Raw genomic sequence first — 67,415 nt, 5'->3', positions numbered from 1 at the left:
CACACTCAGGAATCCATGACGTCTCCGGCTGCTGCGCCAAGGCATTTCTGCGGCTTCTCTCAGACAGTAGCGCACAAGAACTTCATTGTGGGGATGAAGAAATTACTGTAGGACGCTGTGGCAGAGGCAGAGAGGGAGAGAGAGCGAGAGAGAGGAGGGGGGGAGAGAGAGAAATAGCTCTGGAGTTTGATTACAGGATACACTACATGAAATTTACTTAACACAGTTTGCTGGACTGTTCTGTCTGACTGCTCGGTTTGCTGTATGTTCCAGTTTATGAATGATTACAGCTCTAAAATATTGTAAAGTGGCCTCTGGTTTGGCACTTTTTTGGGAACATAGAGAATCCCATTGTTCCCATTGAAGGAAGACGCTACTATCCATTTCCATTTCCTAATGGAAATCTGCTGCATCTCCTTTTTTAAAGAAAAAAAAAAGAAGAAGAAGAAGACAGCTGAACAAGACAACTACATAGACTGACCCCGGCAGTCACGAGGACAATTTCTCCATTGCAATGAAAGTTACATAAGGCAGCATCCAAGGAGGGGAAAAAAAGACTTCCAATATTTTGGATCCATCTGTTCGAGCCTTTCGTGTGCCAGTGTGTTTCCTGTCGGACACCAGAAGAACTCAGACTCACTTTTTCGTTTCCACACCGAGCTTCACTGAGCTGCCGGTGCTGGTGTGAGGTCACCGCAGCTCTTCGGCTCCAGACTCCTTGAAATAAATCACACAGTTATCTCTTGTGTAACAGTGGGGATGATACTCTTTTTGCAGTAACCTGTCTCGTGTTACCTTTCTGTCCCACACCAGCCTCACTCCACTGTTGGCAAACAACCCCTCCATACGTGTCTGACTCATGTCTCGCTTGACGTGCTGTCAGGCGTATTAATAGCTCTCATCTGTTGAGGGTTTTCCTTGTAATTTCCAAACAGATAATGAGTTTAGCTCGAACGCCGTAAATCATCTAACCCAACATAAACACGCCTGGTGTGGTTTGAAGGCTTAAAGGAGCTGGATCAACTGATCTTTATGTGCTTCATCCGTGCAGGCCGGAGTTTACACATCGCTGCCTTCGGTAAACTGCCACCGTTTCACAATCCCGAGTCATAAAAACCGAGGCAGCGGAGAGCAACACGGCTCGAGTTCACCCTGGATGAGTGTGCTTAAGTCAAGAGACAGGTAGCTGGAGGGAGAAACCGACTGCACGTGTCGCCCAGGAGAGAAAGATGTTTAATAAACCATCCAGAACAGCCAAGTTCAACTGCCTGCTCCGGTGCTTTCAGAGCACAGCTGTGTTTAAAGAGTAGAGTATAGAGTCCAATATATATATTTATGTGTATAAATATATAGGGCATTGAAACAGAACAGGCCCATTTCCCGATCACGCTTTACAAGAAATGGCCCCGGATTCAAAAGGTGGCTCCAAAACAACAGGGGGCACCATAAACACTTCGAAATGAGTCCTGAACACCAGAGATCAGTTCCTATGTGAGGCCTTCAGGTCCCCTCGTCTCAAAGTCTGAGTTTTCTACAGTAGCTTTTCAGTTAAATACCTGAAATAAGCCACTGTGGTTACAGCAGGCTTAAGATATTTACAGGGTTTTGTTCTGCGGCGTAGAAAAATGCATCATTAAATGTCCCACAATCGAGTTATAAAGCGATTAAGCGTCTCTGAGAAACGGCGGTTGCTAACAAGTGGCTGCACGAGACGACAGAAGTTGTCACGGACGTTAAACACAATCTGCTCGCTGGTGCGTCTTTACAGGCCGGGCGTAGCTACAAACTGCTCCGACTTTGGCTTCACAACTTTTAGCCGTGCTGAGTGGATGACACGTGACACACTGCATCACAACCCACTGCGGCCCGGTGCGAGTCTGAGCGCCGTTTTTTATGTGATCGGCGACTGCGACGTGACGCCGGGCTGAGATGAATTCAAATGCTGCAGCACTCGACGCTGAACCCGCTTGCTTTTGCTTTAGCTGTCTTTTTCTGAGTAGTAACTTTTGGACGCCTTTCTTTTGGACAATCCTCATTTGCTTGCAGCTCTTGATTCTAAAATAAATATGGTTTCCAAAACTTGCTGTGCGATTGAAAGATTAAGTGAAACATCCTTCCACACAGCACACTCTGTGCTCCTGGTGCGCTCCCTCCGGCTGCCGTTGCACACAGTGTGTTCTTGTTCGGAACGGCTGTTAATAACTTTTACGCCGCAAATCATCCGGTTATTAAGATTAATACTAAAAGCATGAATGCCGCCCAACATCCAGTATGACGTCATTATTTAGACTGAGTCCCCCTCGACAGCCCCCGACTCTGACTGACTTCCTGCGCTCTTGACACGGTGTGTTTGGCAGAACACACACCATTCAAATAACCAGTGTTTATTTTGTCTCGGCGGTGGTTCTCGGTACGCCCTCCCTTCAGAGGCCCGGAGAAGATTACGCCTCCTTAACCCACAATTTTTTCACTCATTAATGATAGAGAAAGGCTTTTGTCCGGCGCTCTTTGTTTTGCGAGATAGGTGAAGGTTTTGTTCAGTGGAGGGGGGGGGGGGGGAGGTGGTGGATGCTGCCAAAGCTTGTGACCGCAGTTCCTGCCTGTTTCTCAACATCTGGAGGCGTGGAGCCGCTGGAGACCTCGAGACATCTCCAGCCATGTTTGTCGTATTTTAAGACAAAAACATGATCTTTTCCCAAATGTGTCCTGCGCCTACACCAAACCAGACCGTGAACCAAGAAAAATGAAAGCTGCAACTTAAAGAAATGTGAAGTTTCAACATCTCTGGTTTGCAGGGATAAACACGTCCGGCATTGTTTTCCAGTGATGGGGGGTTTGCTGTGAAAGGGGGGGGCCGTAGTTTCACTCCATTTTTCCCCCCTGCAGGGGGTCGATCCTGAACCACGGGCCACGAGTGAAACATCTCCGAACGTACGTACCCTCGGTGACTGATCCCGTGCTTCACATCCGTCGTGTCAGACCCGAGGCCATTCATAGGAAAATGTGTGTACTTGAAGAGTGAGGAGGAGGAGGCGGGGGGTTAATCAGAGGATCTGTTTTGGATTCAGACGTGGATTAGTCTGAGGGACGGAGCTTGTGCGAGACTGCTGGGTGAACAAGGTGACTGCGATGAGTCTGTAAACCGCAGCCTTTCATTTTTTTTGGGGGGGGGGTTAACCATCCAGCAGCCTCGTCTACCAGATGTAAATTCCTCCACTGTTACGGAACTCTTATGCAACTCAAATTATGAATGAGTAAATGAATACGGCACACGCTTAAGAGAGGAAAACCGCCCGTGTCCAGACGGCCGAGTTTGCACTTCCGTCTCGCTCTCCCTCCCTTCTTTTTTTTTTTCTTCTCTTTCTTTCTCAGAGAGCCCACATTTTCCAGGTTCATGCAGTATTTTCCATCACTGTAAAAACAGCTCATTCGGGGTAGAGTTGTCTGGGTAAGAGCTGTGCCCTGTTCGAGTTTTTTCCAAGTGTAACATGTGTGATTGAGCTTTTAAACCCAAGCAGTGGAACTTCGATATGGAAATAGTGCACTGTAACGTGTCTCATGGAAATCTTTCCAAGGAAATTCAGGGGGCAAAGGGAGGCATGGACTTTTGCCTCCATTTGGGTCTTTTAAATCTGCTCTCTTAAACGCCAGGTTCACTGCCCTTCTCTCCTTTAGATTAAAGCTTTTTAAAGTGCTGAATGTGCCGAGCAGGGAGGGTCGTGGCCTCTGCTGCTGCTGCTCAGAGAGTCGGTACAGAGCCAGAACTTCTGGAGGGATAAACACCCGGAGCTGTTCACCGATCTCACTCTCTTGCTTCTAAACTTTTTCCAGTCGCCCCCCTTTGTGGCCCAATTGTTGAAAAACGCGCGCCAAAGTGCCCTCCTGGGAGCCAAAACATGCGCTAAAGTGCCCTCTTGGGAGCCAAAAAAGCATGCCAAAGTGCCCTCTTGGTTGGCAAAACACACTAAACTGCCCCCTTGGCTGGTTAAAACATGATAAACTGCCCTCTTGGGAGCCAAAACACGCACTAAGGTGCCCTCTTAGCAGCCAAAACACGTGCTAAAGTGCCCTTCTTTTCGCCCCTGCCCTTCAAAAAGTCTGTGCACGCCACTGGTGTCTGGTGAGTGCTGGATTCAGTGAGAGCTGACCTGGGTTTAAACGCACCACACGTCCTCGCTAGCTAACAGCGTGAGCACCGTGAATGAACACAAATAATTCCGGGGTCAAAGTCACCATTAAACAACATGTTTTAAAGTTTTACTCATGTGAAGTTTTGTGTCGTTCGCCAGCGTTCCAATAACGGAAAATAGCAACATGCGACCAAATGAGACTCATGGTGACCTTGAGTGAACTTCTCCGGTGGATTTCTCCGGTTTGAACATCGCCTGAAAGATTTGTGATAATGTAAGAACACGACTCAACAACGTACATCATGAAGGACTTTTTAATGCTGAACTTCGCAATAGTTGGATCAAAGCATTCATCCATCTCCAATACCACTGACTCGAATCAGAGCTGTAGGGGGCTGGGGCATATCCCAGCATGCACTGGGTGATCAGCAGGGTGCACACTGTACAGTTTGCCAGCCTTTCGCAACCAAACCACTGATCGGTTTGAGTGGTTAAATAAGCCTTCGAGGGCGTGTCAACTCTGGGGGAAAGGGACACATATTAAGCGAGGGTCCTTTGCCAGAAGATCTTTTTGAGTTTTAAATCCTTTTTTTTCCCTCCCTGAATTCTGCATCAGTTCTTAGCGGAAATGTTTTGATTTATGTTAAAGGAAAACCATAAAAAATCAAGCACCTGGTGACGACTCATAACATGATGGAGTGTGATCCGCTGAGGCTCTCGGGGGTCTTGTTCGTCAAAGTAAAAGCCCTCTGCCGCTACTCATGATTTCGTTGTACAATCCAGGAATGTGTGCGGATAATCCTCCAACGATAAAGCGCCCTTAATGAAATTAGCTTGTATTTCACAATTATTGGTAGCTGTTAGTTCGAGCAGCGCTGCAGCTGCTGAGACCACGACTGACAGGGTTTTTTTTTTCTCAGTCTGGGCAGCGCTGGCATGTCATTGTGCAATAAGGAATCTCATTTCCTTCCTGCCACAACTTGAGATCCCTGGAAAACATTCTCCTTCTTTTTCCGCATTGTCCAAATGAACTAAAACGTTCCATCAACATGGAAACTACATACATACATCCAAGCTGGCTGAGGCCGCCTCCTTATGTAACAGGCTTCTGATCGATATGCGAATGTTTGTAGAGAGAATTCGAGTGTCTTAAGTGCAGTGGAAAAGTGGCGGAGCAGCTCATGGATTTTTCCCCTTTCGAAAAAAAAAAAAATGAAATCCTGTTAAATAATATCACCCCCCTTTTCAAACCCCCCGTCGCTATTCTCTGTCTTGTCCAGGTTTCCAGTTCCATCCTACAGTATTTCATAACTCCAACATCTCTCTGGGTGTTTTATCAGCACAATATGGATGCACAAAGGGTCAATATTTGGTTGTCAAAACAAGGTGGGAGAAACGTGTTTCAGGGTTTCAGCCGAAAGAGAAAACTCCCTCCTCCCAGCGAGACATCGATTCAACATCAACACGAAGGCACGTTTCAGCCCCGACAATCACAGTGGACGGCTCGCTACACCGGTTTAAAAGACTTAATCCAGGTTTAAGGTGATTTGTGTGGGTTTTTTTGTTCGTCTGTTTAGCGAGGCCTCATTAGGGATCACAGGGGAGAGGCAGGGAACACACATCTGCGGACCTTCTTTAACAGTCGTGGGTGCTAAGACAAATCAAAGCATTCCAGGCTCCGCACAGCTATAAATAGTGCCAGAGGAGGGTGTGTGTGTGTGTGTGTGTGTGTGTGTGTTCATGCCTTGGGATGTTTCTGTCAATGCCAAGATCCAGTGTTTACACGGAGCAATAACAGCGTGTAGTAAACAATTCATCTGCACTCGGGCCGTTCATTAGCTGCCATCACTCCACATCGTCCATCAGGTGGTTTTCTGTTGTTTCAGAACAGGCGGACGACTTCAGCGTGGCCCATAATGCAAAGGGGAGATGGTTTCGCCGAGACCTTTGAGCCAGTCAGAGGAGAGAGCAGACGCGCGGCTGACCTCGAGCCCAAAACTGTGCAGCGTTCTCTCCAGGAAACTGGCGAAAGGCCCGGCGACCTCACTGATGTGGTCGCCTTGGCCTGGAGGTTGTGTATGGATTCCACATGGTTCCATGCTATCATTTGTATTAACCGCTCCAGTCGGGACCCTGTGACAGTTTGTGGGATATTCTGCAGCACATTCATGGTAGTCTCTCTCTCTCTCTTTCTCTCTTTCTCTCTCCCTCCCTCGCTCTCTCCTGCACTGTTCCATCGGGAGCAGCGTGTCAGATGTTTCCAAGCTGGAAACAAATTCCTGTCTTGAAGTGCCAAAGATAAAATGCACCGACCATGTGATAATTAGCCTGGATACGTTGCGTAACAGCTGTAAGCTACCTCTCTTTAAAGCCCCCCAAAAAACGCAAAGCAAATTTTTCAGAATTTACTTTTGCCTCTTGATTGGATTGTGGATTTGGCAGCGGCCCAGCTTGGCCTCCATCGCTGGCTCCAGGAGGGGAGGAAAGACCTCGAATGTTGAGGTTAGCAGGCAGCTCTGTTGACTCTGGAGTGGAATTTCACTTTTCATGGGACTGATTAGGTTAAATGGGTTCTTTTAATGGTATAACTTACGCATTTGGCCAGTGGAACAAGAAGAAAAAGTTGGACATACGCAGCAGTTTTAATTCGAACATGCAGTACTGAGGTGCTTGACTGCATGATTAAAAAAAAAGGAAAAAGCTTTTTTTTTTTTTTTTTTTTTACGAGTGATTCTCTTCCAACTCAAACCGTCTCATGGCTGAGACGTCATGTAAGCTTCAACAGTTTTATAACTTGTAACCTCCATGGGCGATTAAGAAAGTTCCTTCCACAATCTTTAAACAAAGCGTGAACATTTTCAAAAGAAAAATGATGACATGTTTTCCTCGGAGTGATCTTCACGCATTTCTTTCTGTTATACAAGTTTTCTTTTTTTTGACTCCCGATCATGTTTAGTGTCAGCGTCTGAGGCTGTGGGTTCTCTGAGAGATGTGAGATGTGAGTGAGGGAGAGTGAAAGCACAGAAGAGTCTCAAGACATCAGGGACTCCCTCCTCTGGTGAGACGGAGCCAAACACCCGGCCTCCTCCAGACTGCGTCCGCTGTAACTCGCACCTCATCAGGAGAAACCTTTCGGACTGAAGGGGAACACAAACACCACGACACCCATGATTGTTTTTGCACACACGCCGAGGATGTTTCTGTCCAAAGTCAGCTGCCATATACGAGGGATGCCCTGGGAACAGTATTCAGTTGGATTCAATCACAAAAATCTGTTTTCTTCTTCTGTTCTGTTGTTCTTGTTGCTGTACTTATTTTATGTGACTTATCTATTTATATTTTACCCATTATGTATGTTTTTACAACCTAAATCATTTTTATTGATTCATTTTGTATATTTTCTTCTTACTATTAGTAGTTTAGTTCAATTTTACTATCTTAGAATGATCTGGACCTGTAAGAACTTCTTAATTTGCCATTTTTTAATTTCCACTGTCCTAAGTTGGATGATGTGTGAATGTGTATCTATGTTTTTTTGTTTTTTTCCACGTGTGTGTATGAGGACTCTACTACTGCAAACTAAATCTACCTCTGGAAACTAATAAAGTAACTTGAACTTGTTCAGTCAGAAGAATAAATGTTGGTGATGTACGTTTTTCTGCAAAACAAAAACATGTTGAACCTGTTACTTTTCTTTAGATTCAATTTTCTATCTAATGTCCCGACAAAATTGATTATTCTGGGACATAAAAACACATCTGTTGACAATAACCAGTCGTATCCTTTTAGCTGTTCGGACCTGAAGACTCTGTAAATCATCACATGGAAGAAACGGAAAACTGCACAATAAAAGAAAACATGAGATTTATTATTAATCATCAGCACAACATTGACATCAACACAATCCTCCCTTTTTTTTTTGTTCTGCTCATCTGAGTGCAATCAACACCATTAAAATGAAATGTTAATAAATAATAATAATAATAATAATAAAAAAGGATCAAACAGGTTATTTACAAGCAACCAAACCACTTTTAGCATCATGTTTTGTAATTATAACATAAAAATATAACAATCAGTCGTACAAAACAAAAACTCTGTGCAAACAGCTCGTAAATTCAGTGGGGATTAACATTGTTAGTCGGACATTTTAGTGAAATGATTAGTTTTATGGCACCCTGGACGCTCTTTTGACACATCAAGACTCATCAAGTCACCAGTGAAAAAAATATTTCCCCAAATAAACTGAAGAATTTGGAAATAACCGACAGTGAGCTCACGTTACTCTGTTAGCTGCTTATTATTTACAGTAACTCCACCATCACACCACTAATGAAGTGAAACACGAGCAGTGTAGTGTCCTATCAGCTGTTTCTCTCAATGTGCAGTAGTAATACTTATTGACAATATTCACATTGTATGTGACTGAGGAGAGGTGATTTGATCCCTTTTTTTTTTGTTCACAGCTGAACTGTGGAGGTTAGTGGGAGTGAGCAGTGAGGGGGCCCTGGGTTAGACGGCATGAAAAGGGGGCAGCTGGACGCCGGTCGCCGGGGTATTTTCAGTTATGGCTTTAGGTCACTGTTACAGTGAGTCATCATGCAATGCTGAAGCGTGGCCGGCGCTGGCCTGCCGAGCAGCCACATTAGAAGGCTGCAACATTCCCTCGCAGACACAGTCGGGATGCCCGGCGGGAGGTTTTTCGGCTGCAAATAACCAACACTCCTTTGTGGCCGTTTGGACCGCGCTCCACCAACACTAACAACTCAGGGTCCACACAAAGAGACAAAGACAGATTTAACATCAGACACCACGGGTCATGCTAAAATAAACCACCACACCACCTCCGCCGTGTCGGGCTGTAGCATCCCGGTGACGCATAAACAAATACACAAACTTGCAGACGTGTGTTTTATGCAAAGTCTAGCCAGTAAACTTTTTTTTTTTTTTTTTTTTTTTTACCACGTTATTCTCTGACTCCATTTAGAGATCGCTGTTTAAGGAGAGTGTGAATCAAGTCCTGAGTGAGAGTGCTACGTCAATTTAAGCGTCTAACAATAGAAATGGTTTTACTTTAAGATGGAACTGGAAAATTAAGAGAAAATTAGCTTCCAGCATGAACGAGACATCAAACTTTTCCAGCTACTTTCCTTTCAAACAAACTGGACATGCACAATTTACTGAACTGATTTTCAAATTAATTTATGACATTTCTGTTCAGGACATTTCTAAGTTCATAATTCTGAGAGGAGAGCTGAAAATAAATAAGTTTTTTTAAACTAACTCAGGCTCGGCAGAGAGAAATCATCAGATAGTCTTTGCATCAAACACGTGTAGCAAGTGACGCTGCTTCATCACACCAGCTCTCCCTCTCAGTAAACACTCTGTCCCTGACATAACCGTCCGTCCTTTCACATTTCCAAGCGGAACTTTTCAGAACAAATTAAAGGGGATGAATCCGGGTTTGATTCTCTGGTCGAAGCGCAGGCTCAGCTGGATGAAGACAGGGACACCCTTCTGTTTTTAAATGCGGCCACAGGCTCGTCTCAGTCTTTAAGAGGTCAGCTTGGAGTAGTTGGGCGGGCTGAAGCGTCTTCGCAGGTACTTGAGGATGTAAAGGGGCAGACAGCTCACCAGCGTGATGGCCGTCACCTTCCACAGGAACGACACCGTGGTGATGAAGTAAACGTCTGGCAGGGACGAAGAGTCAAATATCAGGAAGAGGTTTGAGGAAACAGATACATTACAAAGCATAATTTTATCATTCTGTGCAGCAAACGAAAAATGTTGGACAGTTTTATCTGCTGTAACTGTAAATCAACTCATTTTTTGTTAAATAAACATGAATACATTTTGGTCCTGGCTTTCTTGTTTTTTTTGTCTCATTTGGGTCCTAAAAGTCTGACACTGTGAGGAACCCCTCAAACAAACTGAGACAGTTCAGAACCTGACCAGTACGTTAGTAAACTGATTTCATTGGCTGATATTGGCCACACAGATATATAAAATAGTGGCGTATATGTTTTCTGGTAGGGTTAGGGTGGTATGAATAAAAAAATTCTGAGATTTAAAGATGCCAAAAAGATGGTTGGAGTCATTTATAATTATTTAGATCCCAATAAAGCTTATTGTAAAACTGTAAAATATCCTGCCTTCATGACACATCTTTGTCACAAAGCTTATAAACATATGATAAACACATTTGAGGGATCACTGCACACAAAATGTGTGCATATCGACTGATGTCAAAAGTAGAATTTTTTACAATTCGATATTGGTATCGGCATCTGCCCCAAAAATGAAGTAATGGTTGGACTCTACTACAGTTCCCATAATTTGGGGCTTTGGAAGATTTAAATTTAGGTATAATGTTTATATGGAGTTAGCTGTGGGTAATGCTATGCAAGCTAGCAATTACTCCACACTGTAAGAAGTTTAACTACAGTAAAGTAGGTAGAAGTCTAATTTGGTTGGCTACATGGAAAAAGCAGTTCAAATGTCTTGGTAAAAAAAAAAAAAATCAAATTGACAGAAATTATAACAGACCGTCAAACAAAAAAGTTAGAGGGTTAGACACTTTTCCCAAATCACACACAAACAAAAACAAAACAAAATACACTAATATTCATGAGAAAGTGAAGCAATGTAAGCTAATCATGCATACCACCCCTTAAACTACTAGTTCAGTGTTTTTTAATCCTGTCCCTGGAGGGGTGTTATCAGGCCTCAGCAGAGTTTGATGATGAGCTTATCATTTGATTCAGGTGTGATGAGGCAGGTAGACTTCTAAGACACGCACACAGCACACTGCTCTCCAACACTGCTGTGGGATTTGTTTTCAAATTTGAAAAATAACCCCCAAATTTGAACTGTGTTATGCTGAATTAGCTTTTAGCAGCTCCTGTTTGCTTTTGTTTTGTACCACTGGAGTGGACAAACAGCCGTCACTGGTTATTTTGATGCTGAAAAAAATGTAAAACGTAAATTGTGATGATTCACAGGGAAGTTCTGAGGTTGGAATCATATCGGTCCTTGTAGAAACACGAAAAAACATGAACTTATGACGTTTCAAACAAATTCCCTTGGAGAGTGTCCAAGTAAGTGTGTAAACTGCACATGCAACAGAAGAATAGGCTTTAAAATCTATTCCAGTCCGACTTCAAGAGGGAGCCAAAGTGTCCAAAAAAGGTTCCCCTGACCACACGCCAGTCATGATGCTCAGTGGTCGAGATTGTAGGCTGAAAATGGAGCTCCACGCCCCACATAAAGCTGAAAATAAAGGCTTGGAAAGCTCTCGGTCAGTGTATTGTATATGTCACGGGTCTTAATATGGCACAACTAAAATTGGCTTATTTTTTAGCAAGCTCAAGTAAATAAATGCTGGACATCTATTTACTTGGAAACATGCAGACTGTCAGAGAGTCATATAAAGACCAACAATAACACACCCTTCCTCTGCTGTAAAAGCTGTTTGGTTTCAGACTTGTTTTTGCTATGAATCTTTTTTTTTTTTTTGTTGTTAGTGTTTTTTTTCTACTAACACACCTCTACTGTAATAAACACATGAACCTTGGTAGTGCACAGGAAACTGACAGGACAGTTGGCATTTCCTCTTTGATACTACGGCGTGCCCCGAGCCTCTTCCACACCAGGACAACTTGTCAATGCACTCACCTTTAGCCTTCCTAATATCCCGCATAACACGGCTTATTGTACACCAGAGGCATAATAAGAACAAGCAGGTCTCCCCTACTGCTGAATGCTGACGTACTATTTCAAGGTCAACAAAAGCACAATAACATCAATCAGGCTGCGGTGAAATTAATGCAGACAGCGTTTTTGTTTTCTTGTCTCGATGAAATACGTCGCTGCAGGCTCAGCGTCGCCTCCTGCCCTGGCGAGATTAGGAGTTTATGTACATATGTTTTTGTGCTCACTCACCTATGAACTCATGCAGGAAGACGAGTGAGGCGACGTAGCAGGCCAGGCTCAGGAGTTCGCCGACTATCATGAGCCAGTGCCACGTCTGGATGGTCAGGGCCACCATGAGCAGCTCCGTCAGGATGAGCGAGGTGAAGGAAATGGCGACAATATGGACGAACTCCGACTCGAAGAGCAGCAGCGCGCCGTACATGATGATGCTTCCTGTAGAGTGAGAAGAGGGATTAACTTCAGAGTGAGACCCGCACAACATTTATCCAGTGTACAGTCAGTCTTGGGTTTGATGAAGAGCGGTTAGAGCGAGTGAAAGGATCAGAAATATGGAGGCCCTGCATTTAGCAGCATCTAGGTAGCTGACCCTGGACATACGTGGACGTAGCCCTTATATTATCATATGAATATGAGGATAATGGAAAATGTGACATGGAAGAAAAATTAGGGAATAGATAAATCATTAATTGTGTGACAAGACCAGGTAAGAATCTGAAAAAATAAAAGCAGTGTGGAGTAAGACTAATACATGTTGAATGTGTTTTATCTAATGACTGGAGGCAGTGAAAAAATATGAAAAGGTTTGGTTTTATCTATTTTTAAACAACTGATTGGAGGACATGAAATGTCTTTTCACCCTCCATTTTAACAACTAACAATGTAATCCTCTGCTTCATTTAATTAATTGTGACATCTCTGAGAACCTTTCACTGCCTTGTGTTGGTTTTATGGGCCTCATACTGAATGTGAATCACTTTTAAAAAAATGATATTTTCTTCAAATGAACAAGATCCCCTCCCAGGGTCCTTATCCCCTCAGATGATTTCTGTCATTGACTTGATATCTTTTAACACCACTTGATAGTGGAAATTATAATTATTTGATCACCGTAAACCACTTAAATACAAAAATAAGGTACTGCAGAATAAACTATGAGTAAAGTGATACCAACATACAGAGCTGTGCTTTGGAAACCAGACCCACAGTACTTATAATTATACAGCAGCTGAAGATCAGTCATACAAAAGTATGTTCGCGTTTAAACAAAAATAGATAAAAGTTTCGGGGCGTAGCTTGTGACGCCCCTGTAAACACCTTTTCACTGCAAATGATCCATGTTGGAGAGTAACCTCAGGCTTTTTGACAAACAAAGTCAATACAAATACACTCCTCCACAAGTTTAGAAGAAAGTGTGTGGGCTGTTACGGCCTTATGTGTCACAAAGGAGAGAAGATGCCTTTATTTATCTTTGCTCATCAGTGTTTTTTTTTACCCCCACCCCTTGTTATGACTGCTGCTCAGAACAAACTTACAAGGGCTAGCGGTTGACATATCCTGCTATGAAATGGGACAACCCTTCAAAACCCCTCCAACGTCATCAGCAGACGATGATTGTGTTCATGTTAACAGACGTGACCAGACATCTCCGACATGCTGTTTTCATCTGCACTGATATTAGACGCGTGGTACCAAGTTTAGAAACCTTGCAGCTGGACTTAAAGGTTGGGCTTCTAATGTTATTAACAGGGAGTGCATGCAACACTGAAATAGGTCAGAATGTGAGACTGTCATGCATAAATCAGCAATATAAATTTAAAGTTAGCTAGCTTGCTAGTTAGCTCCCGACAAGAGCAAACTCCTAGCGATTGTTATATGCTTGTTATATAAAAAAAAGGTACATAACCCATTATAATGACAGAAAGTTCTCATAACCCCTGATCTGAAGTGTGAAGAGCCTCAGTTAGGAGGGCAATGCAGCCCTAAAGTTGCCCTACCACTCTATCCCAACAAGAACTGGGACACTCTTAAGGCGTGGATGAGCAAAATGTCGGGTTAGGGTTAAGTGATCGAGGCAAAGGGTGTATTGGGATTGGGCCTTGGTGTCTGATCTCATCTCTCGAACATCTGCAAACAACTAGACAAATATGTTTAACTAATATACTGTTTGAATGCTTCAACATGACTGCTGACTTTATGAGTGGTGATTCTTTCATACTGTATGTTTGCTTTGGATGTTGAGCATATAACATGCGTTTGTGTGGACGGCTGATTTTTACTGAGGTCACTCAGAGTATACATCTCTCCTGGAGCAGTTTGTGACTCTGATTATCATCAACAAAGTGTACAAAGTCTTCCTTACCTTGATAGATACTTATCAAGACCCATATTAGAAATGTCTTGAAAGACAGCGGTCGACCCTGTGGAAAGAAAACTTCATATTTACCACTTTTCATACATGTTTCTGTGTATTATATCTGGCTGCACTGTAACAGTAAGTTTGTTAACGTGAATTTAATACCTTTAAGAGATCTTTGTACAATTCTGGATACAACATGGCGACCTCTGACTTAACATCTTTGTCCAGCACCAGGGAGAAGACGGGGAACATGGTGTACACAGTGGAGTAGCTGCAAGAGACAAACCCATGTGACCTCAGTGTGGAGAATACAGTATGTTCTCGATAAAATGGCAAATGCACAAGAAGTTTCACACATTTCTTTGTTAGATTCAGCAGTGAAATTCATCAGTCGAGTAAGTCAATACTTTCACATTTTCCCCCTTCTCGCATTTCAACAGAGCTTTAACACAGAGGAAATGCCAGGGAGACAAGGCAGCCAAATGCTCTCTTGATAAGTCATCGCCAGTCTGAGTTTGTATCTCACCCAATCGTCAGGAATCCTTGGTAGAGTGGGACCGAGGCAAAGAAGAAAACGGAGGAGAAGACCGCCTAAGGAAACAGAGAGAAAAAGAGTTCTTCCTAAAGTCATTCTTGATGATGACGGTTGAAATCAAGTGGCAACAATTTTCAAATGCCACGTAAGTACAACCCTGATTCCCCAAAAGTTGTGACGCTTTGTAAAACGTAAATGAGAACAGAATACAATCAGTGCAAACAAACAGAGTTTCCTGACAACAGTTTTACAAGTGTTCCCAGCCGATGTAGTAATATCCTTTATACAATCATGTGTTCCTTGGATGTGAATGACTGAGGATGCCCCTTTCATACCCAATTATGATACCATCCCCTGTTACCAATGAACATGTTTACCTGTTTCAAATGTTTCAAACGTGTTTTTGGATTTCACAACTTTCCCAGTCTTTGCTGCCCCTATCCAAACCTGTTTGTGACATGCTGCTGGCATCATATTCAGAATAAGCATAGATTTATAAAAAATCTATGAAGCTGATCAGGTAAAACATTAACTATATTGTCCAAATCAGAGTTGCAATCAATTTTTTTTGTCACAGAAATAAAAGAAAATGAAAGTTTTAACATGAACCTGGAACAGTGGAACACAAATCAAAAGGGCAGTCACACTCTGAGTAATCACTGAGCTAAATCCAACACATAAAATGCAACACCACAACAATCTTTGCTCTACCGCAGCGCTACTGCTTTGCTAATTCCAGCACGTGTCTTCAACATATGGATGATGCCAATATTGAGCTGTCAACTAGTCCACCTACCAGCCAGGCGGCCCCAAACCAGACGGGTCACAGCTGCGGTTGTGGTTGGTGTTAATGTGAGACATGTGGAGGAGGGCCTCCCTAAAACCCCAAAATCCATGATGCAGTGAGTCATGGGCTGTCCCTCCACAGCGGGGGCTAAGCTTGGACTGGGGCATGGGAACAGGACTCAGGGGGGCTCAGAAGGGCACCACGGTCTGACTCCTCTGAGTCACTGAGCACCCCACCCTTCCATGACCACCCCTGAACCTTCTCCCTGCCCCGCCCCAATCGTTTCCTCCTCACATTTAGATTTTTAGGTGTCATGAATAAACATGACCCAGAACTCCCTGCCTCAACTTTAATATCGACAGATCAATTCTTTTCCTGATAATTTACCGTCTTTCATGATAGCTTTGGCAAAGTCTCGCGGCAAAGAGTCAAACGGGCTGACCGCTGAATTCCTGCCTTTAAACAAAAAATGCTTTCCTCACATGCCAAGAGCAAAACACTAAATCACATGCTCAGTCTTCAGTACGCAGCAGCCTCTTGCTAGTACAAATTTGAATGTTTATTACTCAATGTACTGTGCGGATCACTGAATCTATGCATGTTTGCAATCAGGTGAGCAGCACTGCAGGCAGCATTTCTAATTACTTTCATGTCAAATGTATGGCAGTAGTGGAAAGGAAAGAAAAAAAAAGGAAAAATGCTATTTCCTTCCTTTGATTACTTTCAAAATGTCCCAGTTACAACAACATTGAGTGACTGTAAGTCAATTGTAAAAGATAAGTTCAATGTATTTCAGATGAACTGAAACTTATCAGGGAGTGAAATATTGAATGTTTGACACTTTGTTTAAAAGCACTTGCTCTGTTTGGTACGAAAGACAAAATGTGAACTGAGGCGGTGAAGAAAAATCTCAGTCATCATTTAGATTTTTATGAATGTAGGATTTACTCAGGTCAAACTCTCCATCTGTAAATATTATCTATACTTACAGTAAAATAGCCTCATACATTAAATAAAGTAATTTAAAAAGTCACTCTCACTCTGTCATTTAACATTTTTCTCATAGCTTTTTCCATAAACTTGTGGAAATGACTGTTACAGGTTCTGTGTTGCTTGACAGCATCATTTGATTATATCATTTATTATTTCATGTTATTATAAAGGGAAATCATTTTAAAGTGTAATAATCGTTCTGATGCTCAAATTTATTTTGTATGAGATTTCATATTGCACACTATGGAAAGTAACCCTAACCATCAAAATTTTGTGCACAGAGTTTTGCTGAATAAAAATAATTGTTAACCACTTGTAATTCAAAGGTATAATTTCAACATGACCGATGAACACAAACCTAAATGGCAGCATGTTTGAGTTGTACTGTACCTGCATGGCGCTGATGCACAGGCTCCTGTGGATGACAAACTGGCTGAGGGCTGCAGACCGCTTGTAGCTGTTCCGACCGTGGACCATGAGGAGACGGCCTAAATGTTTAAACTGAGTCACTGAGAAGTCGGCGGCCAGCGAGGCCTGCTTTCCTTCCTGTCAAACACACACAGAACAGAGGGCAGTGAGGACAAGCTACAAGACGTCTTTGCTGACCTAAAAAAACAGTCCTTTGGGTGCTTATTATGAACTGATCGTACGGTGACAGACATACAACTTTGTTATTTGGAAACAGAAAGATCAGACTGAAGGTGGACGCCCTGCTAACATGACATTAATAAAAGTCATGACTCTTTGAGATTCCTGCCTAAACTTATTTTTTCATAAATCACTGAAATGCTTTTGACAATACTTTCAAAAACAAATGTTTTAAATATTGAATATATTTTCATAGTTCCTATTTTATTGTATTAATTATTTTGATAGTTTTTATTATCTTTGACTTTAACTCTTTCATCATTTTAACTACCCATTTTGTTTTACTACATTACTTGTAAAGCACTTTGAATTGTCAACATGAGGTTGTAAGACAACCAGCAGAGATTTCAGTAAGATACTGCTCCCATCCATGAGACATTTCCATATACAACCTCTGGTAAAAAAAAAAAAAACAACTTGTTGTTTTTACACTTCAGTTGTTGAAACGGATTACATAAACAGGATATAAATAGTTAATTAGAGTAGGCAGATTTTGTTCCACTTGCTTCCAGTCTTTATGCTAAGCTAAGAGTGGTAGTGATCCTCTCAACTAACTTTCATCAAGAAAGGGAAAAAGATAATTTCCCCAAAAGTCTAAAACTTTCTGCAAGTAGTATCGTTGCTGACACATGCTTGAGGTCCTTGTCTGTGCAAACTGTCCATCGTGACAGGGATTTTACAGAGCGGTGACTGATTAGAGACTTTTGCTTTATTAAAAAAAAAGAAAAAAAAAAAGCATCCTGTCATCTTTGTTTCCTCTACTCAGACAATAGATCCTCATGAAGAGGAATCATCTGTGTGTGCACGTCTCTGAACGTAAGAGAGATCTTGACAGGAAACACAAAGCAAAAATCTGTGAGAGCGGCACGTCAATGTGGGGCGATGAGATGGAGAGAGTCTTACTTTTCCCTCCACTCCCACGCCACAGTCGGCTTCCTGGATCATGCTGACATCGTTTCCTCCATCCCCTAAGAGAAAACAAAAGCCATGGAGGTGTCAGGATTCACATCAGTGATTCACGAACACAAACTGTTAGTGTGTGTCTGTGTGTGTATTTCAGAGGCACTCCCTAAATTTGGCCTGATAAAGAGATCAGGACTACAGCCAAAGAAAGGAAATTGACATATCTGTTTGGAATTTGCAAAAAATAAAGGGTGAGATAAAGGGGTGGGTGGTACGGCTCAACTTCATGAGAAAAACAATGTCAATTAGAAAAAAATATCCAATAACACACAAAAAAGGCACATATGAAAATATTCTGACTGATTGATGTTCAATTCAGTGATCAATATTATCAATTATATTATCAGTTATCATGTGCCATCATCATCATCAATTGATACATAGTACAATACAACACCAGCTCCAAAGAAGAAAACAGAATGTGATAATTTGCTCATCCTGTGGCCCATACGCAGTTGAAAACCATGATGCCAGCAACATGTTTCAGGCAATTATTCATTCTAGTTCCTGCAAAATCTAATAATGGAGTTTAATATAACTTAATAACCGTTTCCTAAATTATAACAGTGGAACCAGATGAGTGTAATGAAGCCTGACATGGCTAAGTGGCCTCAAACTAAGGCAGAAACAAACAACTGAAGGTACCCCATTGTGTGGCCGTAGATATGCAGTGATAAGAATTATGAAAGACAAATAATTTATGGAAATCAATCAAGCTTAACATCTGCAGATGATTGCATTCTGTTTTTTTTTATTTATGCTTTACACACCAAATCTTTTGGAATCAGGAGTTGTAATTATTAGTATTTGTGTACATAAAAATCAGCTCTGTTTATTTGTGGACTTTTATTAGTGGTTATTCTGGGAGGGCTGGTGAGGTTTGTGGCGGAAACAGATGAATATATTTGGAGAAGAAGCTGTTGAGAAGGTAAAGAAGCTGTTGAATGGTAAAAAAAAAAACCCACAGTAAAAAATACAACTGTACAGACTGAATTCCCCGGTGAAAAAAGCTGTTGGACGGTTTCTATTTTCTACTCACCTACAGCGCAGGTGAGCTTGCCTGTGCGCTCTTGCAGCAGCCGAACTATCTGGGCCTTCTGAGTGGGGGTGCATCGGCAGCAAACCACAGCGGGACACTGACATGCAAGCTCCATGAACTCATACTCATAGTATTTCAGACAGACCTGCAAGAAACCCACAAGAATGGACGAGTGAGCGCCGCATATAACTGATCTCAACTGTGGATCTTTAATACCTCAACTTAGCTTACAGTTAAGCTCCTATTGCGGTTTAGAAAGTGACTCTGACCACAGATACCACTTCCAGAGATGCTTCAATGGCAACGAGTTTTATCATGCATCACACAGAGAAGATGTCAGAGTTTCATAAGGAGATAGAAGTCAGTGGGAGGAGGGTAAGAAACACAGATGCACTCAGACTTTACCTCAAGCGAGTCCCCTGATATCACCAGAGCGCAGTCGTGTTTTCTCCTGAAAGCGTTGAGCTCCAGGTGGGCTTCCCCTCGTGTTGTCACCTATGGCAATAGAAACCACATTTAAGAATACGCACACAAAGAAAAAAAATTATCTAGGATGACAATCTGTCTGTCTTAGCATCCTGATTGTTATCAGACTGGTAGCACCTAAGAATCAGGGCGGCTATTTTCCCTCCAGCTGCAATGACGGCAAATGTTAGAGCAACAAAATACTTGCCAAAAATCCAAGCAGCAAAATACCAAAATGATAAGGCCGGGTGATATGAGTTAAATATCTACAAGCCATCTATGAGTAATACACTGAGTATTTGGTAACACTTTATAATAACCACTAAGCAACTGTTTATTGTTAAGTTGCAACTGATGTTTATTTACTCACTGCATAAAAAATCATTAGGACAGTTCTGTTACAGGCTGTTACTTTAACGATTAAACATTCATACACCTCCATCCTGTAAAGCATCTACATATTTCAATCATACAATCATCAGATACATTTTTAGGTCAACAAAGCAGAGCCGAAAATTAAGTTAATTTATAATGTTGTGAAGCTAATGTCTTTATATTACCAGATCATCTTAAAAAAATCAGATTACTGAAGCCTTAAAAACAATACATGGGACATGTAAGCAAAAATCTGTTAATAAAATGAACTTTGGTCCCTGCTTTTCATTTTTTACCCTACTAACTATACATTCTGTCAGCTTTTAATTACAATCTGCCTGGAGAGATGACTTCAATAAGCAGAATTTTATGAAACTAAATCATGATATAATCGTATCATCAAGACGTAACTCTCACTCTACTACCTGAGCAATGCACCCACATGATATGTGTCTTCATCAGGGTAAATCATAATTGTTGAAATACATTAATAAACATTTTAAAATGTCCTTTCTTATGCATAGCTAGATTACAGTATGCTATACACCATTTATTAAATGTTTATGGAGCACACAAATGCTTGATAGGGAGGGTCAAAATAGTACAAAAATCAAAGTTGGAATGTGGGGGAGTATACTGTATTATAAAATCAACTGAGGTCCCTAACAATTGTGCCAGGTTCAAATATAGACTTCTCCAAAAATGCAGCACTGACAGGGCATGGTGTTAATCTGTCGACAAGAGTTATGCTCTGGAATGAATATCCTTCAACCGCTGACTATTCATACGTCAATCCAGATCTGGCCATTGGTGGCCACCAGGAAACTAATCCAGATGTATGTGTTGCAGGCCCAGTCAGCACTCCCCCGTCCACTGGGACGGAGGTTTTCAAGCCGTGCCAACCATTGTTATTCTCTTCCAGTAACCGCAGTTGTACGCAAGTTGTAACCTTCCTATATGGCAGGCTCTCCTTCTGCTCTGGCACTGCTCCAGAGGGGAAGGCAGAGCGGACTATCAAAGCCGCGGGAGAGCCCGAAACCTGCAAAACATATTAGGAAGTGAGCCCTCTGCATGTTCCCTCTGGGAGTGGTTCAGCTGGTTTCTCCTCTGTTTGAGCGAAGGCCTGTTTGTTCTCTTTGACAGTGGTTTGGATGCTTTTGCTGGTGGGAGGTGATTTATTCAGCTGTGGATGCTGGCTTGGCCTGCATGCGTAGTTGTGTGGGGTTGTCTGACCACTAGCTAATGGGTCTTGGTCTCACAGAGGATAGATGCCCGTGGGTCGATGGAGTCAGGAAACTGTCAGTGTTGCATTGAACTGGGATGACCCATGTGGTACTAAAATCAACTATTACCCACTTTATGTGCATATAAGAGGAAGAGGGGTCTTTGTCTTGCACTTACGGATCTGAAGATGTGGATGTCCTGGTTGCGGGTGATCAGATGAGCGTTCTTAGCCGTGCATGTGGCTGTTTCAAGCTTGTCTCCTGTCAGCATCCAAACCTACACAGAAACAGAGTGACGTGTAGAAGAGATCTTTTTTTTTCATTCAGAAGATGCACTGATGTCTGAAAAGAAATTCCAATTAAACTTGTTTATACATTTCTGTTATAATATAAATGGTTTATTCACTCAAATAACATAAAAAGGATTTCCTAACTGCAGTGTTATGGCGTTTTATTTATTATTCCTGACTTCACTCAGATTTAATTCTTCATGAAAGGAATCTAATTTCTACTTCTCATGAAGACATTTTAATAATTGCTTGATGTCTTTTCAGAAGCAATGTTCCAGTTACTCTGACAGTCCATGCATACGTTTTCATCAGAACTACTTTCTATGGAGGAAATAGACCCTTCGGAAAAAGTTGGCAGCATGTTCTGTGGTTTATCAAAAGTTATAGGACCATTTTTTCTGGGAGGATCCAGCTTTTGAATTAAAAAAAGTAATAATAAAAATTCAAAATCCAGTTTAACTTCACTTCACTGAGGTAGAAATCTATTATCTCAAAACCTGAAAAAATAAAGCTAAACGGTTCTGTACGGCACCTTGAACCAAGTGAGATTTTCTTCTTGTTCTTTTCTGTATATTGGGTGAACCGACCCTTTATATCCCAGTGACTAATCAGCTTTCTTGGTCCGGTGCAAAAAAACAAATGCTCATGTGGTCAAATATTTTATATCAACCATCTGAAGCACCAACCAACCACTTAAAATTCTCCTTATAATTAATTCTAATTCACTTTAATCTTGTTTCCTTTATACTTCAAGGAGGCACTTGGATGATTTTTGTTCATGTAGGTAGATATGAAAAACATATGTCTTGTTTCTATGTTTAGTTTTTATGAGTTTGTTGCTGCTGAGAGCTACCCCCCAGACCTTGATGCCTGCATTGCGGAGGATCTCCAGGGTGGGCCTGACATCCGTCTGGAGCTGGTCCTCCACTCCAGTCAGACACAGCAGCTCCATCTCCATCTCCAGACTCTCAATCACTGTTGCCACCTTCAGAGAGCGGTCATGGACACTCAGCTTGGCCTGGACATAACGTGCCTGTGGAGCAGGAGAGGGACGGGAATGTTTTGAGTGGGAGGAGATCAAAATAGTATAAGGTGGAATCATTGCAAGACCAAACAAGGGAAACAGCTAGGAATAGAGGGAGAAAGAATAAAACAACTAAAACAGGGTTTCCCTACAGTGTGCACACATGAGCAGATTTTTTTTGCCACCTACAGAGATTAAACTTTGTGCAGCATGATAACACACCATTCACCACGTACAGAAGTTTGCATATCGGCTATCAAAGTTACAGTTTAAATACAAATTACAAGGTATTTGCATGCAAGCAGCCCAGAGAGCTACTATGTTTCAGAGAACTGAAAATACAGAACAGACATGATCAATTGGTTAACGCCCATCGTCAGTGCTCCAGCTCCAGGGCAATTTGCTAGTGAGATAAAGCAAAAACAATCTGAGTGTGACTCATACAGGAACACAAACTCTGTGTGTGACTCAGTCGGTGACTCACTGCTGCCCACCAGCTCTGCTCACACAATTATACACTTCAGTAACGGGCCTGGGGGTGAAGACTTCAGGGGAGACAGCCCAGCCCTGCTCAAACAATGAGTGGGGCCTGGGTGTGTGCGTGGGAGGAGGGGGGGATGTATGGACTGGACCCTCTAATTACCCGGCAACAGACTTTGACATTTAGAAATACAGAACCTGTTGCATGAAATATCATTCTGCATTTGTGGTTTTGTCAGTGTGAGTGTAAATTGAGATATCTAACATGCTGTCGATGTTTCCCTGCGTTACCAGCTCTAGCAAACATGAGCCAGACAAACAGAATGTTTAAGTATTGTGATGTTGAGTGCAAATCCCAGGCTTAATCTCATGAGACAGCACTTGCCTCAAAATCCTGATACTGCTCTTCTGTCAGGGACTTCTTGGAGACCACAAGGACCCTCAGGCCTTCCCTCGCCATGTTTCCACACTAGAAAACAGAGTCAGCAACATCTGGATTCAGCAAGTCTATTAGCCTGTGAGTCATGTATAACAGGAATAAAATCACTGTTGTTACATTCATCATGTCTTGTGCAAAAGAAGGGAACATACCTCCTCTTCCAGCCAGTCATTATACTGAACGATGCCTGCCATCACCACATCAGCACCCTTCATGTAGAAAGTGATCTCTCCTGTAGATTCATCCTAGAAAAACAATTATTCCAATTGTGATATAAAAACTGGAGTCATCTTGCATTGAAGGGGATTGTGGGTATTTTCATACCTGAGCTCTATGTTTTTATATTTTGTTTGTATAGGTGACTAATAGATACACAAAGTTTTGCAATCAATCCAGCAGATTGCCACAGACAGGAGCAGCGAAATGGGCTGCAATGGCTGCCCTTTAATCCTTCGACCGTCAAAGTAGCTTTGCTGAAAGGGGTTGTTTCGCCACTGATGGGCTCAAATTATGAGTCTGTGTCTGTCAACATCATTGAGAGAACTCTACAGACATAGACCTTTTTGGAAAGGAGTTATACAGTAAAACTGCCGCAATGTCGTTCTTGCCATATCCACCAGACTCCATTTAAAGAAGTAATTTTATCATCAAAAAATACAGTTTATGAAACTTGACAGAAAGAAATTAGCACTTACTAAAATCATCTTTGGTCATGTTTTCACTGTTCCAGCAATCCTTCTCTAGTTTGGTCCACATAAACAACCCTTACTTCACCCCTGTAAATGTTCAAATATCGGGAGAGGATGGAGTGCTGACATCAGAGAAGCAAGTGAAGCAGAAGAAAACTTCAAGAACTTGCTCCTCGAAATTAGAGTTTATTTCAACTAAACCAGAGATGGTGACTTTTGGACCAGTGGAAAGTCAAACCGATAAGGTTTTTCTTCTGAGTTTTATTTTGTTTCTGTCAAGTTTTAATGAATTGTGATTTATAATGATAAAAATTATGTTTTTGTGAAGGATTTGGTGGGAGCCATAGCAGCTGTTTCTGGTTAATCAAAAACGATCTTATTCTTTTACAAACAGGTCGATCTTCGAGGCCGATCTGTAGGGATCCTGTCAAAAAAGTAACCTAATTCAAAATCTTTTTGCACCTATTAGTCCTTAGTACTCACCAAAATCTGTGAGCATAGATCCCCGGGTTTAAAACTATTAGAATTCCCCTTTAAATACCTGGGTGTGTTTAACTGAGAAGGGATTTCCACTTCATACCCATGTGAGCCACGGGGCATGTGCGCTCTTTTATGATTCTGTGTTGCCTAGGAAATGCATAAGTTATTTTGGTATTCACCAGGGGTTTCAAAAAGCGTTTAAAAATATTATCATGAGGAAGTCATGTTTTAAAATCCCAAGCTTCCTGAGTTATCGTGCAGCCAACAAAAGTAATGTTAGTCATCAGACTTAGTCACAGGTTATTACAAGGTGAGGTTTTTCTCAGATAATACTCTTGAATCTGAATCTTTTGTTTGCCTTGTTGATGTTGGAGTCAAGTCCCAATCGCCCTCCTAGCAACAAGCGCTGTTCTTAAATGTATTTCAAAGTAAGGTTAAGCAATTGGGAAAACTAGGGAATCAATTTATTTTAATCATACAAGAAATGAAAATGCACAACAGCTGCTGCAAATCAACCGGCAAAAGAGAACATAAATGACCAGCAACAAAATGATCTTGGCACTCACTCGCACAATGATTCCCATCCTCTTGCTCTCATAGGTGAAGGGGAATATCTGCAGGATGGTGAAGTTCAGTATTTGGCCAGTAGGGGTCCGCAGCTGCATGGAGGACTGGTCTCTACCCACCAGGGTCAGACCTACGCTCTCAGTCCACTGCACCAGCGACACCTATCAACACCACACAGCAAAGGCCTTAGTGTGTGGTCATTAAAATAAGGATATAGAGGGCGAATATGATTGCTTACATTTTATGCTTTTTATCAAATGATACAATATAATCATCACTCAGGTACAGGAAGCAAGAGAGAAAATTGACCACTGCTTTTTATTATTCTCATGGTAAAACCATTTTGTCAAAACGATGTTCCATTTATTGAATTAGAAAAGATAAAGCAACAGTGAAGGGCACTTTGGACTGGGCAGGATGTGAGAGAGCACAGTAACCATTCAGCTTTAATCAATAGCTCAAGCATTTTCAGCACTCAAGTGTATTGATTGATAAACTAGGGTCCATTTCTGAACTGAAAATACTGTTTTGCCTTGATTCCGTATGAAGGACATAACAAATGACATCCATTAATACAATGTTAGCTTGTGTGTGTGTGTGTGTGTGTGTGTGTGTGTGTGTGTGTGTGTGTGTGTGTTTGTCAATGTGAGGAGAAAAAGAGGGGAGATGACATTGCCCAATAACTTCCAGACCAGAAGCCAAATCACAAGCCCAATTCATCAGCCATTTTCTGACAGGTTTAATAGCAGAGCGGCCGAATGGACACAGATGAGAGAAAAAAAACAAAGATTGCCATGTTCCACTTTTACAACCACAGATTGTGCGGTTTCAAAATTTCCTTATTTTGGAAATACGTGACCACGTAGTCTAACAATGCCTGACCCGAAGCGCGTTAACGTCAGAAAAGCTCAGACTACCGTAATGTTTGTCATCCAGGTTGGGAAATATGAAGATTGTGCTTAGTCACAGTCTAGAAATAATCACTGTGGAGGCATTCTTGGATCTGGTGTCGGCCACAACAGCACCACCTTGTAACAGCAGCATCTGGGTTGGCTGCAGATTTCTAACTGGACTGAATAACTCTGCATCCAGTTGGCTTGACTCAAAACCACCAGATGGCTGTTTTTTATGAGCTGAAAAGCAAAGTGATTCAGAACGAAAACTCTCACTGGTGAATCACACAAAATATAAGTCAGCCATTTGATTCTAATGCACAAGATGAGTCTGATTTTAATGTAAGAGCAAAAATATCTGTTTTCATCTGCATGTAGATATCTTTACACAACTGACAAGTATGTGGTAAAACGTCACTTTTCACCTCATAGGTAAAACCATGCATTCAACAGTCACTGACAGTGTGTCCATAGTGCTCACAGCCAAAACCAGATCTATATTAAGACTTCCTGAAAGCTGTAGGAAAGCAAACTGAATCTTGCTCCAGATTGTATCAAACTCATACAAAGCAAACTTCAGGGCTCAGCAGCAACTCAAACAGCCTACATTTGTATCAAATGTGACCTAAAAGAATGAAATGGTTCAATTTCCATCTCACTATATAAACCACAAATCTTTAAAAAGGACAGATGTACAGGACTCTATTAAAATGTGTTATCAAAGAGGAAATTCAAAAGGGGATAAGTGCAATGGGCCGGGGAGCACATTAAGGAAATCCGTATTTACGCCGCAGGAAATGGATCGAAGTCAGATTCCGCAGCCTTCTTCCTGATGTTCAAAGAATTCATACTGATCAAGGACATAAATGTGGAATGCCATTTGGCCTTCAATTAGAAAGCAGTGAAGACACTCAAGATAATGGCCTGTAGTGACAAAAACTGAGGACTCGGAAGTCTGTTCTCCTGTTGGCCCTTCCATGTTTGTCCTTGAGAAAATAACGTTGAAGTTTACATTTCCCAACAAGTCAAGTTGAAATATTATCAACATATACATGTAGGCCTGTGTGTATTTGTGTCTGTATTTACATACATCCTCTGACGGAAGTGATACAACTGTTAATAATAAATGTGGGAAACGGATGCAAGAAAAAAAAAATGTTAATGTTAATTAATGTGCGTGTTGTTGGTTGATATTATTGGTTTATTTATGTATGTTTTACCTCTCTCCTTTAACTAAACATATTTTGATATTTTCAAACTGTCTAAACGTTCTATCAGTATATGCATAACATTTATCATTACCATTGCTTATTACAATTTAAGAGGCATATGACCTGCCCTCTAGCAATTAAATGACAAGTTTTCTCACAAAGTCAAATTTTTGTAAGGCCAGAGAGAGCTGAGAATGTTTTCTCAGTCTAATATATAAGAAATATTTTTGAATGATGCTATAAGATGATCAGATATCAGATGATAAAATGTTAAGGATCCTTTCTAGACATTTTTGAAATATGTTTGTTTTTTACAAACAATTTCAATTACTTTGGTAAAAATTGGCACATACATAATTCTGTAGAGTGAAGCTCAAACATTCAAGTGAAGTAAATCACTGAAGTTAATCATGATACATCTTAGGATATAAAGAATATACAAGATATGTTGTTTAAGCCAACATTGTTGGTAGTAGGGCTGCACAATAAATTGAAATATTATAGACAAGTGCAATATCCAAATCAAAAAAGCTTCAAATTAAAAAAAAGGTAAAAACAAAACAGCATTATAATTAAGTAATGTTATGCTGCAGAGATGCCCTTGGCCTGCAAAGTTTGATCTCACAATGTAAGAAAAGATGTTGAAAACAACTAAAGGATTTGAAAGAAATTTTTTCAATGACAATAAAAATTGTGATGCAAAGATGATCATTCCCGCAAATCGTGACTCATCACAATAACTTGCAAAATGATGTCAATGTAGTTGTCTAACCACATGGTGCAGCCTTAATTAGTAGCACATGCCTTGGGTGTTTTGAATAAAACTGAATTTTCTTCGTCTCAGTCTCAATGTAGTATCAGTATAACTGGAGGAACATTTATTTTATGTAGCCGGACATCATACCTCATCTGGGCTGGAGGCCTGGTAGACTCTGCATGTGTCTTCATAATGCTGCTCGGCTTCGGCCTGGTCTGTCACACCGTTGGCCTCGTACACTGGTGTCACGTTGTGCACAAGGGCGATGGCCTTCACAGCCTCATGAACTCTACTGCTGATGGTCTTGCGGACCTTAGTGGCCGCCGGAGCCCTTGAGGCTGGAAGGTCATGGGTGGGCTGAAGAGAATTACAGAAGGTATTGTCATCAAAAGACGGGGTCACAGGAATCTGAGTTATACAAGAGAGTTTTAACACCCTTTCTTGGAGCATTGTGGTCAAGGTTTCTTTAAGAGATTGCAACTATTGTTGCCAACAGAGCTAACAATTTGTACTGTTAAAAAAAAAAAAAAAAAACAAGCTGTAGGAGTGACAAAAATCTGTGGTGTTGAATTGAATAAAATAACAAGATGCTTGAACAGTATGTTGGAACACTTATATAACTCTATGATACAATATTATACAATAATAGATAAGGACACACATTCAAAAAGCTTATTTAAGATCAGAGTTTACTAGCAGGAGAAGTGAAGGTATTAGTCTGGGAACTAGCTTCAAAAAAAAAGTTTCAATCATTGATCTGGCCTGTAAACATAAACAGATGTTTAAAGTAAATATGAACAATTTGCTTTTGCATTGTGGCCTTGCTATTTTTAGAAGGCTGTGCGTTCCAGGGGTTAATGGTAGCGTCATTAAAGAAGTCCGGTCAGTGCTTCGCTTGTGGGCTAATCCTGTTTCCTGCCTCACTAACCTCTGGTGTCAAGGGGGACAAAGAGTGACATCTGAGGTCAGGAAGCATTCAACCAAACAATAATCACAAAACTGATATGTTTCTTAAAACAATGCTCATGTCTGTTTGTTTGACCCTTTCCCGAGATTTGGGAATTTCAATCTTTTCTTTTCAGTTTGTTTTCTAAATGGTGTAAGTGAATTTCTTCTCTCAAACTCTTGCAGTGTGTATACTCATGCATGTATTTTCTTTTTACCTGTGTGTAGGCGCTGAACACATGGCTCTGTACTTCATCCATCGAGTCCATCCCATAAGCGACAGTCCCAAGATGGAGCCTTCTGAACACCATTTCATTTTGGGTAAGAGTCCCTGGTAGAGATTACATTACAGTGAAATTCCCTCACAATAATAACAACTGAAACAGCTAACTTCCATGTGTGCAACACCTTAATGATTGAGAGCAGAAAATATATATGGCGTCTTAGACTTTGCTAAATTAATATCATTTTGGAATCTAACTCTTTTAGCATCAATATCTGTAGAGGTATTTTTACACCTTTCACACATTACTTAAAACAGAGTTTGCATGCCACATATGGTGATTGGGAAAAAAAATGGTACGGAAGCCAGAAGGCTTCCCTTCAACACTACACGCAACCTCTGTATCCTCACACTCACTTTAAAAGCATTTTCCGCTTGTATATCAAAAAGACCTCAGGGGCCTCGCACGTACATTAGCCTGACCTGCAGACCCCGCCGGCCTTATCACGGTCTGGATGGGAAATGGCCGATCATTTTATTGGGCATGAGGCTATAAATCTGACGTGTAACACCTCACGCCTGAGGAAATGCATTGGGTGAGGTGTTGTGCTCAAGAGGTGTGTATGGATGAGAGACTTTAGGCTTTGTTTTATGATTTAAGGGGCCAATAAGTAGCAGGTTTCCAAGAGCAGAGATCCCACCAGAGAACAACCCCCCCCCCCCAGGGAAGTTACTTAACTCCGTCCTACTGGATACTTCCTTGGCAAATCCCCAGCACTATAAACTTTGATTTTAATACTCCACACGGTGGCCTCAGGGACTGTTTTGGCCACACACCTAAGAGCATATTAATATGAAGTATTCTATTTTACACAGCCATTTCCTGCAGTCTCACCAGTTTTGTCAGTCAGCAGGTAGGAGATGCGTCCGAGCTGTTCAGGTATGGTGCTGGCCCTCACCATCGTCCCAGGGATCTTGGAGTCTTTCTTAATCATCCAACTGAAAACCATCTTCCCCATATCCAGATTGACACGCAAACTGCATCAAATGAAAACAGTAAATATATACGTTTTACTGCCTTGCATGTAAATACAATAAAACACAGCTGTTAACTATGAAGTAAAGAATCTTAAGTCGCACCTTATGGGCACAATGTGAGAGAAAAGCAGCAGGAAGCGGAATATCTGGAGGTACCAACGTCCAGCGAAGTGCTGGAGGGCCACCATAACCAGTGACACCACCACCAGGGCCCCAAACAGGATCTTAGTCAAACAGTTCACTTCCAAGTCAAACAAACCCACCTACCAGGAGCAACAGAGGGAAACATTATGAGTCAGATGAATGTTAACAGAAATGGTCTGTGTATGTTAAATATGTAGGTTTAAGTAAGTCAATAAAGTATTCAACTAATATAATAAAAACAAAAGTTGAAAATTGGAGAAAAAAAAATACAGAATGAATCTATTAAGGATAAATTACATCCTCCAAACTAATACATCCTCATGCAAAGTTAATGATCAAATGTTGGTTTTCAGGCTCTGGCTCACACTACTGTACCTTGTGCCTTGGGTTGGAGGTGTTCATGACACTACGCAGCTCCCTGCCTGTGTAAATCACAACTCCCACCACTGTGCCTGTAGTGAGGGAGAGAAAAGGGCCTTAAAAAACTGCCTCAGGTCAATATAATAAAACAACAACTTAAAACACAGCTTGTCAAGAAGATGTTTCCCAGACTTACAATCATGACATGAATAGACTTTTTCAAATGAAGAATGTCATTCGGAATAAAGAATGCTGTTTTAAATTGCTTAATTGATAACATATGACAGTGTGGTCTTGATGCACGCTTTCTTTACCATTATAGTAAGTTGCCCCCGAGCTACTTATAAATGCAACATTTCTTGACTGTTTGTTTGTTTGGTCATCAGATCTACATTCGTGAAGGAAGTAACACTTTAGTGCAACTCTGTGCATTAAGTGCAAAGGCTGGTCCTGGCTACTTCCTGATTATTAGCTGCCTCGTGAATAGAGCTGCACCATCAGTCACATATTTACCAGAGGCAACAACGGTGCTGGCCCACAGAGTGTTTTCAATGCTGAGACTTTCGTTAACTGGAGGGTCCCCATCTTCCTGCAACAATTGAGACGACAAACATACAGAATGATCAGTGAAGACAGGAGCTGGTCAAATAAATGCCATCTTTGTTAAATGAAGGTTTTGTAAACAAAAAGTAGTACAACAAAAGTCATTTCAGACATGGCATACCCAGCATTCATCCGTCAAAGTCAAATTTTTTTGGTCACTCACACATACGTGTCTTTTTCGGTTAATGTTACATATGTTCTTCAGTCAAGACATTTATGCTGTTAGCCACTATGCTTTCACCACATAGCATGATGTCTTGCAAGAGGGAAGCTCACTGCTGCTTCAAACAGCGAACACACCTACACATTTCTAATCAGTTTCATCATTTACCACCATTACAGAGCCAATTCTGCTGCCAGTTTTACAACACAAGCACACATCAAATAAGAGAATGTTGGGACTTTAGGAGTTGGGACTTTTGATCCTATTAGCTCACATGTAATGCATAAATTGTTTTTGGAGGATATTATTTGAATCATCGATGTAGTTGAAATAAAACATTTAAATATAGGGAGAGACTGATGGTCATATTATGTCCGTGGTGGTATGAGGTTGTTTGTTTTCAACTCTTACCATGATGACACCAAGAGAGGGAAATAGTTTGTAGGCTGATCTAAGAAGAATTCCACAGTTTCTTAAACTGATAACTTAAAAATGTGTTGTGCATAAGCGATACAATCAATCAAACATTATTTATAAAGCACCTTTCAAATAAATCCAAATGCAGTTAAAAGTGCTGTACAATTGATTGAAAAAGACAACATGGGACATCAATAAAACAAAAAAGGATTTAGAGACTAATGCACACAAAGTCAGCAATAAAGTATGGATAGGTAAAAAAATAAGATACTGAAAATAAAAGATAATACATGCAATACAAAAACACATCAACCGAGAAGCTGACAGTTATTAGGTGTTACAGAACGTGGTTCGAGATGCAGCGCTCTCTCTCTCTCTGCATGGTTTACCTTGTGCTATTGAGGTCTTTAAGTTTATCTGTCTGCATTCAATTTAGACTTTTCCATGTTGTACGTGTTACTAGGTGCCATCTAGCAAGATTGCCGTCAGGAATTAGGTAAAAGTGACTCAGGCGCCTAATCACACATGAGATCTACATGTTAAATTGCCATCAAATTAACATAAGGGTCTGAAAGTCTGAAAAGAACAGTAATCCAAGCACTCACCCTGGTGAAAGTTCCAATAAAGTTGTGGATATCAATGTTCGGTTCTTCTGCGTACACATATGATCTGATTTGCAGAAGGTCCTGTGTAAAATCATAAACAGAGTTTAACATCACATAAGAAAGTGATTTGACTAACGATTAATGATGAAGAGGACAAAAACATCACCAAACATTATGTAAGCATCTCAGATAAAACATCATTTTTTTAATGAACCAGTTTGTAAATGATTAATAAATCTTCCAAGAGTAGTTTGATAAATAGAGCGGTTACTTTATATTGACTACTCTGCGAATCCTGAGGAAAATGTTTGTTTACTCTTAAAAAACAGATTATCATTTTAATTAATCAATGGATCATTCGGTTTATAAATTGTCAGAAAATAACCAATAGTCCATTTGTGTAATATTCTATTTAATTGGAAAGTTACTAAAATTTCATGACCTACCTATAATGTTAAATTAAAAAATATGAGCATTATCTGCTCAATAACTGATGCACTCTTCAAAAAGTACAGGTGAGTTGAACCTTTGACCTTATAGTCCGGACATTCTCTGATGACCAGGCCACCCTGCATTCTAATTAAATCACTACTCTGTCCTAATGACAGACCTGTCTCTCTGAGACCATAGTCGGCATGTGCAATTACTCACCTATTCATCAAAACACAAGGCACGGCAACAGCATAAACGCAGTGTTTAACAGTAAATTGCCTCCGACATCTAACTAACAACCTCTCCTTTTTGTTTTATGACTCACAGCAGCAGTCGGCAGTCTCTGTGTGCAGGCCACTGGGAGGCGTAGTTTCCAGTCCGTCTCTCCATCCAGCTGGTCAGTCCGCAGGAAACAAGAGCCTGGAGAAGGAGAAGACAAGAGCTGCTACTGATGACAGATTTAAACACATTCACCCCTAGGGGGCAACAATAGATAGGCTTTTAGTTATAGGAAGGGTATCACAAATCTCTTTTCTTGATGATGGCAAAGAATCTACAGATCATTACATTTATATTTCAATAAATATGGAATGCTTCTGTCAACTGTTGCTGGTTATTGATTGTTTGTTTCATCCATTTTCAAGGCCCAGTTTGAATAAATAGAAGAAAAAAGGGAATTGGATTCAGCAAGGAGTCACAAATGAATAGCAGCGACTTCTGTGAATGGGACAAAGCTGCATTTTACTGTTGGAACAGAAGTGGAGGAATCCACCAAAGCCCATCCCCCCACTGGCCTGCATGCGTCATCCTGCCCAAAACTCCCAATCCTGGCCTAGGCTCTTCATAATTGACCTAATGGCCTCCACATGGAAGAGAGATAACCAAGCACTATTTCCAGTAAAACAAAGCTGTTGTTTTTCTTCCCCCCACAGGAAGACGCAACAACAACATGCATCTTGCTTCTCTTACAGCGTCACATTTGGGTTTCTAGGGGAAGAAAAAAAACATCTCCCTGTGATGAGATTATTGGTGTGCCTTGCCTGAGGAGTTGTTATTTTGAATGCGCATTTTGTATATGTGCAAATAAAGGATGCAATGCACTTCTCTAAGTGTGTGTTATCACGGACAAATCTTGTCGTAATCCATATTTGATTATTCAGATGAAGCAACCTCCTCTCACGTCTCCTGTTTTGTCACTGCATTTGATTTCTGTGTGCCTCACCTTTCCTCTTCACTATCTTCTCATTTGAATGACAAAATTAGTCATAGGTGAAGATGAAGAAAAAACAATGTTTTGGTAACAGTCCCCATGGAGCAGGAACTCTCCACCATACCACACTTTGAGTGATAGTTTAGTACTGGACCCAATTACAATTTAGACATTGTAGGACTTCCTGTCCCAGCTCAGGGATAATCCCTGCACCTCAGCGCCTTTTTAAACAAGTCATTTCCCCGGCCAGCCAGCCAGCAAGCCGGTCAGCCAGCCTGTTTTGGAGATCTGGATGAATGACCAGCAGATGTTTACCATTTCTTTCAGAGGTCCTTAAAAAGATCATGTCAGCAGGAACACGCTGGTTCTACAAAGAAAGGCAGAAAGAAAAACATCATTTCAACATCACTTCCTGATCCCACACTGCTCCTCCTCCCTCCTCCGCTCTTTAACTGCAGAAAAGTAGGACTTTTAGCTTTTCATGTGCCACATTACCCACAGCCAGTCAGTCAAAATAATAAGCCCTCCAGCAAATCATCCTGTCGTGGCCTGAGCGGGACCCTGACCAGGTTTTACACTCTGCCTGACCTGGTCCCTCCACTACACCAGACAAATTCAGCATTCAATTCATCTGGACAGCTTCCCCGAAGTTAGACTGTGCATGGATTATTGCTAGGTGGTTAATGCCTTCATAAAAACACATTATATCTTTTCAAATGCAGGTTAATTAAAAAATATAGTGCTTTCTTTTTTGCTAGCTACTGGTTTCACCTCTGCTGATGAGTTCACGTTTCTGCATTGTAAGCCACATAACTCTAAATCACTCAGTCATATTAGTGAAATGGCTAGGACAACATGTGTGACCTTTCCTTCAGCTGCTTTGAAATGAGTTGGAAACTGAAGACAGGACCCACTTCTCATATTTCATGTAAAAAGACCTCAAAGGATCCACTCTGCCCACGAGAGGAGCAACACAACTGATTCCCCCAGAAAACACAAACTAACTTAGGTATTTTAAACAACTGCAAACTATAAATTGGATTTCAAAATGAAAAAAATTGTAAAAATACATAATTGAATTTGTGTTTAAGATTTAATTAAAGGCATTTAGGGTTTACTTCTGTTGTGTATCCATTGAGTTTGACAGCCCGAGGCTCAGCATTGATCACAAGATTACAAAATCTTTACTAACTCCTTTCACCTCAGTCACCAGTGAAGCACACAAGATTAACAACCCCATCATTACTCGCTGTCATACACATTTTAACATGACAGGCTTGAAAAGCCAAAGTATTTGCAGGTGTGGATAAAATAATATTTAACAAACCTTTTCCACAATTATAAGATCTCCAACTTGAATACCGCTGCTTTTGACCTTCACTGTGCCTGAAATACAGAACAAATCTTAAAGTTAATGCAGTGTTAAATAACTCTGCATATCATTTGATGTGTTTCACACGGTAAAACTATTCACTAATCATGATTTCTAAAATGTAATAAATATGTACAGTAGAATTCAACATACATTTTGAGCATGATTTAAAATGACACATGGTTCTTCTGTGTTGAATAAAATATCACTTTAAACCACTAGTGCCTTCTTTGGGTGAACTGTTGTCCCGCATGCCTCATCAGTTAACCCACTGAATCTGGGAAGGCAATTTTCCTTGCATATTTGAAAGAATGCGGGGGGAGTTGAGCCTTTTCTCTCATTTCATTTGGAATGAACGGGCAAAATTGTTTGGAAGAGATCACCGACCCCTGACCTCTGCCGTGACCCCGGGGCTTTGCATATGTAAGACATTAACGCACATTAATATTGCTATGCATTAGGGTGCAAGGGACTTCACATGAGGGCTCTGCTCCACTAACACACACAACAAAATTACAAATTAATTTAAAGACCAAACTAAATTCAGGACAGAGCAGCTTTATGTGACACCTTTCAGACATAAAATGTGGCAAAATATCAAAATACAATTGATTAATATTAACATAAAGAAGTGGTTTATGTCAACATCTCATGCACAGTTGGTGTCAAACATTGAGTAGCTGATTAGTTGATTGTCTGAAAATAATTTCTATTTAGATAAGTGATTAATCTGGTAAACTGCCAACTATTCAGTCGTCCCGCCACAATGTGAAGATTTGTTGCTTTTCTCTCTCATATATGACAGTAAACTGTATGCATGACCTTTTTTGGCTGTTTGTCAAACAACAGAAGTAATTAAGTACATCTTCCATGAGCATCTTCACATTTTTCACTTCATTTTTAACACAACAACTTCATCCAGTTTCATCTCATGCTACAAGAACACAACACACCAAGCTCTGACATCATAAAGTTTCTATAAGCCACAAGATATGCAGGGGGGCCGCTATCATGGAGGCAACCAGTCACTGTGTTTATGGGTAAAACAAGCTGCCACATCAAAGGGGCAAAGTGATGGAAACCACAAGAGGTCTCCTGCTTTTTATTGCTGGTAGCACTTTATACCAAGGCCTCTTATGTACACTTTTACATCTCTGCTTTGAATTAACCACCATTTCCCCTAGCCCCAATAAGTTTTAATAGGACCAACCTCCTACAGTTAATAGACGCTGATGCTGAGAAATAAGCAACATGGTTCAGATATCAACATAGACAAAACATAGCCTCACCTCTTGTCGAAAGCTTGCTGTAAATCTGGGAGTTCACTTCTTTGTCTCGAAGGTAGCATCTTATTTCTTCAACTGCCTCTCTCATGATGGTGATAATCAAAACAAGACCCTGGAGAGTAAAACGTCAAAATCAAAAACAAGTATTTTTCTCCACAGTAGAGAACAGCAAACCCACTTCCCACACATGAGTGCTGTGGTAACTGAGTTTGTGGGAAATACCTGCACATCTCCATCAAATAAATACTGAGATACACAAGTATGAAAAATGTGACTGATTGATTGACATATGAGAGAATTGTGAAAGTCTACATACCAAAGGGACCCAGTAGGTGTAGAGCGCCCCTAAGCGAAGCTCTGGGACAAATTGAGAGCAGGCCAAAAGCAAAAAGTACAAGTTGAAGAAGTACTTGAACTGATTGAACAGCACCTGTGACCATAAAACAAAGAAGCACAAGATGGTAAGTTATTCTGCGTATGCTGCAAGAAGTTTGTTTTCTTATGACTGATTTGATGTACTAAAGTAAATTCAACAGCATTGCCTTGTTACAACACTATTTTGGTGATGTGCAGATGAAAAGTCATCTCAGATCTACGATTATAAATTCAGAAAATGATAAAATGACTTAATATATGCATAACACATTTGTCTCACATTTTCATCAATTGTGTGTGACAGCTTTTACAATGTATGAGTGGGCGATGTGGATAAAATCCTCTATAGCAGTATATGTAATTAGATATGCTATGATATAGATCAATATTATATAATAACACTGTTACTGTTAACACTGTCAATCAGTTGATTGACAGAATATTGTGGTAACTTTTTTGAGAAACAATGGATCGTGCATCTTATCTATAGACGAATTCACTGGTTGTTGCATCACAAATGTGAATATTTGTAGTTTTCTTTTTTAAGTCGTGTGTGAAAGTAAAATGAAGATTTTCAGCTTGTTGGTCGCATAAAAGAAGCAATTTAAAGACCACAGGATTTGGGAAATTGAAATAGGTGCTTTTTATCATTATCTGACAGTAAATAATCCAAACAATTTACCCTCTGAGAAAATAGTCAGTCAACAAATAGACAATCATAACATAGTAATGCAAAACTAGTGGTACACCGGTATACCGAGTGAATGTTGGTATCGGTCCATGCTCGCCTTGTTTAAGCACAACCATCAATTTTACACATTAGAATGTGTTAACAGGTCTTGGGTATGACAGCATGTGAAAAAAGAAGTATATGCTTTTGTGGCTTTAAAGGGAAGCTGCAGGCAATCTGATAAACAGCCTACAGCAATGTCACTCAGTGGCTAAGTTGCATTGTGGGTAATGTACCTTAGTAAAATCCTCACAATCTGACTTTAGAAAATGTACACAATCTCATGGCCCATCACATATCAACAACCCCTACAATTTTTATTTAAAAAAAAAAAAGGAGTGCATATAGTAGCTTTTCCTCCAGTAGTGTCACTCCTAATACGACATTCATGCAACAGCTTAGCTCAGTATCATTTACCACCAATGTGCAAGATAACTACCAAGACTTCACATTGCTACTGTATGAGAAGAGAACATGAAACCCTGCCCAGAAACATCAAGACTCCATTATGTTAGAGTGAGGAGAACTTCTTGACATGAACGAAAGTCAATAAAACACATCACAATTTGCAATGCAAAAAGGTTTTGCTCGTCTTCTGCTTTCTAAACAAATCTGAGCTACTTTCAATGTCTGACGCCACATACAAAAAAAAAAGTATAAGATCTTAAGACAACTGAATGTCTGGAAAACAAATGAATATGTAAAGCAGGCCGGGGAAAAGGCACACACGGCTTAATAACTACTGTGCATGTGATCACCAGGATCTGGTGCTATGAGACCATTCTCAAAATGCAGCTGAAACTATCCATCTCACTTCTCACTTAAAAGATCTTCATTCAAACATGAAACATTCCACTATTTCTAAATGAGTGATACTCTTCTTAAACCGCCAACTGAAGACAGAAATCAATATTTCATTTATAAACTGAGCTTTACTAACATATCAGGCCGGTGCATTCCTATGAGAGAGCAGACTGTGCATCTGTCAGACTTTGCCCTCATTATTCATAATGGTAAAAGTGTAACCAGCCTCTTCGTGTCAATGAATCCAAAAGGTATGCTAATCTGCAGTCTTTTGGGGTTAGGCTAAATATAAGCAAAACAAATCTTCAGTATTCTTCGGTTAAACCAAAGTACAAGCCTTAAAACAAATAATATTCACATTTGAGGCACATATTTGATCTACATCTGAGACAATTACCCAATTTGGTCAATTATCACTAAATTAATCCACAGCTATTTTGATAACTGCTTTATTATTTGAGTATCTATTTAAGTCAAAATGCCAAACATCTGCAGCCTGTTAACTGTGACTTTTTTGGGGCTTTTCCCTGTATAATGTTACTGTTACAATTTAATTTCCTACAATTCAGAGTTAAATTAAGAGTAAATTATTGATCGAGAACATATCTGCCCGTTTAATCGATATTTAAATTAGTCGCTGCACTAATGTGATCCTCTAATCAACACAGATTCAAATGAGTCAAAAATTGTAACTATCAGTCAACAGTGAGGAGTACAAGATGATATCCACGATCCAAGAGGTTATGATTGCTTTAATGGGAAAATGTGTCCAACAAGCGACAGTGAATCAGGGCCAGGGTGGGTGGTGGTTCTGGGGGTTAAAAGGAGGGAGGGCTGAGGGGTGACCTTTGACTGACACTAACCGCAGGCAGGAAGGTGAAGAAGTTGTACTTCTGGTTGTTAATGACATTCCTGGGGTACCTCTGCTCCCTCTTTTCTGGGTGGCCGAGCCACACGGTGCGGGGACGGAAGTCACCCATGCCACAGCATCTCGACCACGGGCAGCACCTGAGAGGAAGAGGAAGAGGAAGTAGAAAGGATGAGGAAATTCTCATTTTTTCTCAGCTTTTAGTTCTATAGAAATCATGTTGAGACAATTACATGAGAAAATTAGCTAAATATTTATGATTTAGTTGATTGATTTAGGCTATTTCCCTTGAATGAAAATTCTGTAGTTGAGTTGTGTGTAGCTGTCGAGATAACAGCATCATTTTTAATAAATTTCCTGCATACAGCAGCTACAAACCCACAGAACAGACGAGGCTGACCTGAAGATCCATGAACATGGAGATTGTGCCTTCCTAAATAAATATTAACTTGTGCTGGGAAAGGGTGGCCACTCCCTTTGATCTAACCAAACAATACATTCCATATCGATGAACTAAGAGCCCAGTGCCCTCATTACCAAGACATGAATGACTTGTTAAGTTATAAAACACTGACTATGAATAAAATATAACCTTGACATACGTGTGCTTTTCATACATTCACAAGCCAAAATGCCTTCTGTGGCACAGAGGTAATGCGCAAACCATTGCTCTGTGTCTTTAAAATATTTGTAAAAATCAGTAAAGTAGTAAGTAAAGTAAAAATGCCAATTAAAATTTTCCAGACCCATGTTGACGCAGCAGTTTAAAATCTGCAGATCCCTAGCATTACAGCATTACATTACACAGCACATTACATGTTTACTTATTGATATATGAGACACTTAATTGTTTTTACAGTATATTGAGATGCCAGGTTATTAGACACACCTAGCTAGTACAAATGCAGTTCAAAGGGCAGTTGTTTTTTCTTGTCATTCACCCCTGTGCGATTCATCTACCGGGATTGTTCTGGTGTGAGTTGAGGAGTTTTGGTACTGGATGGCACTCGCTAATGGTCCAACCATGTCACTGCTCAGAAGGAAGCGTACGAACCTAAGCAGTAAGAGGCTAGCTAACAAACCTAACTAAGTTAATTAACATAACAACTTAGCTAAGGAGGACGCCATTAAAGTTAACATTCCCGGTTATGACGAGCACGAGCCTCTCATCTTGCTCACAACAAAGTCTGTGGATTATCTTGAGTAAGCAAGTCATGGTTTCTGTAAAGAGATAATGTCGTTGAGTTTTTCACACTTCCTTTTTTATGGCACTTTGAGGACCGCAAGACAAATGCTATCTAGCTCCATAATACTTGATAGAGCACAGACATCTCTACTGCAGTTATCTCCCAAATTTTGCAGCTCCCACCAAAATGATTAAAATAGATAAATAGCACTATAGGTAAGAAGAAAGGTGAACTATCCCTTTAATGCAACAATAGAATTAAATCCTACCTGTGTAAAGGTTTAAATATTCAGTTTGGATTAGAGTACAACTGATCGATTTTTGGGGCGAGGCCAATAAAGATATTAGCAAAAACCCAAGTTTGATGTATGAGCCTATACAGTCACACATTTATTGATGATCCCTCAAATGTGGTTATCAAACACATGTCTGAATGACGTCAGTGCACTGAAACATTAAACGTACTGAGAATTCAATGATCACAAATTACACTAAGCAAATGTTTCTGAATTACAATATCTAAAAAAAGTCTTTCATATTGTTGCATATCAGGCAACATACACAACAATACTCATTTATGACGGACCAATAATATTGGCCACATGATGTATTGATCTGGCTCTAGTTTTTGTTGAATAGGCCAAGAGAGCTGATTCATTCATGAAGGGATGTTGTCAGTCGTGCGGTTGAATTGCATGACATTATACAGAAATGTTTTTTCTCTATTGACGTATACAAAACTGAACTGAAAACTGAATGTTATACACTTCATGTAGGTAGGATTTGCTGCAGGACTTTTGTATTAGACTGCATTAGTTTTAGCTAGGCGTACCTAATAAACTGGCAACTGAGTGTAAAGCTACCTACCATGTCAGAGAGTGGACAGATAAATGATGAACCAGACTATAAATTATATTTCCAACTACATGTAATAGTGCACATTAAGCAGCTAGCCTTGTGCTATGTGTTTATTACAGGAGGTGACATCACCATGATAGCCTGATGGGACTACTGGCTGCATTTCAGCTTTGTGTCTGCCCTGTGTTTGTGTCTCCATCCTCTTGTAAGAGGCCTGCCCCTTAAAGTGTTGGTCAACATAAACCTTCAAAGCATCATTTAGCCAGCTAGCATGTTTGAATTTAGGATGCAGCTCTTTCAAGCCAAGGCCTACATGTCTGCTCTTTGACAGGCTGAGCTCCTGTCAACCGAGCAAATATTGACATGGGCGTCAATGCACTTGCTTCAAGCTGCACCCCGGAACAAGGATGTCTTCTAGCTAGCTTTGGCTAGCTTATTAAACGCTACAATGAATGGCCACATCATTTACATTAACATTTATGCATCTGTTAGTCGTTGTTTTGTCCCTAACTGCTGTTTTTCCTCTTAAAAAACCGCCACCGTTTAAGCTAGTTATTGAGACAATGTCGACGCGCTCCTGTAAACACTCCAACGGCTACACTGTCATCCACAAGCTCGCGAGCGAAACACGTTAAAAAAATGGCTTCTTGTTCATATTTCCGAGCCGTGTCTCGACCTTACCCATTCCTGTGTTTACTGTCGTGTCTTTTCGGCCGTCTCACGGGCTGCAGGGGGATATTGTCGGTCATTCCTGCAGCTCCTGGTAGCGGGGTTACAGGCAGAAGGCAGTCCGCCCGTCTGTAGCGGTTCTGGGCGGAGGCTTCCCAGCTGTCACTCACGCCGGGCGGCTCAGCAGTCTGGGACACACAGAACTCTTATCACGGCATCAGGCACTGACCCAGTTCATAATCTAATATTTTATGTAACATTTCTGTTGTCAGTGTTTTTTTACATGATTAAATATCCCTGTATTTGTTAATTAATTGGGGTTTAAGCAGAATCAATCAGCTCTATAGGCAAGTATTTTTTGTCTCAATTTTTTTTGCTTCTTATAGACAAAACATAGGGAAAAATCCCATTCAGCTAAAAAAAAAGGTTCAACAAAGCTGACAAAACGTAGGTAAACATTCAAATAGAGCTGTATCTGAATATGTAAAAAGACAACATCCATTCTATGTTGTAGTTTTGTTAAATGACAGCCTATGTGATGGTGATGGATGATCTGTAAGCTTACATGTGAAATACACATTTACAGATAACTACATGAAATCAGCATTTATTTCTGCATATATCAGAGGCAACAGAGGAGGATGTGATCTTCAAGATACCTGTCAACCAAAGTCTTTATAGCAGGGGTAGAGCAATTATCAGCGATTTAGTTGGCAGATAATCAGCATTTTTTCCCCTGATTATCAGTATTGGTGATAATTCTGTCAGATTGCCGACAGAGTAAACTAATTAAAAAATGTGCTGCTTTGGCTCTGAGGCAACATCCTCTCACACAATGTCCCTCCCACACACACAGAACCTCAGTTTTCATACTCAGTCTCCTTCATTTCTAATAATCGTTATCGGTTTTGGCCCAGAAAATGCCATATTGGTCAACCCTTTATTTATGGTGCTGTTTGGGGAAAGCTACTGAGGAGCAGTTGAAAATACCATAACAAGTACATTTAAGTATTGCGCTTATGTAACATTTTGAAGTACTAGTACTTTACTTGAGTATGGCTATTCATGTTACTTCATACTTTATACATTTATTTAACAGCTACAGCAGCTTGATTTCACGTGAAACAGACATGATCAGTGTAGAATATGATGCATTAAATCCACGTGTTTTCAGCCACTGAGGCTGGTTTGTGCAAAGATACGCTGAGAGTTCAGGTCACCAGTTAATAAAAGTGGTACACGCGCAGTTTGTCCCACAGCCAAACTAAGAAGGAAGCGAAATATTATCAGTCAAGCTTAGTCTGGACATGCAGGCCACACAATCCAGAGAAAAAGTATAATCTGACAAAATAAGTCAAAATAAACTAAAAGGGTTGACCATCACTGGGTATCTGTTTACAGTTTATTAACTGAATTAAATAATCTAATTACGCCGTCCAATTGTTATGCTAGTACAACTCACATATGTACTTTTACTTAAATGGTCTACATAATGAAAGCCTTAACTCTGAAGCAGAATTTTTATACATAATGGTGTATTTTTTTTTTTACCAGAGAAGCAGAGGTGTACATTTCAACATCATATATTAAACAGGTGTAAGAAATATTAAGTACGGGAAATGGGAAGAGGAAGGTTGTGGTAAAACTACTGTAGCAAAAACGCACTATTTGTATAATGTATGCGACAACTATGACCACAGCTGTATTTGTTATCATGATTTGAGGCGAGCCACAACAATAAGTTACAACTATTTGCATTCCTATTTTCCCTACAAAAAATATATCAATTTAATTCATGATTGTTTAACTTTGTATGCTGTTGGATTTATACTTTCTGTTGTATTCTCCATAAGAACTCACACAACTTTATTAAATCTGAACATTAAGATTAGGGTTGCATTTACTTTACAGCTGTTGTAAGGCAGTACACATGCTCCCGTATTTCTGATTCCCTACTACTAATTTAAGTGCCCTGTGATGCCTGTTGTGCAAAGTATTGTGTCAAAATTGTGACAGAAAGAGCCACTGTGTAGTTGATGTAAAATTGATCGTGGACACACATGATTAGAGCGCTCTCTTCATTTGTGGATGCAAATAGTTCTTCCATTGGGGATGCAAAATGGCAAGGGATTAATGGCTACCGGTGGGTCACGACGGCAGAAAGAATCTTCACTCGAGACATCTGAAGGTGAATTGATGTAAATGAGGGATTTTATGTGCGTTCAAAACTTGCATGGGCTGGTAGCGCCTGTAAGTTTGAGTAACAATGTCATCTGTGGTGAAGTAATTACAGGGAAACATGTTGAAAAAGTCACCCTGATTTTATTTTTCAAAATCAGAAAACATTTAGGTGAAGGAAACATTTGAAAAACAAAAGAAAACACATTTACATTGTAAACAGGCCAAATTGGCTCCAACATTACTTGAATTGTAGAGACAACTTGAAAGCAGTTTTGACATGGTTTGCTAAAGAAAGGCACAACTTGGCAAATGCATATCGATAAGGAATGTACAGCAGGGGCCTACAAAGTACTCGGACCATTCTGAGTTGTGTAAAGTGTCCAGTGATACATTCATTACTGTTCAACTCAGCAGGTTGAGAATGAAAAATCATAGCGCATACTTGAGAATGTATCGGAAAATGTACAGAGCGTTTGCGTTGAGAGTAGGGGAGGTAGAGGACAACTAAAATCTAAACGAGGTAGAACTTACCCCCTAAACTCAAGCATTTTGTGAAGTATAAATAAATTAATGATGCTACAAGATGATAGGATAACCTAGAAGAAAAACAAACAGTATGACAATTAATCTAAATGGTTGTTTGAAACAAAAATCACATAAAAGGAAAAGTTAACAAAATTGTTGTTTTGCCCTTTCCCTGTTCAGCCACCACAATAAAAAAGCAGTGAAATGCAACTATAAAATGTAAATGTAACTACAACCTGAAATAAAGTGCAGGCATGAGAACATTAAGCATATAAAAGCCTTCAGACCTCAGCCAACTAAATTGGACTCTGCAGATGTACAAGTGGGATTTTGAAATCTGATGAAAATATGAAATGCATGTAACACTACACAGTACAAAACACTAGTTTATCAGTCTAACAGAGCCTTCATAACCTTATGGCGCAGTGACAGACAACAGCAACATGTACAACTTGGGTTAGGCACTTGGCAAAAGGTTGGAGTCATCAACAACTGTATCTTAGCACCTATGCAGCAAAGATAAATGCCTACTTCATAATCAACATTATCCAAAACTGGTGACTGAACTGTCGCACCTTGATGTGATAGACAATACACTGGAATAACCTGTCAATCTGGTCAAAGGCCCCTTCAAAAAAATGACACACGCTAATGACATTTACCACTACAAAAAATGTACAATGTCATAAAACCTATGGCACACAATAGGAGAGGAAAGTAGTCATTATAGATACGTACGGTTAACTACACCGTTATTTCTGAACACTGAGACATTGTGTCCTTAAAAAGTCGTGCCCTGAAACTTTTCCTATTAAAGTCAAGAATCCTTCAGTAAGTATCAAAGAGACGGTCTGAATTAAAGCAGTTTCAAGTAAGTTATACATTCAAACTTCTGGATAGACAGCAAAACAAAAAAGAACGCACAGGAAGGAAAAAATAAAAAATACCCGCATATATATATTTATATAAAATAAAATACAACTACAGTAGTTATATCAAGTTCAACTAAAAATAACACTTGAGAGTCGTGCGGATCAGGAGGGAAGATAGCTGCAATGAAGTTACTGGAAAAATTCAAATGATCTACCCAGAATCCTACAAAGTTTTCTCTGAATGTTGATTGTACCTCATTCAAAAAGGAGACATTCAAAAAACTGACTGATGGCTAAAAAGCCTAATTAACTGCAATTTTACCCTCCTCCATGAAATGTGGGAACTGGGATTTTGGCACACTGTCTGAGCTGTTCTTCTCAATTTCAGCAACAGAGGCAGGCAAGCCAGAGTGCGAACCATCCATCTTCATGAGGCCTCCAGTGGATCCAATCAGAGGCCCACCAGCAGGGCTCCCAGGGAGAGGGATGCCACCACCCTGGATGACCGATATTTCATTGGTCTTCATGGTCAGGCCACCACTGAAGGCGGCAGCATACTGGTTCCACAGAGATGGGTCAAAGTTCATTTGTGGGGCAGCCAGTTCTTTGGGGACCTGCATAATTTCTGGCAACATCTTTGCCTCAGAGCTCATCGCCATCAGCGCCATGGGGTTATCCAGAGACAGACGCTGGCCGCGCCGTGATGAGTTGTTCCACATGTGAGTGCCGATATGCACCTAAAGAAAAGATACAGTCAATTACAATCCCATCAAATGCTTGACATATGAAATGGTCTTTTCAGCACTCTGTCAGACAAAGGTGACTTGCCTTTAGATTTCCCTTTGTGGTGAAGGCCCTGCCACAGATGTTGCAGGCAAAAGGCTTCTCCCCTGTATGAGTGCGCTCATGGATCTGCAAGGCGCTGGCAGATGAGAAGTTCTTGCAACAGGTATGGCATACGTGCTGTTTGGTTGATCGTCGCGGTGCCGTTGAGATGGAGGGCATGGCTGTTCCCTGAGGCATATGGGAGCTGAACAAACCATGATGGCCCAAAGGATTCTCTGGAGGAATCTTCATCTCCAGACTGGCCAGACTTGATGGCATCCTCATGAAAGGCATGTGACTAGGAACTGTTGAGACAAGGAAGTACAAAATTAGATCAAAGCACTCAACGAGGCAGCCTCTAAGGAACTTTTCTTAACTACTAAACTCACTATAGTCTCCGTTCGTGAAGGGAATGCAGGGTTCCTCTTTAATTGCTTTGGGGGTGAAGCTGCTGGATGCTGTGAGGTCAAGGGCTCCACCGGACTCTGTGCCACCTTGAGCACTACCATCAGACTCTGGTTTTGACACACTGCGGGCATACTCATCAACAGCAGACTCAGGAGACTTGCAACTGCCAGTGTTGTTCACTGGCGACACGGAGTTAAAGGACATGGCAGAGTCAGAAATGGCAGGACTGCGGCCATTCTGATATTCCTGCTCTCTGGGAGCTGATGGGGATTCTTTGGATGTTCCCTCGCTTTCCGATGCGGTGCTACTCTGTCGTTTCAGTGCAAGAGCAGAGGTGAGATTCTTCAAAACATCAAGGCTGGAAAACATAGCAGGGGCAATGTGCTGCTGTGGTTGTTCCTCAGGAGGAGGTGGGAGAGATTCTGGGGTCTCGTTTGGCTTGTGGGAGTTCAGCTCTGGCTTGGGTTCCTCCATGCTTCCTTCAAAACCACTGGTATTAATAGGTGTGTCCTCTGGTAGAGATGACTCCATTGCTTCTGCTGCTTCAAACTGGTTTTCTGGCATTGGCGTGTTGGGGATCTGTCCACCCATGTGCATGCGTATGTGTTGCTGCAGGACCACAGCGTTTGTGAACTTTTTCTGACAGATGGGACATGAGTGCTGCATTTTAAGAGGAGTGTTGGCCCTGTGCACCCCATAATGGGCCTTGAGGTTGCCCTTGGTGGAGAATGCTCGGCCGCAGATTTTGCACTTGTAGGGCCTCTCCCCCGTGTGTGTGCGATAATGCATTTTGAGTGAGCTCTGGCAACTGAGCACCCTATGGCAGATTACACACTCATTAGGGTCGTTGGTTTTCTTATCCAGGCCATCAACCATTTGCTGAAGTTTTGCAGTACCAGAGCTTTGTTCTCCTGGGTGGCCGCTACCATTCATTTGATGCAGAGCCCCGAGCTGTTCTTTAGTATCCTTCGGAGTCGGATCCAGTCCGGTCTCCGGACCAAATACATTCAAGGAAACAGATGGGGAGCTGTCACTTGTTGATGGGGAAGGTCTCTGGGAAAACGGGCTTTCTGCAAAGGTGTCAAATGACTTCAATCCTGGCATGGATGACGGGTGGAACCCAGCAGCAGGATGACTCATCAATGGCTTAATTTCAGTCATATTTGACTCGTCAAAGGGCACAGACATGCCGAAGGGAATGCCACTGCTGGTGGGAATATTGTCAAGGTGCTCTGGCACAGGATGTGGGTTCATGGTGATGTTAGGGTACTTGTCTCTATGCCTCTGGAAATGCACTTTTAGGTTTCCTTTGGTTGTGAAGCGATTTCCACAAATGTTACACTTGAAAGGCCTCTCGCCGGTGTGAGAACGCAAGTGAATTTGGAGGGCACTGTCATTGCCAAAGGTCTTTCCACAGTACTTGCACTTATGCTTGTACAATGAATCACCATTCTTTGTCTCTGGAGGGAGAGACAGCATCTTCGACTTTACTTTTTTAGAGGACTCAATCCCTGCTTGGATACCATTGAATGTGCCAGGGAAACCAAGGATGCCTGGGGACTGTGGCAGGAGTGCTGGTAGACGGCTGGCCAGATCCGGAATACCTTTCAAAATGTCAGTTTTAGAGGTGATTGAACCCACTCCTCCAGGTAAAGAAGCAGGGACGCCACTGGGGAGAGGTAGTTTACCTTGCTTCATCGTCTCTATAGAAAGGTTCTCACTGCCGGTCCTTTTTCCGATCAGTGCTGCTGCTGCAGACAGCTGTTGAGAGAGATGTGCACCAAGAGCTTTCAGAGGGTCCATTACAGCCCCTACCGATGACTGGAGACCCTGTGGAGTCATCATGGCTACTTGGATTCTGATCTGTTCTGTGAGCTGGATTTGCTGAAGTTGCTGTTGCTGGAGGCACACCAACTGTTCCAAGATCATTGGGATGGCCAGCATGGTTTCCTGTGATGAGGTCAGAGATTTATTATTTGAAGAATGTTGGGAGACAGCCACTTTAGTGTCTGCCATGGCTTCAAGTGTGACATTTGAATCTTGGAGTTTGGATAGGGGATGAAAAGTCATCTCAGGGCTCTCGTCCTGATCATGTTGGCCCATGTCTTCTGTGTTCATGCTGGAGTCTTCCTCTGCATTGACATTTGATAGCGAATGACTGCTGGACTGGCTGTCATCGTGGTCACTCATGAGGCCATCAGGAGAGCCTTGTGAATATTCCTCAGGCACTTCATTTCCATCTCCTTCTTTCATGATGACCACTTTCTGACTTTTAGTGCAATTTTTCTCATGCTCAAGAAACTCTGCTTCATCAAAGAACTCGGCACAGCACTTGTTGCAGATCTTGGTCTCGTCCATTCGGAACCTCTTCATTTCATTTCCAGCCTCCTCCGCTTGATCATCGCGAAGAATCCCTAAAATGAGAGGATACAGGGTTTAATATAATGCTCTTTGTACAATTATAGCAATATCTGTCTGATAGAATTAGTTTGAACCAAATAAATACATTTCTATGATAATACTTTAACAGACTTGCAAATAAAGAAAACATTTTTTACTGGTCATATTTCAAGAAGTGTTAAATTGTGGCAACAAAGAATAAGACACCATCTCAAAATGCAGGATAACAACTTAAAATCAGAAGAGAAAGATCTTCATTGACTGATTTTTATATGCAAACTCAATTTATGAACCTGTTTTCTTCAATCAAACTGACCTTAGAACACCGCTTCATACGGTTTTACTTTTACTTAATATTTGGCGACCCTGCCACTTTCTAGCTTCAAAAACAGTCTTCTGGGGACCTTATTTTCCATGTTTCTTCAGTTAAAATACAAACATTTGAGTTTGTATCATCAGTATTCATTGATATTGTCAATATCAAAATGTTAAGTTTCAATTTCTCCTTCAAAACTACACAGTGCCTCTTTGTATATTCTTCTGTATTTTGACTCTGTGATGCTTATGTTCACTTTTGCTTCTATGCTTTACAATTTATTGGCAATGTTTGTGGCTTTTGTTTGTCACGTTCATTGGAAAATGTTGCTCCTCTCTTGTTGTTGAGGGCTCTGAATTTGGCTGTAGTCCACAAGGCCAGCAGAGGGCAATCATCTACCTTTGACATTACCCAGAACAAATGTCCAGAAAGAGACAAAGAGTCATGGGCATTAGATTACTGTGCTTCTGAAATATGCCACCATGGTCTTGCAAAAAAAAGCAGATCCGTTTCCACCACATGTTGAGCAAACGTAAAATCCAGTATAAAAAAGGAGGACTCTAGGTTCCAAAATAAGCAATGAAGTCTCTATAGAACTACATTTAGTATGCAAGGATGGGCTGAAAGGACAAAAAAAGGACAGAAAAAAAGGGGGGCAATCCAATGTTGATTACCTTCAAGCATTTTCACAGCCTGTGAAAGCCTGATAAGTGCTCCTGTGTGCATTTTAATTTGTCTGCTAACCAAGAGGCCATTTCACAACTGGGTGTATTGTTAAATGCTAATGCCTCACAGAAAGGGGGTAGACCACCTGTTTGCATTTGCCCGAGGAAACTGTTGGACTTGTTAATTGCTCACCAGGAGGCATTGAAGCGGTGTCACAAAAAAAAAAAAAAAAAAAAAGTTGCAAGCGACATTACCAACAAAATGTAGGAGAGAAGCCCAAGCAAGGTCCTGCCAAGCGGCTTTACGCACAACACAACACTGGTGCTCGTTTCTCAATACGGTTACATCGATGCACACAACGAGTAACTAAAGGATTATTTCACTTCTGATCTTCTAATATTGTCCCATTTGTCGGTTGTGAAGGGGGAAAATGTGCAGGCAACGCTCCAGTTTACCACTTGACGGCGCATGACCTGTGTGTGATCACCTTTAGAGGGGTACATGACACGAGGTCAGACTAAACATTCGCTCCACGGGCCCTGTGTGGCACAACTACAATCTTTGATCAGTCCCCAAACAAAAAGTCATAACAGATAGACATCAGAGTGCACCGCGGCTCTACAAAGCGCCCCTTTAAACCAAAAAAAAAAAAAATGGCAAAGTTCACAAAATCACAAGGTGAGGTCTGCGCCAGCGCCGGAGCTGCATATGGCAACACCAAAACGCACCCCCACCCCAGTCTCCACAAAAAAGGCCACTGCTCCATCCCCCACCTCTCCACATATGTACGAAAGGAAACAGTCATGCATTAAACTGGGGGATTTATTGCCTTCAGGTCAGCTTACTCCAGTGTCACATTTCATGCAGTTTTCTGGGCACCTTTGTTTTTAAAAAAAAGAAGAGAAAAAGCTCACCTTTGGCGCACACTAGCCAACAAAATCCCACCAGAAACAGCAACAACCAAATAAAATACATGGTCACATTAGATACAGAAAGAATCAATCAATGGCAACTGCGACAATAATCGTCCGAAATTCAATCAAGAAAGTAGCCACTCGCGTTTGCAATCACATAAAAGTGATGCGTCATGATAAACGAGACCTTGTTAGCTCGCATCTGAATGAAACACAAGATGAAAAGATCCACGAAAGTCATTCTTTGCCACAAAGTCTACGGTGTATCAAACAATCCACAGGTTGCCACACACGCTTCAAGGAACCCCCCCACCAACAAAAGCTCCAAAAAAGGGGATTCTGATGTTTCCACACGAAGTAACGACTGAATAAAACCTCAAAGTTCTCCAATTAGTAGCAATTTCCTCAGCTGGTTAAACATTTAAGAAGTTTCACACGAAAAGATGCGACTCGGTCACTTTATCCTTTGACCTTTTTCAAAATCACGAGAGAGATGTGAAGTTTAAAACCAGCGTACAGTGAGGCACTTTAAAAAACAGCCGACCTCGCAGAACACCTGTATTGTGTTAAAAATCATTTCTGAACGTGTCTCTGCGCCAAACTTTGAAAGAAAACCCGGACAGCAACAGGTCAAAGTGCGAGAGGAACAATGTAATAATAAAAAAAAAAAACAGCAGCCCCCAAAACTTTTCACATAAAATGTCGTTGGTTAGGCATGGCGGGGGCTACTAGTTTCTTTTTCTTTTTTTTTTCTTTTAAGTAAGCCAACTCTCATATCTTGTGCGTAAAACTTACCATTTCCTATCGAGGCAGGCTCGTCGGAGTCGATGTGCTGCGGTTTGGCTTGCTTACGCCGCGACATGGTGCAACCATCAGGAGCGAAAAGAGTTGCAAACAATTTTCCTCTCCTTCTTCAGCGAATTCTTTCGGGCTGCGGGGAAAATTAGCCCCCTCAAGTAGAAATGCGCATGTCAACGTAATTATTATTATCAATAATGCATTGCGATTTATCACGGTGCTCTGACAGCTGATTGGCTCCAGTCCAAGCGCTCACACATTATTCAAATGCGCTCCCTATTGATGAGCGCAGCGGAGTGGCAGGAGGGGGCGGGAGGAGCCCTGCGAGTGGATGGACTGCAGGATGGAGGCAGGGTTAATAACACCCAACTCATCGCTCTTTTTCCTTGTTCATGAGGAGAAAATATATATATTTATATATACGCATACACACATTGTCACCGAGCAGACGGTGAGTCAAGCGACATTATCTTAAACTTATCACCTGTGGCGCGTTTAGCTCCGAACACCAGGATGTCGAATTTGGATGCGTTTAAAAAAAAAAAAAAAACCTGGAAGTGCGTAAACAGCAACTTTGCGTACTTATATTTGCTTTCAGATCCCTGTCAGATCCGCACACACACACCCGCGCACACACACGCTGGTGCCAAAGGCACATGTTGGGTATGGATGCGTAAAGGCGCGTGGATATATGCGAAACAAATCAATTGAAATGTAAGGGACCTAAAATATTCACGAAAAAAATAAAAATTCAGATATGTCACAGAATAAACATACTTCAGTGAATCACTCCCAGCATCCCTCACTCACTTTTAGTGATGTATGTGTGTGTGGAGTCCCTTTCCGTCGACATGCTGACCAACACTTTCCAGGAAACTAATCATATTTTTAGATCCTCATATGCTCCTGGACATGTGGCGCGTCTGTAGTGAGGGTAATATACACACATATATGGAATCACCATAATGTTCTCCCTGAGGCATTTATAGATTGCTGGGATACACATATAATGTTTGGATGACTGTTTTTTTTTTAGTAGTGAGGGTACAAAAACAGCCAAAAGTAGAAGCACTTTTTCTCAGGAATGTACAGTTATGGATGTTTGCATCTTCTTTCAGGGCTGACATGATGATTTATGATGTAGGTAAAAAAAAAACAAAAAAAAACACACATATTTCAGAGTATATTCATAGACATATTGTAGATTTAAGATGTTTAATCTGGCATGTACGGTGAGACGATGTTGTGTCAAACTCCCAGGCGAGAACAAGACATTTTAAAAGCTGAGCTATAAACAACATAACCGATGATGAACACGGCAAGCATGCAACATATACGATAAAATTACACTACTCAGAATTAGTAAGGGATGTGTGCTTATATGTGCATGTGGGTGGATGTGCAATAAAAGTCAAATGAAATGTGATTGCAAGAAAAAAAATCAGATATGTCACAGAACAAACAAACAAGTGAAACAGTAAAGTATCCCAGTGTCTTTAACTCATTTTGAGTCGTACATACAAAGTACAAGAAAAGGTTAAAGGTTAACAGTTCACCTAAAGTGACAACGGCATTTTAAAGGAAGTTCTGACATCTCCTTGGCTTGTCATCATAAAGAAACATGTTTGAAGGTTAAGGATGAATTGTGCAAAAAAAAAGAGGAAAGAAAGCGGTGCCTGATGTGAAATGATAATGAATCAGAAACACAGGCGCACACGCTTTATTGCGTTCACGGTGGTTGTTTTTGTGACTGGATGTTGTTGTTCACTCACTTTTAAATGCACAAACCTGTCCAGGTACAAGTGTGTCTCCTCCAAAAACGTCTCTTCCAGTATTGAAGGTGGAGATCACTTCACAGCTGTGAACGTTCAGACCTTTTACATTTGTCATTTTTGCAGTTTCTTGGTAGTGTTTGGTCTTGTGAGACATTCTCCATCTGCAGTGATGCATTATTTATTAATGAGGCTGAAACTGTCACAGATTTGTTCTGTTTATTTCTCCTTTTTTTTTTTTCTACTTACGGACACGAACTGTTATGTCAGACCAACTGGTTGATTTTTAAACCGGTGATCAAATGTTTTGGCTGCAGACTGAAACAAAAGTATTTTGAATTAGGCCAGTGAAAAAAAATATACATATATATATATATATTGAGTAAAGGTGATAATAATGGAATAATCCTGTTTGTCCTGCTTCACAGTAACACTCACCTTGCGGGCAAAGCTGGTGCAGCGATAGCAATAAGAACATTCCAGGATGTTTACCACAAGTCACTGAAGACACTTTACACAAGAGGAGAAGCTCCATTACAGCATCGATCACCTCCTGTGTGGTTACAGAGAACTCAAAACAAGTAGCGTAGGCAGGTGTGTGGATCACCTGTTCACCATTTTCAAAAAATCTTCCAACCATAATAATATAAAGTTTGTCTGTACGGGGCACACAACTCGCCTCACATGTAACTTACTCATTCTCAGATTACTTTATGCGGACGGTAATCTATATTTGGAAAAGTGACATACCGAGCACATACCGAGCTGTGTACAAGTGCTGCTGAGCAGACACGCAGGGGTCAGCCGAGATCAGCCAAGTGTGGGAAAATCTATTTAGAATACAGATCGACTGTACGAGAGACGTCGAGGAAGAGAGGAAGGAAAATAATCACGGCCGCATAAACAGTTCGGAACTCCTCCCGGCTTTCAGAGCGAACACCGTGAAACATCACACATTTTTATCGTGTTTTAATCCACGATTTTACATTTTTATATGTGTTTTCCTGTCCTAAGTGTTGTCATGCATGGTGTTTATTTCACTTTTCACTTGTATCTTTAAGCACATTGTCGCATTGCATGTACCATGTAAATAAACTTGACTGGACGTGACATTTGTGCATAAAGTAGAGTCAAAAGAGTGTAAAAGGGTGCGCGGGGAGTAAACCACTCACAGATGCAGACAAAAGCTTTCCGTAAATGCAGCAGCAATTATGGGAAATGTATTTGTTTAGCGGAGATTACACACGAGGCAGTTGCTAAATATTTTACGGACACTTGAACCTCGTAAAGAATTGAAACTAACCCCTAAAAGACTGAATGAAAGAAAGTGCGAATGTCTTATGTGTTGTACATCTGGAGGCAATTCACATGCAAACAGACAAATAAAAGTAAAGAACCCAAATTAGGAGACTATCTGGGGATCTGTTGACGGCCCAAAGATTAAAAATGAAGTCATGAGTTTTGTTTTGTTTTTTGACACTTTGTAAAATGTCTTCAAGGCAGTTAAACGACTGCATACATGAAAAAGTAATTCACAAGAATCAACATCTCTACGTGTAAAGCTCACTCAAACGGGGGCCGCAGACGAGCCGCCCTAAATTGAAATAAACTATAATCGACATTGGCCTTTTCTTTTTTTTTTCTCTCCATTTCAGTCTAAAATGCCTCAGCATGTGTTATATAACGGCACAGCTGATAAGTGCGAGACAAAGACAGGCCAATATATCCAGATAAACAAATGCTCTTTAAGGGGCTGGCTGAAGGTGAAAAAGAGGGGAGTGCTGTCTAGACGGTTTATTGCCCCAATAAGAAACTATGCTTGAATACGCTGTTTCTTCTGCGTTCAATCTAAACAACTCAAACTGTGTGCAGTCGTAAAAAAGAAAAAGAAAAAAAAAAGAAAAAAAAAAAACTGCAGTTGTGGGAACCAGAGGGACATCAGCTCCATGAGGGAACCCTTCTTGGAAATTAAACAATAAGTCTTATACAGTAAATCTCGACCACAAAACGCCGCGGTGGTATATAAGACGAGTCGACCTGAAAACCATCCTGTTTTTTCACCTTGAAACACACACAATCAATGGCAACTGTGATTATGTGAAAGACTAGAAATCTATCTCGCTGCTCTCGTACTCCTTCTGTGAAAAAAGCAATAAAGCATATTGACGGATGGATCCTTGGATTTCTTTCTCATTCTTTTTTGTCAAACTGATAGTTGTTTCTTAGCCGTGCAGAAAAGCATAACGCGCTGTGTCCTTGACTGGGTCATGTATGTGACAACGGTGAATCTACACTGGTCACTGGTTTTGAAAAACAGCCTCGGGACAATTACTATTCACTGAGCATTTTTTTTTTCTATATCCTGACCTTTCCCCCCCCCACCCCCCCCCACCCCGATCCCCCTCTCAGTTAACACAGGAGGAGGCTTGGAGATGGTTCAGTTTCTCAGATGTGTCATTTGCCGAGCTTTACGACGACCTTGCAGCGGACAAACAATAACAGCCCAACACTTTGCTGAGGAATTGTGAATTGAACATGTGTCTTTTAGGACTCAGTAAAAGATGAAAGGAGCGCTCAGACCTGGGAAACGATGAGCTGTTTCACATCAGTGTGACAGTCGGCGCTGCTGTCAAGGGGAGCGCAGCTTTAATGAGAAGAGCTGGCTTTTTAATCAACAGTGTGTTTGTATGAGAGGAAATATTTAATCTTTATGCAAATCTAAATTTGAATAACTCCTCCGCACAGAACTGATTTTGCATATTGTTACTTCAATTGGAGACTTGACCTTCACGGTGCAGAATTCTGTATTTTCTAGTTTGAGACTACTGTCGGCACGAGCACGCCTTAATGATGTCACACCAATCTTGCAAAGCCAATCATGGTCCAATATGCAGCTGTGATGTGGAAAACCTGAAACCTCACAGCACACAGGAAATGGACCTGTCAGAGAAGGAGATTGTTGTGTGGTGATTCATTAATTTTTTGTTTATTTCTGGAAGCCATATGTAGCCTCTGTGGAAGTGTTTGTCTTTGTGGGTTCTTGGTTGTGTTTCTCTTCTTTGGTGTTTTGCTTAAATTGTGATGTTATTGGAATATATTCACAAGGCGGCCATTTTCCTCAGGGCGGAAAACTCAAAAAGCTGTGATAATGTTATGTTGCTCTTTAGAAAAACTCACAAATTGTTATCATTTCACACCTTCCTGATGTACAGCTGCTGGATGTTGAAAATTAGGCCATATGTCAATGTAAAACAACATATTTCATATCCTGTTAGCTAACTTTAGCATTCAGCTACTTTCTTAGCCAACGTTACCGTTTGATTACATCCATCGGGTTTATCAGATATGTTGTTTTATCTTGAAATATTGCCAGACATCCCTCCAGATTTTTACAGACCATAGACAATACTCACACTGCGGCCATTTTCCTCTAAAGCTCGTATGCTGGTATAATAATAAGCTGTTTCTGTGTTGTAGAGAATCTGACAAAATCTTCATCCTCCACTTCTTGATTGATCGCCAAAGGAAAAGATGATGGATAGAGAAAATCAAGAGGGACATCTAGACATATTTCAAGGCAAGGCAACATATTTAATAACCCATTATCTAATTCACAATTCACAAATTTCCCCGTTTGCGGGACTTATAAAGGAATTTCTAATGTTAGCATCCAACCGTTTACTAGTTAATGTTATTGCCTGACTTCCTCCAGTATGATTAAACCGCTAGGCTTAAAAAAATGTGTCTTGATTTATTTTGATTTATGCCTTTCCTATGGCATAATGTAAAACTATCAAACAAATATGTTAGCTAGCTTATCAAATATGTCGTTATACCTTGAAATATGGACAGATATCCCTCTGGATTTTCCCTTTTCATTGTCTTTTCAGTTACTTTTTATTCCGGTGAAAGGATAATAATTTGTCAGATACCTTACATGTATAGGACGGGTAAACATGGACCACGGCAATATAACATCTGAGCCTAAGAGGAAAATGGCCGCCATGTGATTATGTTTTTGTTGACAAGGACCCCAGTTAGATTTGTAACTCCCTTGTGGAAGCTGGGAATCTGAATAAATAAATAAATAAATAAATAAATAAATGAAATACTGACATACTTTGTGCTTTTGTGCTAATTTATTTACTCATTTCTGGAGGAGTGGGGGCCCAAAAACAATACCAAACACAGCATATTATGACAAAATGAGTTTCTTTCTATATCCTGAAATATTTCTGGAGATAAAAACTTGAATTCAAATAGTTTCTAATTAAATGTTGTGGTCAAAATGTGCCAGGAAACACTTTTCTGTGGACGTTTAAGCCCAATCCTGAGCTCCTTGCCCTTTTGAGAAGTGATAATTTGCAAATAATTAACTTCCAACTGAAGAAAACCCAAATACAAAGCAGCATTTTCCTCCATAAAGACCTGAAAACACAGCCAGGCGGTTCATTTCTCACCCCCTTCAGTTGTGTCTCTCTTCAACTGTGGGACAGCACAAAAAAAGTCCTTTAATGGTTGACCAGCTCTTCGCTCAGTCACATCAGGATTTCTCCCTGAGTGTATTTCCTATATCCTGTTTTATTATTTTATCCTCTGTTGGTTTTCTTCAGGTGCCCCTTGAAACATTTCCTCCCTTGTAGTCATAAATAAGGTCATTAAACTCACACAAAGGACAAAGGGAAAAGTTTTTTTCTTTTCTTTTTCATGCAAGACTTGATTCCCATGAAAAGGGTAAGTAATGCTGAGGATAGTCAAACACAAATGAAAACAGCCCAGGTGACCTTTTGTTGCTTAGGCTACCTCGGCCCTGCGTTTTTTTCCATTCATATTAGTCATATCAGAACATAAGCTCGGCTCGTGGGGGATCAATGCGTCTCTTTTCTATGACAGCTCTGTTAAGACTATAGAGAAATTTTTCCCCGCCACCCTTTGTTCTCAGCGATTGTACAATCATCTGAACATGGCATTATCTAGCAAATACAAGTATAGGAGGCTCACTGCAATTACTATAGTGTCAGACTGTTTTCATTATTGATCGGCAAACACCCTTTCATATGTCCTCCTTTTCATGAACACATGTATTTAGTTCTTTTGTTTGGTAACATCAGCCTAGAATAGAGACGAGAGGGCATCGGGGTGAAAGGTATTGGATACCAATTGTCGAACCAATATTGTTTTTTCACCCATTGAATGTTGCTCTTTTGAAAAACATATGAGTAATACAGCATGCGACAATCACCAACTGGTCAACAACATGTATATATGTAGACACAGCGTGTATTTATATAGGTATGTATTTAAATTGGCTATTCAGGGGGAATGTTCAGTATAAGTTTAAAGGACAAGTTCACCCCAACAATTAAAATTCATTCAATATCTGATCAAGAGCTGGGTGAAGTTTTGTTGTCCACAAAACATTTCTGGAGCTTCACAGCAAAACAGTGTCGCAGCGTTCTTCCAAACAACTTGTGAAGCCAAAAATCTTCACTGTAGCTGCTGAGCTAAAAGCATTAGCACACTCCCCGTCGGAAGTTCTTACATTGAATGATCATGTGTCATATGAATATGGGATTTCTGGGGCTTCCCGAGACTTAGGTTAAGCTGGACAAGCTGTGTGGCGCCATTTAATGTTTTATTTCCTGTTGTTTTTTTCAAATTTTAATACAAGTCCCCATTTACTTCAGTTGTTTAGCAGAATGCTGCAGTGCTGTTTTGCTGTGAAGCTCCAGAAGTGTTTCGTGGACTGTGAAACTCCACCCAACTTTCGTCCTGCATGAGGGCGAGTTTATTTTTGATCGAACTTTTCCTTTAAAATGTGATTATAAGAGCAGGATTGTTTCACTCATTTAAAAGCGAAGTAGAGGTTACACATGTGCGATGTGGAAACCTCCAGACCACAAACACTGACAATAAAGTAACCCTCTTTAAACAAAGAATATAATCATAACCATGGGAGAAGGGAGGGAGAAGTAGATGTAATTTTAAATTATATTACGTTTTGTTGTATAAAAACCACTTCAGACAGAAATTTTTATCCAAAGCAGAATGTTTTCATGTCTTCAAACCAGTGATGGAATTCAACTAAGCATGTTTAACCAATTATTGCACAAATTTGAGGTACTCTACTTGAGTATTTCCATTTTCTGTTTCACACCTCGACTCCACCATATTTTGAAGGTAAACATTATATCATTTCCTCCACTACGCTACACGACCAGTGACGTTACAGATCTTCTTCTTCTTTTCGTGTCTTTGAAGCTGGTTGGTTATATGACAGTTTCCCATTTGGTACAGATAACATGCTGCATCAGAGCTGAAGAAGAACATTTTAAAATGAAATGAAATGAGTTCACCGGGAAAAAACAGGATTCAGATAATCAGAAAACTATCCAATTGTCTGCCGGGCTGATAATCAGTCAACCCATAGTACACAGTATAAATTCATGTATAATTTACTTTGACTTTGACTTTGATACTTAAGTACATTTTGTTTGGCAGGAAATGACTTTAGAAACTTAACAGAATACCTTTTAGTTTCACTCCAGTTTGACTTTTGCGTACTCTTTACAACACTGCTTACTTACAGTCTGCCCTGAGAGCGTCCTTGAATACAGAATGTGTCTGCAGCACAATCTGACAAATAGGAAAATCAAACTCAACACGGCCATTTGCATGTTAAGAGCTCCACCGGAAATGGTTGTAACACCTGGGTGAAACAGGAAGTATAAACGACTCTGGCTTTAAACTGGATCTGTGTCTGTTGAGATAACAACATGACTGCTTATTTGTTTCACACCGTTAGCTGAGAGGCCGCGAGTCGGGGCAGCAGGGAATTATGTGCCGCAAACAACCTCTGCCTGAATACTTCAAATTTAGATGTAGAGTAAAGAAAAAATATTGTAACCGCTGTTTATAAGCCATGTTTTACTAAATGTTCTCACAGAGTTGGTGACATGAGTGTTTTTAAGGTCTAAGTTTAAAGTGACGTGTTGTGCTCAAGCCTGAGAGTGTGATCCGTGTGTGTTTTTGTGTGTGTCTCTGGTGCAGGGGGCTGGTGGGTGAGGGGAGAGATCAGTGGCCCACACATGGCTGTAATTTAATGGAGAATTGCCCAGTGGTTCCTGTGCAGAGGTAAACACACCAATAGTCAGGCTTTTGTTATTGCATGACTATGACAACCGCCTCCATCAATAAACAATAGAGTGTTGGGGGGTAACAAGGACTCACTGTATGAAGAGAACCCAACTGTGTCCACTTTTCACTCTCTCCCCTAATTGGCCACACATAGAAAAAGAAGAAAAAGAAGAAGAAGAAGAAGCGTATGACGATGTCTGTAGTCACACGTGAGAGAGAAAGTAAAGCACCGAGACAGATTTAGCTCTTTAAAACGACGATTTAAGAGGAGAAAACTTCCCATTTGTCGTATTTAACTGCTATTTATTCATACATTTCTATACGTTGATGAAGATGAAGTGTAGCTTTGGAGATGGAGAGGTCAAACTTGAAGAATTTGAGAACACAATAAACAAAGAGATAGGGAGAGCTGGGCAGTCACCATCAAGCTGTGAGTCAACAGGGGGCCAATCCTTCAAATCTGAGATGCAATCTGGGCCTGGGTCATAAACATTTACAGGGTGGGAAGTGCTGAGCAGAGGGCCTGCAGGATATCAGTCCTCTCTCACTTCTAATTAGCTTATGAGAATGCGCCAGTTATACAATAGCATACTGCCGGCTCCTGTTTGGGTGTTAAATTCAGTTGAGGGGCAAAAAAGTCAATCGGAAGCAAGTGGAAAAAGTTGAAAAAGCATCAACATGAAACTAAGAATATGTAAATTTCTACTGAATGTTGACTCTGTAGCAGCAGATGGGATTTCTTGCAGATTACATCCACAAGACAACTTCAGCAAGAGTCAACTAAGTCAACTTTGTGAATGAATGAACCGGTTTCGTTAAACCAAATGTTGGTTTACGGTGCAGGAGGACACATGTTACTCTCATTCCCGCTGATGGATTAAGTTTTGTGGAAAGTGCAGCCAGATGGCGAAGTGACCAGAGTAAAGTACGGAGCTGCTGAAACATTGATGCTTTTAACACGCCCATGTTAACATGATCTCACGCTGACACACCCACAAACCTGTGCACACGGCGTCTGCGCTCGCAATGAGGCAATGAGAGCGTCGCCGGAGTATTGATCCATCTTATCGAGGTCGCATTGTTTGTAAAAGCTTACGCATTGCCGTGTTTCATGACCTGCACACTGTTGTTTTTTCTCTTTTTTTTAGCAGCAAAGCATTTTAGATTTTAACTTTCAGCCAACAGCCATTAATGTTGCTAACAATAGCTGATGTTAACGATAATGCTGGGTGCAAACTGAAGAGATCAGCCTCGTTTTTTTTCCACAAACTGTCAATTACCAAGACCGTTGATCGCTGACGAGACACAGATAAAATGTGATACCAACAGCGTTAGACTACGTGGAGATAAACAAAATAATAATTTTGAACCTGAAAAACATTTAATTATTGATTCAAAATCACAATTATAATGTGTTTTTAAGGAAAAGCGAAACATATATGACTTTCCTTCCTTTTCTGCACCTTTCAAAAGGCTCCTTAGATGTATTATGTTTTAAAAAAAAACCTGATTTGTCTACATAAAAATGTCATCAATTTGACCCTTAATGGCTCTTTTCTTTTAAAGCAACTCTTTAAGGCTTAATTTAGCATTAGCAAAAAGCTCTTTAAGTGCCCCTGGGTTGCTGAAGGGTGAAAAACTTCCTGAGCACAAAAGAAACACGCTGCATTAAAGCACTTGACAGTGAATGTGGTCGTTCTCGTGGGGCTCAGAGACTATAAGACACCTGGTGGGTTTTCAGGCTCTTCAATGTAGGTTTACAGCGGCCATTGACAAAGACAGCCACGGACCTCGGACTGCCTTCTGTGACCTGCTGAAAGAAACTCTTAATCCCCACACAGCCTCTGCCTACTGTATTCAACAATATCCACTCCCTGGCTCCTACAATCAGTTCACATTCTCAGTCAGATGAGTTTCTTGTTCCCGCAACGTATGATATTGAGCAAAAATTCCGATTTGAAAAAAAAGGGAACGTTTGAGTGTGTGAGCGCCTCTTCTCGTCAATAAAGTTCAAAGAATCAGCGCTCATTCTACCATGAGCACAAGGACATGGATAAGAGTGTATTATGGTTGTTATAGCAACCACAGAAATGGCTTCTACGCCGAACAATGGTCAGATGGGCCTTGGGGAGGCCCAGTGGCAACCCCCTCCACACCCACATCTGCTGCCCCCACATTCAGACTTATGGGGATGTTCTGCCGATTATTTTCTGTCCTGCTTCCCCCTTTCAAAACTGACAGGCTGAGAGAATGAGAATGAAATTAGGAATTCTGCCTACATCTGTGCAGGAACTGTGATGCAGTAAGCTGCAGTCGCACTGTTTTGGTAGGAAGTGAGAAATAAAAAAAAAAAAGAGAGAGAGAGAGAAAAAAAAAAAAGAAGAGACATGCGAGGGCGCGTTGAGGTAATCCAGCTCAATGGAGTTAAAGAAGAAGTGTGTGATAAAAGTTCTTATGTGCTTGCGCAGGGTATCTAATGAAAAAAAAAAAAAGGAAGAAATTCCAGAGGATGAGACCAGAAACATCCAGCTGGACGGGCTGTAAATAATAACAGCGCGTAGCAACCAGAAAGGTATGCGGAGGTAGAATATGTGTGCTTCTGGGGCATTCTTCTGCCCCCTATTTTTTCTGCTTTTATTGCCAAAAACGTATGAGGACGTAAGCGCAACAGGTGAATCAACAGAGTCAGGTACCAGCGAACATAAAAGACAACAAATCAATACATAACTGAGATATTCAAGGTTGTAGATGATCACAGATTGTTGCTGTCTGACCTAAAATAACTGATGAATAGAGGTGAAGATCACAGCAGCTCCACTGTCCTCTCTGACGGGAAAAAGTGAGTGTATGTGAGAGAGAGAGAGAGAGAGAGGGTGGGTTCACTTTATGAGAGGCACAACTGTAAATCACAGGCTCGACAAAAAAAAAAAAGGAGAAAACCCTGTAGTGCCTTTGTCCTTTGATTCCTCGTGGACAGCAGCCACGGTAGAATTGGATTGAAGCCACCTGCCTGTCCGCAAAGCCACCGTGCTCACCGCACAAAAAGAAAGGCGGCTGCTGCTTTCCTACAGGACGGAGGAAGGATTTAAGCGTGCCAATTAGATTCACGCACAACATATTAAGAGTGTGTCATTTTTACAGCCCACCCCCCCCACACCCCGCCTCAACTTAACTTCACGAACAGCGTCAGTGCAAAGCTCAAACACTGAAACGTTCATGATATCACTCTCAAAAGAGAAGCAGCGGTGGAAGAACTGTTCTAATCAATCACAGCTCACTTAACGTAAAAGTAAAGACGGATTAGCAACAACTGAGTGGTTGATGTATAAACATATGTCAATATATGTCAAGTCATATGTGGTGGTTTAGTCTGTGATAAACAGAGGTGGCAAAAATACACACATTCTTGGAGAAAGTAGAAGTAAGAAAGGCTCTGAGATGTATAAAAGTACAAAAGTATCCCTTTTAAGGCCATTTCTGAACCTCACATGTTAAAGTGTTGAACTTAAAGTGGAAACCGTTCGAGTCGCCCTCTCTGTCCGTTTCCGCCTCGCTTCGCCTGCCGTGCGTGATAAGTGATAAGTCTTGTGAAGTTGGGAAGGGCGGCGTGCAATGATAATATATATATATATACAGTATACATAATAATTCCCCTTAAATGCATTAAAACTGAAGTAACGAGGTTGGTTTGAAAATGAAAGAAGGAGGAAGTGCAGATGTTTTTTGTTAAGATGTAGGGAGGAAAAGTAAAAAGTGAAAAAATCTACGTAAGTACAGTCAGAAAGTATTTGTATTACTTCCCACCTCTGGTAACAACTGATTATATTTTACAACTTATATGATTTGCATGTCTTAATTTCAATAGGTAACACAGATATGTTTGTGTGGAATATATAGGTATGTACAGTTATTTCTAAGGTGTGTATTTTTTTGTATTTGGTGAATTTGCTGTAGCTAAAAACCGAGCTCTTAGTCAGTCAAAAGAACAAGATGACATTACTTCCACAATTGTAGAGAACTCAGAATTAAAGATTAGGCAGGTTGAAGGCAGGTGCTGGACAGAAAGAAGGTGACAACTTGAAAAACATGAAAAAAGCTTTGCACACTTTAACTTAGCTGTAGCTCAATGCAATTTCTCACTACATCCACAGGTGACGTTCCAAGCTAATGCTCCTCTCTTGGCTGTAAGTCTGGAAACTAGTAAAAATTAAGACTTTGCACACAAAATCTTTGTAACGTTTATAAAATATGACCCTTTATCTACGGTTTCTTAAAGCTCAAAATCACAAAATGAAACATTCACTCAAGGGGCATCTGCACAGCACTCGTCATAATTTCTTTTCACAGGCTCGACGCAGATTCTGATTCGGATTCAGTCGCGAAAGTGAGATTAAAAATGAATAAAAAGGTGCAGCAGAGGACGGATCTCTCTTTCAGGAATATGAATATGTTGTGAAGCGTCCAACCTTGTGTGACTTGTTTGCAGTTTGGTAAGCGCTCTCCTGATCCCCGAGTTATTTTTCTCTCAGGTATGCATCCGCTTAGTTTTGCCTCCTCACGCAAACATTAACCTGAGTTCCCCTAAAGCGCAGTGACCAGTGCTGCATTTACAGGCAGGGAGAAAAAAGAAAAGGGAGGGTCGGGGTGGGGGGAGACTTGTGTCCGAGGAGGGTATCCGCACCCCCACATCCATATTGATTAAACAAATTTGCCACAAATCATTTTACAAATGCCCAGTGGGGGGCTATAGAGGTTGGTGGAAATACCCCATTCATGCTCTGTCCTCCCCCGCAGGGCTGAAGCCTCGACTCTTGGCTCGTTTAAGCGTGCTGACAGCCTCTGATCCTCCAGCCATCTGCAGGGTGGGCTGGCCAGAGCTGAGGGGTCTTTGTGTTCTAACCTTAAGAAGAAGAAGAAGAAGAAGAAAAAAAGAAAATCTGAAGGTGAAGGATCCCCCCCCCCCCGTCATAACTCTGCCTCATTTGCAACACACACAAATCAAACTGTGAAGTCAAAACGGCGTGGAGCAAAGTTCCTAAACACCTTGCGATAGTAAGCACGCCGGTGAGAAGTTTTAATATATATAACAATTATTTTGGATGTCAGAGGACCATTAGTGCATTTTCTGACCGATAAGTGACTTTCTCTGACGCGTGGTGTGCTCTCAGAGCAACAACCGTGGGTACAGCTTCAGCTCCGCCCCCCCTCCCCTCACCATGCTTTTTCTTTGTGAATGAAAATGGGTGGAGACGGCCGTGTGGAGCGCATGTACATGTGTGTGGGTGAGTGTTTTTTGAAGAGCAGGCGCATGTGTGCCTCTGTGCTCACATGTGCCGAGTAGTTGCCCTGCAGGGGACAGTAAACAGGCAGACTTTAGCAGATGTACAAACCGTAACGTGGATTACCAATCCAGTGAGGATTCTGAAACTTCTCGAGTTGTGTAGTTTTTATGTTTTAGCACATTTCCAGTTAAAGAAAGCAATATTTTAGCTCGGATTTCTATAGTTCAGTTTGCTGCTGACGGTGTTACAGCTGCTGTTTTTTTTGTCAGATTTTTAAGAGGATGATGATTTGAAAATAAGAAGTATGGGAGATTTAGGTTGAATATTTCTGAAAGTTTCAACAAAATGTGCAGAAGGAGCCATTTTAGTAGGCAACACAGTTAAAAAAAATACAGATCCCAGACTACAATCTGGCAAAAAAAAAAAACGTTTTTTGATTGTTTTGTCCTGTTAATTTCCATCTTTAACATGCAACACATACCGCCTCATTTTCATCAGCTTTCTTAGATATGGATTACTGATGTACTATTTCATGAAAGAACCATATGAATAAAGATTTTAAACGTTTTGCCAGGAGAGATTCTTTTATATGTATTCGTAAATATCACATCAGAATGTAAATCTACACTGTAAATTGTACAAAGTCGACTAAAAGAAAGATGAAAAGTTTTAAATTGTTAAAGCTTTTCATTTCTTTCAGCTTGAGTTCAAAAACCTGAACAATTGAGGTAATCAGGTTGTCAGACATTACAGTCTACTTTTTGTGTTCGACCAATAGAAACAATAATTCATATCTGAGATGAATGATCAAAACTGAGGCCTTATGTGTGTGTGATTGTTGCATCTACCCTTTTAAAGAATGAATCAGTCGAGCTCCCCCCGCTCGCACAGCTAGAACAGACTCAAAAAGCACCATAACTGATGTTTCATCATCACATCTTCTCCGGGTTCTTACAACGAGTAAACAGCAGCGC

At 40.8% G+C, this 67,415-nt stretch overlaps 2 protein-coding genes across 2 annotated transcripts; both read right to left on the bottom strand.

The window, feature by feature from the left end:
- Positions 1-7,977: 7,977 nt before the first annotated feature.
- On the bottom strand, positions 7,978-42,530 carry atp9a (ATPase phospholipid transporting 9A). The gene is made up of 28 exons (XM_030423455.1): positions 42,358-42,530; positions 39,628-39,772; positions 37,172-37,285; positions 36,859-36,967; positions 35,525-35,583; positions 34,513-34,564; positions 33,313-33,407; positions 32,556-32,636; positions 31,281-31,356; positions 30,783-30,859; positions 30,366-30,526; positions 30,121-30,263; positions 29,221-29,333; positions 28,205-28,414; positions 25,196-25,357; positions 23,613-23,705; positions 23,407-23,490; positions 22,380-22,550; positions 21,406-21,504; positions 19,570-19,659; positions 19,165-19,309; positions 18,066-18,130; positions 16,905-17,060; positions 14,726-14,790; positions 14,362-14,470; positions 14,203-14,260; positions 12,072-12,275; positions 7,978-9,820 (listed from the first exon to the last, which is right to left on the bottom strand). Exons 1-28 carry the CDS (start codon positions 42,423-42,425, stop codon positions 9,684-9,686), a joined length of 3,141 nt encoding a protein of 1,046 aa, XP_030279315.1. The 5' UTR covers positions 42,426-42,530; the 3' UTR covers positions 7,978-9,683.
- A 2,117-nt stretch (positions 42,531-44,647) lies between these two features.
- Positions 44,648-52,455, bottom strand: sall4 (spalt-like transcription factor 4). Its single transcript, XM_030421656.1, has 4 exons — positions 52,248-52,455; positions 47,138-49,570; positions 46,752-47,053; positions 44,648-46,660 (listed from the first exon to the last, which is right to left on the bottom strand). Exons 1-4 carry the CDS (start codon positions 52,312-52,314, stop codon positions 46,226-46,228), a joined length of 3,237 nt encoding a protein of 1,078 aa, XP_030277516.1. The 5' UTR covers positions 52,315-52,455; the 3' UTR covers positions 44,648-46,225.
- Between the last annotated feature and the right edge of the window lie 14,960 nt (positions 52,456-67,415).

Source organism: Sparus aurata, chromosome 7 (genome assembly GCF_900880675.1).
Source record: "Sparus aurata chromosome 7, fSpaAur1.1, whole genome shotgun sequence".
In the NCBI taxonomy this organism is placed as follows: Eukaryota; Metazoa; Chordata; class Actinopteri; order Spariformes; family Sparidae; genus Sparus; species Sparus aurata.
Note: the sequence above shows the minus strand (reverse complement) of the source record. Positions and strands in the feature narration are given on the sequence as shown.

Bases quoted from the DNA above. Each gene is read 5' to 3' on its own strand.
- sall4 (XM_030421656.1), bottom strand. From the start codon at position 52,314: ATGTCGCGGCGTAAGCAAGCCAAACCGCAGCACATCGACTCCGACGAG. The intron at 49,571-52,247 runs GTAAGTTTTACG...CTCTCATTTTAG, and splicing joins GCCTGCCTCGATAGGAAATG to GGATTCTTCGCGATGATCAA. The intron at 47,054-47,137 runs GTGAGTTTAGTA...TTGTCTCAACAG, and splicing joins CTTCACGAACGGAGACTATA to TTCCTAGTCACATGCCTTTC.
- atp9a (XM_030423455.1), bottom strand. From the start codon at position 42,425: ATGACCGACAATATCCCCCTGCAGCCCGTGAGACGGCCGAAAAGACAC. The intron at 19,660-21,405 runs GTAAGTGCAAGA...CTATTGCCATAG, and splicing joins ACATCCACATCTTCAGATCC to GTGACAACACGAGGGGAAGC. The intron at 14,261-14,361 runs GTATTAAATTCA...TTCTTTCCACAG, and splicing joins TGTACAAAGATCTCTTAAAG to GGTCGACCGCTGTCTTTCAA.